Raw genomic sequence first — 72089 nt, forward strand, 5'->3', positions numbered from 1 at the left:
AATGAATGTTGAATAACTTTCCAATAGCATGTTAATGAAAAATATGCTTCTTTCTGTTGTATTTTTCCCGATCAGTCCTGTCAGCAAGCATTTCTGACTCATGCTGGAGTCCTAAACACTCAGAGCTGCCAGCCTGCTTTGTTCACAGCCAAACAGGCTGTGAACAAAGCAGGCTGGGAGCTCTGAGTGTTCTCCTTTTTGTGAACAAAGCAAACTGGCAGCTCGTAGTGTTTAGGACTCCAGCATGAGTCTGAAATGCTTGCTGCCAGGACTGGTAGGGAGACCCCTAGTGGTCATTTCTTCAAAGTGGAAAACTAAATAGAACGAAGCTTATTTTTTAATAACATGCAATTGTGAATTTATTCTGCATACATTAATCTATAATATATCAAAAGTTTTTTTGATGAGAGGTACCCTCTAATAGAAGTAATTTACAAATCTGTTTAACTTTCTGGAGCCAGTTGATATATATATATATATAAAAAAGTTTTTGCTTGGAATACCCCTTTAAGGAAGTAATTTATGTTAGTGAGGATCACATCCACTCCCTGGTTACTTAGACTGTAAATAAATCTGTCCACTGTGCTATCAAACATGCAATGTCTTCAATATAGGACTGCAGTCAGTTGCAATGTCTCAGTCTGCACAGCAGAAATCCTCTAGAGCATGTTTTTCACCTCCCTCTGATACATATTGGTCAGCTGATGAGTCATCCAATCATTTAGCTAGAGGCTTCCAAAAAAGTGGTAAGGTGTCACATAAAAGGCATCATTGTCAGGACAATTTCTTTGATCATTTATCTAAAAAAATATGCTATTGACAAAAGGGAACAAGTTACTCATGACAGCTCGCATAAAAAGCCTAGCAAAAAATCGGGTGTTATACCCACATACTCAAAACCCTCAACCCTGAGGAAGAACCATACAAACGGGCTCATAAGTCTTCTAGAAATAAACCAGACTCATATGTTATTGCCTCCAGTGGCTCTTCCTCTGATTTGTCCGTTCACGAAGATGACCTTTTATCCTTACCTGACACCTCTGATTCTCAGATTCTTGATTGCAAGGGTTTACTCTATTTTGACCCTGGTTAAATTAGACACCCCAGATGGGGTGAATGGGTGCCTCGCTCTAATGTCGCTAAATACTTACAAGCTTGGCTTAAAAAGCCCTTAGATAAAATGGCACAAAATAAGTTGCGTGCTGAATGTCCTAGACCGACAATGCTTGACACTACAACTCTAACCCCCAACATTGACCCTACTTTAGTCAGGCACATTATTAAGGCGGGGAAGAACCCTAAAAAAGGCATAGACAGGTCCTTTAAATCCTGTCAAGACAAATTATTGGACATTTTAGGGCCTCTCACTAAAATTATGGATCTTTCTGAAGAAGCCATAGCTGCTAACAAACCCATTGATGTGTCCATGTTAAGAGGCTGGATCCAGAGAGCTATATGCTTCTTTAGGAATGCTAATGCAGCCCTTTATTCAGAACACAGACATTCTCTTTTAGGCTGGGTTCACACCACGTTTTCTTAAATACAGCTCCCGTATACGGTTGGGAGGAGGGGGGCGGGGCTTAATCGCGGCGCCCGCACTCAGCCGTATTCGGGAACCATATTTAATGCAAGTCTATGAGCCGACCGGAGTGAACCGCAGCCTCCGATCGGCTTCGTTTTCGGCCGTATGCGGTTTCCCGACCGCAGGCAAAAACGTGGTCAACCGCGATTAAGCCCCAGCCTCCGATCGGCTTCGTTTTCGGCCGTATGCGGTTTCCCGACCGCAGGCAAAAACGTGGTCAACCGCGATTAAGCCCCGCCTTCTCCTCCCAACCGTATACGGGAGCCGTATTTAAGAAAACGTGGTGTGAACCCAGCCTTAATGAGGTTTGACCCTCAATTGACTCATTTAGCCAATTCAGAATTAGGCGAGTTTAAGGACCCTTTAGCTATCACGCCCCCTCCCGTAGGCTTGCATTGAGGGGCGGAGCGTGACGTCACACGGGGCAGAGGCGTGACGTCACACACCGCCCACCCTGTGGTCGCCCGAAATCAGACTCGGAGCGAACACGCTCCGGGTCTGATTACAAACGGGGTGCCGCGTGCATGATCCCGGGGGTCCCCAGCTGCGGGACTCCAGCGATCAGGCATCTTATCCCCTATCCTTTGGATAGGGGATAAGATGTTTAAGCACCGGAGTACCCCTTTAAACCTTCTCCCCATGTTTCTACATGTGTGCTATAATTTATATATTTATGCGAAATCATTATTGTTACATATGTATTATTATATAAATGTATAGCTTTCAATATGCATAATATGAGCCTCCACTCTTATAATAAAATTAGGGATTTTCTTAGTCTTGATGACAGAAAATATAGATTTTATTTAAGACAGGAGGTGAATATTATACCTACCAGTTACCCATCCCATTTATCATCATTTTCTCTCTATTCAGCTTAAGCTTCATGGAAGATTGTTAGTTTTCTGCTGTTCTACCATCTAATGGATGGATTCTTCGTTCTCAAGTTTCATACTTCCAGTTCCTGTTTTCTTCGTTGAACTACATATGTTTTTGGAAATGTAATCTTCGCCAAAAAGAAGAAGCTGTTTCAGTTGGGACTATGTTGCCTTGATATGATTGGCTGTTTACATATATTGTACGCATGATTATAATAAGTTTTGAGCACCGCACTATGGCTTTTCTTTAACCCTTTGTTTGCTGCTATGAGCTAGTAAAGAAGAATTAGCATAATATTCGCCTCCTGTCTTTAACCCCTTAAGGACCACAGGTTTTTCAGTTTCTGCACTTTCGTTTTTTCCTCATAACCTTCTAAAAATCATAATGCTTTCAATTTTGTACCTACAGACTCATATGAGGGCTTATTTTTTGCGCCACCAATTGTTCTTTGTTATTACATCAATCAATTCACCACAAAATTTACAGCAAACCCAGGAACAAAAATATTTGTGGGACAAAATTTTGGGGAAAAAAAAAAGTAATTTTGTAACTTCCGGTTCTACGCAGTGCACTTTTTGGTAAAAATTACACCACATATTTATTCTGTAGGTCCATATGGTTACAATGATACCCAATTTATATAGGTTTTTCTTTATTTCACTGCTTAAAAGAAACATAGAACCACAATGATCTGTGATCTGCGCTCCATTGATAAAGCCTGGCCCTGCTAGGCTTTATCAATGGGAAAGCCGGGACAGCCGCAGCAGCAGAGGTAAGCCCCCCCCCCCCCCCCCCCCCCCCGATCACGCTGGTGGGGGGTTCTCAGCTTCCTTTACACGCCGCTGTCAACTTTGACGGCGGCAGTTTAAAGGGTTAATAGCTGGCCGCATGTCGGCTACTAACGCCAGCCCTCAGCTGCAAGAATCAGCTGGGGGCCAGCCGGTATGACGCGGGCTCGAGGCAGGAGCCCGCGTCATACAACGGTTAACGGCACATGGACGAGTTTACACGTCCATGGTCGTTAACCAGTTAATAAAATCTATATTTTCCATCATCAAGACTAGGAAAATCCCCAATTGTGTTTGAACATTTCTTTTGCTAGGTTCAACCAAGTATTTTTTTCTCCATCCTATGCCTAGCATCTGTATGTGCACTTAACCAACATCAATATAGGCGTTTTTTTTTTTTAAGCTTTATTTTTCCTAACAAAAATTGTACATTCCATATAAAAATACATTTCCATTTTTCTTTATCCTTTAGCAATATGTCTGAAAATGTTTCCTTTTTAAATACCCCCCCCCCCCCCATACATCTCTCCAATCTGGTTCAAGTGCCCTTTTTGACCCTCGCCATCTAAATATACCTTTTGGTTTATCTAGGACCATCTCTCCTCTCCCCCTCCCCCATCTCTAAAACCAAACAAAAATAAAAAAAAGTGACATTTTGGCTCCTCCCCTCCTCCGAACCCAACCCTCAATCCAACCCCAGCCACATTGCTCGTTTCCTCGCTTTCTCTCTCCTGGTCTCCACCATACATATCTTCATTCAATTCCCTTTTTTTCCCCCTTCTTTTCCCTCTTCCCTTCCCCCTCTACTAATTTAGTATTTACAATTTTCCTCCCCTTGCCAGCGAGGAGCTGTCGGCCGGATCTTACTGTCACGTACCGGCAGGACTGGTAGTGGATCCTCTGGACCAGAGAGGCGATGGCGCGGGTTGTACCAGAGAACCGGTTCTAAGTGGTTACTGGTTTTCACCAGAGCCCGCCGCAAGGCGGGATGGTCTTGCTGCGGCGGTAACCACCAGGTCGTATCCTCCAGTAGCAACTCAACCTCTCATGCAGCTGATATGGCGTGGTACACAGGGAGCAGGCAGGAGCGTAATCAGACGTAGCAGAGGTCAGGGCAGGCGGCAAGGGTTCACAGGCGAGTAGGCGGTAGCAACGGATTCGGCAACAGGCAAGGCAATACACACATTAGGAACGCTTTCTCAGAGGCACTAGGGCACAAAGATCTGGCAAGGGCAGGAAGGGGCAGGTGCCTTTTATTGGGAAGGCAGGGGAAGTGAGGAACCAGCGCACCAATTACTGGTGCGCTGGCCCTTTAAATTTACTGAAAGCGGGGTCGCGCACGCCGGGAGGCAGAGATAGAAGGTGCAAGGAGCGGGGAGCCAGGTAAGTGGAACTGGGACGCGGCACGTGAACAGGGGCCAGCCGTCACGGCAGCCGCGTCCCCGGCACAAGGAAACCCGGGCTCCCGGTCAGTGTGATCCTGGGGCAGAAGGCCGAGGGGGCGGACGCTCTGGTCCGGGGACCGGCGCGCACGCTGTAAGAAATTCCTGGGGTACACCGTCTCTACTCCCCACCCGCAGAGCTCCAACCAAATCTCCCCCCCGGCTCTCAACTCCCCAAATTCAGCCAAATAAGCAGGACAATTTTACAGTACACTCTGGAGCACAGCTCCTCTCACCAATCCCTCCTGTAAATGTCTTTGTCTCTGCTCTCCACCGGCGTCCCACGTGAACCACACCTTCCCTCACTCAGCACCTTCTGCTTGGCATTCACAGTGCTACCGTATCGCAACACCTCCAAACCCGGCATCTCACGTGGCTCACAGCCTCCTCCACTCCGGTCACGTGACCGCCCAATCTCTTCTGCACCATACACCACGTCAGCCACCGGCTTCTCTCCTCTCCACTGCGTCTCCCAGACTCTGCTTCTCTCACAGCTGTCTCTCCTCCTCCGCCACGGACCACAACCACACTCCTTCACAGGGCTCCACAGCAATGGCCGCCTCCACCTCCTCAGTACTGCGACCGCTCCGACATCAGGCTCAGGCAGACACCGGCACTCATGGAACCTGATCACGGGAAGGTGATCATTTGATCAGCTGGCTAGCTACCGCGGGTGATCAGAGCGGCGCTCACCACACGTCCGCTCACATGCTCTGCCCCCGACAATATAGGCGTTTTTATAAAAGCTGCATTCACACCACATTTGGGGCATATGGAAGCCAGATCTGGCAAGGGAATTTGGAACTGCCATATCCCTGTCGCATCTGTTCTGTACCCCCATTCATTTCAATAAGGTGACCGGAGTTAACTATAGACAACGGTCAGCTCATTTCCCCACCGTATCTGGTTTTTAACCGGACTGAAATCCATTCAAAACTGGATATGATGGGAAAATTAGCTGACTGGAGTCTATAGCTCAGTCCAGTCACCTTATTGAGATAAATGGGATATGGCACGGTTCCGGCAGGAATATGGCAGGAGGAAGTAAGAAAATTCCCCTGCCAGATCTGGCTGCTGTACGCCCCAAATGTGGTGTAAATGCATCATTACAGATCTGTGCAACTTAATTGAAAGATAACATTGCCAACAACATGAAGCTGTCAAGTGAAATTGTAGAAAGTTCTCACACTGTTTATGGCAGAGAAAAATGGACCAAAAGAAAAAAATTGGAAATGTAAGACAAAACAGGGATAGGCAGAAATAGGATTCAATGGGGGAGATTTATCAAACGATTTAGACTGGTTTTTCCTGTCTAAATTTGTCACACAGAAAGTCGCAGTCTAAATATGTGCGAGGATATTTAGAAAATAATGTAGAGGATTTTTAGAAAATAATGCATGCAAGTCTATTAGACGGAAATTCATTGGAAAATGCATTGGTGCTGAATTTATCAAGTGCGACTTTTGTGCGACAAGTCGCATCTGCCCAAAATACGCTGAAATGTCAGACCATGTTGGAGCAGGTCTAAATGCAGTTTAAGCTGTAGACCCTGAAGTCTGAGCACAGAATTTATCAAGGGCTGTGAGACCTTTGATAAATTAGGAGCACAATAGACAGGAGACTACCACATACGCTGGTCTATAAGCATACCCAGAATAGACTAGATTAGTAAATGTCCCCCTATGTCTTTAACTGCAGAAGTCATCATAAATAAGTAGGATTTAAAAACAGAACAGAAAATTAGGGGAACACTCACACATAAGATATTATAGGTCAGTGGAAACCAACTAATCATCCGAGGGCTGGATCGCAGGCGGTTCAAATTTGCGTTAATTTCATTGTAACAGCCTAATGTAACTTACTTGCTAAAAAGGAGTGGGTGGCAATATTTAGCAGCATCAGATGCAATTAAATATAATATCTTAAAGGATCTTAATTGACCTAAGGTCTCGGGACTTTGACAGCCAGTCAATGGAATTAAATGCATTTGTCACCCAGGAACTGCCTACATACTCCGGCCACGTGAAACCAGATATTGTTCTGCACCAGGAAGAACCCAGGGCACACCGGACCAGGGTAGTCTGACAATGCCAATTTCATCCAAGTACAGTACTTAACAGTAAGTAGGTATTAATGGCGTGAGGGTTTGGGGGACCCCAAAGATATGTATCCCCACACCATCACTGCCCCAACATCAAACTAGTAATGCTGGTTGATGGTGCAGGTAATATGTTTAAGGTATTACTGTCATATAATAACTTTTGAAATGTCATGCAGATGGGGGAAAAGTTTTGTTTGGTCAAGGTAACTGATCATCATATATAGCTAGTAGAAGCACAAGCAGTGCCTTTTAATCCCCAACTTGGCACACACCGACTCTAGCCAATTAATACTTTAGAGACAAGTTTTTACAAATGACAGTAAAACTTTAACAGCATTTCCAGACTCTTGCATCTCTCTCACGTGTGAAGAGAACAGGGTCACCAATAGTGGACATTCTCTTGTTCCTAGTAAATGCTAATTGAGCTGCACAGGTCCCGTTAGAGCAAATCAGACCCTCATGGAGACTGTTTCTTACACACAGGCACACTACTGGAGATCATGTTTAAGGCTCTGAAAGTTCTTTTCTTGTTCCATCTCACACAAAGCAAGTAATGGGTCTGAGTTGATACTGCTCTATATCCCTGTCCAGCTCTCCTTGTGTATCAACCTGTACCCTGATATATTTTCTATACTCCTAAGGGTATATTTACACTGAGAAATTGACAAGGAATTTACTTGCATAGCTCCACAGCTACATTTAGCTACAATTCTGCCTTCAATGAAAGTTCCATTGACTTTAATGGTCTTGCTGCCGCTCTGTTCACATTGGCCCACATTTATCATTGTCTTTAGACTTTTTTTTGTGTCTAAAAAAGGGGCAAAAAAGGCGCAAGCAGGGTTTTTTTGCCCCTTTTTGTTTACACATTTCTGCTGATTTTGAGTTGCAATCCACTGATTTTGGCAATACACATGATATGGAAGGGATTTATCATTGCTCCTTTTTGTAAAAAGGAGCAAAAAAAAAAAAAAAAAAAGGCGCAAAGCCACTGAAAAGTCTCTAAAACGACACCAGCTCAGGCATGGTGTAGCTTTTTGGTGTGTGTGTAGACAGTAATTTCAGAAAATGTGACCTGCACAAAATTTATCAAAGCTCTTTTGCCTTTTAATAAATTTGGTGCTCCTACACATTATCTGCACACAAAAAAAGGTGTAAAAAAAATGCTTCACTTGCACTGCAATGATAAATGTGGGCCATTGAGTATTTTCCACAGATGGAATTCCCATGCTGCATTGTATTCCACCAGGCGCTTGAACATATTTATTCCACAGGTAAAAGCCCACTGAAGTCAACAGGACTATTTTTCCTGCCAAAATAAGTTTTACTGAATCAACGTGCAATTTTCACGCAGATTAAACCCCAAAGTTACTAAACTTCCTCCTCAGCATTTCCTAATCCTCCACCTGATTTTATCTTCAAATTCAACACCAAGCAGATTTGCTGAACCAAAATAATTCAAATTGTTAATTCCTCAGTGTAAACATACCCTATGCGGAGACTGCTGGGAGACAAAGCAAACCTTCTTGCAAGAATGTTAACAGATAAACCATCCTTGAGTAGCTTGACTAGCTGTGCAACCCAAATGGGCTGAAAGTATCGCCCCATACCAGTAATGACAAGAATGCAAATTTCAATCCTACATCATTAAACCCTTTTTGCATCGCCAATTGTACTTTGTAATGTCAACCACTTCACCACAAAATCTATGGCAAAAAAAATAAAAATTTGTTGGACAAAATTGAAAAAAAACTATTTTGTATATTTTGAGGGCTGCCAATTCAGTGCACTTTTTCAGGAAAATGATACAATAATAAAATAAAATTTACTTTTTGTAGGGAAAATTATTTTATTTTAAGTCCCCATAGGGGACTATTACATGCAATCATTAGAATTAGAGATGAGCAAAGTTACAGTGATTCGATTAGTCACAAACTTACCGGCTCGGCGGTTGCTGATAGAGATGAGCGAACTTCCAGTAATTCGATTAGTCACGAAATTCTCGGCTCGGCAGTTGCTGACTTTGGCCTGCATAAATTAGTTCAGCTTTTAGGTGCTCCGGTGGGCTGAAGACTCTCTCCTAGGACTGTATCCAACTTTTGCAGCCCACCGGAGCATCTGAAAGCTGAACTAATTTATGCAGGCCAAAGTCAGCAACTGCCGAGCCGAGAAGTTTGTGACGAATCAAATCTCTGTAACTTCGCTCACCTCTAATTAGAACGCATACACTGTTCAATGCTATGTCATAGCATAGCACTGATCAGTGTCATCGGTACTCCATTGCTCCAGCCTGCTGAGGCTGACTGGAGCATCCATAGGAAGGTGAGAAGGCAGGTAAGGGCCCTCCCGCCATCCTTTCAGCTGATCAGGACATCACGATTTCCCTGCAACGATCCAGATGAGCTCCCAGGAGAGTATTCTCTGCATTTTCAACTCCTTGATCAACTTTGATCGCAGCGTCTGAAGGCTTAATGCCAGGCTTCATAGACCAGCAGTGCCGTATATATACGGCGCAGGTTGTTAAGGGGGTAAAAAGCATCAACACAATAATCAACATCTATGCAATGCAGTTTCAGTCTAGAAGCACACGTTACAGATATGTTGCATATTTTCTGCAGCAGAAAATGTGCCAAAGGCCTACCTCCCAGTTCCAGTTGGATCCACTTCTGTCTATTGCACATTTTCTGCTGCAGAAAGTCTTCAGCGTATCTGCAACTGTTCTCATTCTTACAGTAGGCTTGTGGGCATGAATCCATACAATTATGATCCTGAAAAAGGCACAAACCCTTATAAAAAGGGCCAGTTCACACGTGCATATTTTGGTCTGATTATGCTCGACCGCAGAGCCGGTGGCGTGTGACGTCAGGCCCCCGCCCCCATGTGACATCACGCTCCGCCCCTCAATGCAAGCCTACGGGAGGGGGCGTGATACCTATCATGCCCCCTCCCGTAGGCTTGCATTGAGGGGCGGAGCGTGACGTCACACGCCGCCGGCTCTGCGGTCGAGCGTAACATGCTCCGGGGACTGATTACAAACGGGGTGCAGCATGCATGATCGCGGGCGTCCCCAGCTGCGGGACTCCCGCAATCAGGCATCTTATCCCCTATCCTTTGGGAAGGGGATAAGGTGTGTAAGCACCGGAGTACCCCTTTAACATTGTAAGCTGTACTCTACCACGTTTTTTGGTCCGGGTGAAAAACAGTATACGCTATTTTTAACATGGGAGTCAATGGGAACCGTACAAAACCTTATGTGCGTACGGTTCCATCCGGTTTTCAACTTTGCAGTTTCTTTTCTTGGAATTTCAAGAAAACTTTATTCAAAATGGAGTGAAAAGTTAAAAACGTATAAGGTTTTATCTTAAAAAAAAAAATAAAGATGCAACGGAACATCATTTTTCAAACCGCAAGGGTTTTCCCGTTTTTTTGCACTTTTGTTTTTTCCTCCTTACCTTTTAAAATTCATAACCCTTTCAATTTTGCACATAAAAATCCATATGATGGCTTATTTTTTGCGCCACCAATTCTACTTTCATTTTACCCAAAAATCTACGGCGAAACGAAAAAAAAAAATTGTGCGGCAAAATTGAGGAAAAAAAAATGCCATTTGGTAACTTTTGGGGGCTTCCGTTTCTACGCAGTAAATTTTTTGGTAAAAATGACACCTCTTTATTCTGTAGGTCCATACGGTTAAAATGATACCCTACTTATATAGGTTTGATTTTGTGGTCCTTCTGGAAAAAATCATAACTACATGCAGGAAAATGTATATGTTTAAAATGGTCATCTTCTGACCCCTATAACTTTATTTTTCTGCGTACGGAGGGCATGAGGGCTCAATTTTTGTGCCGTGATCTGAAGTTTTTAGCGGTACCATTTTTGTGTTGATCTGACTTTTTGATCACTTTTTATTCATTTTTTCATGATATAAAAAGTGACCAAAAATACGCTATTTTGAACTTTGGAATTTTTTTTTTGTATGTACGCCATTGGCCATGCGGTTTAATTAATTATATATTTTTATAATTAGGACATTTCCGCACACGGCGATACCACATATGTTTATTTACAGTTTTTTTTTTTTTTTATGGGAAAGGGGGGATTCAAACTTTTATAAGGGGAGGGGGTTAAATTATCTTTATTCACTTTTTTTCCCCCCTTTTTTTGCAGTGTTATAGCTCCCATAGGGGGCTATAACACTGCACACACTGATCTTTTACATTGATCACTGGTTTCTCAGGCACTGAGCAGTCATTCGGCGATTGGACAGCAAGGAGGAAGGTACGGGCCCTCCTGCTGTCCTGTAAGCTGTTCGGAATGCTGCAATTTCACCGCGGCAATCCCAAACAGCTCCCTGAGCTAACCGGCAATGTCTTACTTTCACTTTAGACGCGGCTTTCGACTTTGAACGCCACGTCTACAGGGTTAATAGTGCGCAGCACCGCGATCAGTGCCGCGCGCTATTAGCCACGGGTTCCGGACGATGTTAGAGGGAAGGCCTGACCCGTTATGGCTACACCCTCCGTCCAACAGGTTAACCGTATACAGGTTGAAATTTATACACATTTTGATACAGTTTAGTCTGGTTTTGAGGAATCAGTTTTCTGATACGGGAACTGTATTGCAAAAACGTGCTGAGCATGCACCCTAAGGCTGGTGACAATAGCCCTGTACCAGGGAGGAAAAAGTCCTTCTGTCTTTAAATAGGTCAGAATAAAAAAAAAATTAAAAAAAAATAATAAAAAAACTCATCCAGGTTCAACAGTAATCGAAAAAAATAAATAGAGATATATATCTATATCTCTCTATCTCTCTCTTTATATATCTATCTATCTCTATATCTATATCTCTATATCTATATCTCTATATCTATCTAAATCTCTATATCTATCTAATCTCTATATCTATATCTCTATATCTATATCTCTATATATATATATATATATATCTAATCTCTATCTCATGGCAAGTTCCATGAAGTAATGCTTTCATATTTACAGAAGTGTATACACTTCCTCTTTTTTACATTGAGAAAGTGCAAGCAACTACCAAACTGTCATAACTGACAAGGAAAGATCTAGTTACATTTGCCCTTTAAAAGGCATTCTGGATGACAACCAGCTGACATTAGTAATTGTCATCATGACTAGATTTAAATTGAAACAACTCATTGTAAACCTAAACATTTTATACACTAAAAAATAAAATAAAAATAAAACGTCGGGGGAGGAAAAACTTCTACATTAACCCCTTAACGACCAAGGACGTATATTTACATCTTTGGCCGGCTCCCGCGATATAACGTGGGGTCACGCATGTATCTGAAGCCAGGACCGGGGCTAATAGTGCGTGGCAGCGATTAACCCTTTAGACTAAAACTAAGTCTAAAAGTCTAAAACTAAAGTGAAAGCTGCCCGGCTGCTCAGTGGGGCTGATCGGGACCACCGCAGTGAAAATGCGGTGTCCCGATCAGCTGGGAAACGAGCGGAGGTCCTCTTACCTTCCTCCGGCGTGTCCATTCGGCGATTGATTGCTCCAAGCCTGAGATGCAGGCTATGGCTTTGCAGTGAACGGTGCTGGCAATCAGTGTGTGCAGTGTTATAGCTCCCATAGGGACCTATAACACTGCAAAAAAAAATAAAAAAAATCACATTTTATGATTTTTTTTTTTTAACCCTTAATAAAAGTTCAAATAAACCCCCCCCCCTTTTCCCATAAAAAAAATACCATGTAAATAAAAATATAAACATGTGGTATTGCCGCGTGCGTAAATGTCCGAACTATAAAATTATATCATTAACTAAACCGTACGGTCAATGGCGTACGTGCAAAAAAATTCCAAAGTCCAAAATAAGGTATTTTTGGTCGCTTTTTATATCATGAAAAAAAACTAAAAAGCGATAAGTCCAATCAATACAAGATTGATACCGCTAAAAACATCAGATCACGGTGCAAAAAAATGAGCCCTCATACGCCGAAAAAAAAAAAAAAAAAAGTTATAGGGCTCAGAAGATGACAATTTTAAATGTATACATTTCTGTGCATGTAGTTATGATTTTTTCCAGAAGTACGACAAAATCAAACCAATATAAGTAGGATATCATTTTAATTGTATGGACCAACAGATTAAAGATAAGGTGTCATTTTTACTGAAACATGTACTGCATAGAAACGGAAGCCCCCAAAAGTTACAAAATGCAATTTTTTCTACAATTTCATCGCAAAATGATTTTTTTTCTGTTTCGCTGTAGATTTTTGGGTAAAATTACTGAGGTCACTGCAAAGTAGAATTGGTGGCGCAAAAAATAAGCCATCATATGGATTTTTAGGTGCAAAATTGAAAGGGTTATGATTTTTTAAAGTTGAGGAGGAAAATGGTGCAACACTTCAGAGTACACTAGATTTGAGAAATCATTCCCTTAGACAATGCATGGAGCTGTTCTTGTGATAGCAGGAGGGTCCCAGAAGTTGGACTTCCTTGTGATCATACACTTATCCCCTATGCACGGGATAACAGATAAGTATTAATGGCTGGAATAACCCTTTAACTGTGTTATCCAGGATTAGATAGATTTGGGATTTTCTTTGGAAGAAAATAGCTGTCAAGTTGTGTGTAGCATTACAACACTACTCCATTCACTTCAGTAGAATTGAACTGCAATACCACTCGCAAACTGAGGACAAAGCAACTATATTTTTGTAATCCTAGATCCTAAGTTACAGTAATTCGATTAATCATGAGCTTCTCGGCAGTTGCTGACTTTAGCCTGCATAAATGAGTTCAACTTTCAGGTGCTCCGGTGGCTGGAGAGAGAGTCTCCTAGGACTGTATCCACCTTTTCCAGCCCACCAGAGCACCTGAAAGCTGAACTAATTCATGCAGGCCAAAGTCAGCAACCGCTGAGCCGAGAAGTTTGTGACAAATTGAATTACTGGAAGTTCACCCATCTCTAATGACTGCTGTTCCTTAAAGGACAACTGCAGTGCAATATACAAGATATGTGATAAGTGTGATCGCGGGGGGGTCCGACCGCTTGGACTCCCCTCGATCTCCCTAACGGGGCGCCGCCATTAGCGCTCATGGTGACGTAGAGGTCGATGGTGACGTCCCGTCTCCTCCCCGTCCTCATACAATTCTATGAGGGAGACACAAACGCTGCCTCCCCTCATCTCCCATAGAGATGTATGGAGGAGGCCTGCCGGCTGCAACGTCATGCTGCGGCTGGCACATCCCCTGCATGGGACAGCCTTTGATCTCCTGTACGGGGCGTACAGGAGATCACAGGGGGTCCCAGCGGTCGGACCCCCCCGCGATCAAACACTTAACCCCTATCCTGTGGATAGGTGGTCGCATAGTCAGCCAGGAAGCCCCTGCAGACTAGGGTTATATATTACATGGCCAAACATTTATCTAAATGGCCACCATTTAATACTACAGGGATGTCTCAAGCCCACTAGAACAAGAGCCTCACCCCTAATAAAAAAAAAAAATCAAACAACCTGCCTTTCATTCTGGCCCACAGACTGGGTGTTAAACAGGAAACCAGTCTTCCCTTCTTTTTATATGCCTATGGATATGTTTACACTATGTTTAAGCTTTTCGTTGGCATCCCGCTGAAGACGGGAAGCTAACTTACTGTAATGGAGGGCAGTGGATGCCATTAATTTTAATAGGCCAAAAAGGAGTCCCCTATTGACTGCATTCAGGACATATGCACTGTTTTACGCAGACTAAGGCTACTTTCACACTATAAACCAGGCTCCATTCCAGACAGACATTAAGGGCTTTTTTTTTTTTTTGTTGTTTTTTTTTTAAAGCTTTGACTGCCATTAACATCCGTTTTTGTAACGGAACCTAAAGGGAGTCATAACGGGCACAGAGGATCCCATTCACTTTAATGGTATTCTCTGACGTCCGTTATGACTCCCGTTATTCTGCTGGAAGATAGCGGGAGAAGGACATCGCAAGCTCAAATTTTTCTCCCGTTATCTTCCAACTGCCATCACACTGCCGGGCACAAACGGCAGTGTGAAAGAAGCCTACACAACACAGCATCCTATTTTCTGTGAGATGCTGACAGATACCCAAACGCAGACAGATAGCTAAAACGCAGTGTAAAACAAACCTTAAACTGGACATATGGACAGAGAATGTCAATGAGTTTCAAAACTGTACAAATACTTAAAAGAATAGGAGAAAAGAGTGAAATCTGGAACAAGATTTTGCCTACTAATGAGAATATGCAAAACAGCAGGTGCAATTACTTTACGTGCCATACCCCTGCTAGATATCCCATGACTACTATGAAATAGGTGGACTCCTTTTGATATGTTTGTTTTGTTTTTTGTTAGAACAGGTGACACCTGAACACCCTTTATTGCTGTAATAACAAGGCACTGTGTATGGATCTGCATGTAGGAGATAAAAAGAAGAAGTAGAATAAAGCAAATTGTCCAGTTCGGGCCTTAATTGTTTTACCATATGAAAATGGTCCGGACAACTTGCTTGTTCATAAAACAGAGTTTGCTGATTGAAGTCTGATCTGGACAATTTTGATATTTATGCAGTCCAAGGAAAGAAGGAAAAAAGTCAACAAGTTTGTTTCAACACTGGTTCAATTCCAATGCTCTTTAATGTGTACAGGATAGCTTCCCAACAGATTTAGGCCAACTTTTTTTACCTGAGGAATAGAAGGCAGACACTGCTTACGTGTTGGCCACACGCCTTCTAATGAGGTTATACAAACTTAGCTTCTGCAGAATGAAAAGCCTTAAGACATAATGCTGAATGCGGAAAACTTTGTTCAAGAATGAATTGGCAACCCACATGAACAAAACAGCAACACAAGATTGTCAAGTTTGCTCAGTCCAGTTTTATAATGCAGTGCCCTACTCTTGGGCATAGTATTTGGGATCTGTAGACAAACACACTCCTGGGATGGCTGGGAATCAGTGCACTGAAATGAATGAAGACAAAAAAAAATTGTAATATAAACCAAAATAAATAAAACAAATGCAGCCACACACAAAAGAGGGTATAGCAGGGTTAGGACTCGTTCACACAGTGGAATCTAGTTAAAAAAAAAAAAAATAATAAATTTGCTTTGAAAACAATGGGACTTTGCTGCAATTGCATTTCCAAGCAGAAACATCTGCCGCAGAAATTCCGATTCCAGCCTCCACAGAAAGAATGGACATGTCAATTGTTTCTGCGGAACCCGCTTGGAAATGAATTGCAGTCTATCGAGATGGCGCACTTCTGAGCCCCAGCCTGTTCTGTTGGCACCCACTGTCTGCCAGAAATTTTATGGGCAGACATTCCACAGAAAATCCGCCGTGTGAACATACCTTAAGCCAGAAATGCACAGAAAGATGATAAAAAGGTGAACAGATTTTTTTTTGGAGGGGGGGGAATCAGTAACATTCATCATTATTTTACAAAAAATTTTATTCAGAAAGAATAGTAAAAGATGCAGGTTATCACAGATTGCAAGCAGTGACAGCAACAATAAGCTTAATCCATCAGTAGATTTCCAAAAGAGATCACTGCAGAACAAGGATATTTGACAATCGCATCAATGACGTTGATCACCACCAAAATAATATAAATTAACTGTACTCCATTCTATTTGACAATCACAGAAATATAACAAGGTCTTTACTGCGTGCTTTGGAGAAGGCTGCCAAGATGCTTGCAAAAACGACATCTGGAGACTGTGAAGCATCCACTGCTGTGTGGATTCCATGTTTTTCATAGTAGGCTACCAATGGTGCAGTCATGGTGTGATAGGCCTCCAGTCGCGATTTCAGAGTAGCCTCATTGTCATCAGAGCGCCTGATCAGTGGTTCACCAGTCACCTGTGAAGCAGTTGGGAAATGGACATGATGGGTAAATCTTGACAGATGGCAATACAAAACTAAGGACGAACATAAACATGACACCTTCTCACTCGCTATTGGGCCAGGCCACTTCTCTCACACCCTGTCCTGGAGCTTTGCCTCCTTATATAACCAATCACTGGCTATATGTAGCATAAAAAAGGGTTTCAAAATGGTGAGTTTCCAGACGCAGGTATTGTCTGAATATACTAGTTAAATATGTGCTATTCTGAGGCTGTAAATACAACCCAAGTCATTAGGGGTATTTCTTTATAGCACTGAGGGCATATCCACAGGATAGGACATGTCAGAGTTTTCCAACCAGGGTGCCTCCAGCTGTTGCAAAACTACAACTCCCAGCATACCCGGACAGCCTTTGGCTGTCCGGGTATGCAGGAAGTTGTAGTTTTGCAACAGCTGAAGACACCCTGTTTGGAAAACACTGACATGCGTGATGGATGTGGATCCCATCTCTCAAATTAAAGAACCAACTGACCCCTGCAAGCAACACTGTTTCCTTATTTCTTGTAACTCTCAACCTCTGAGAGTTAAGTGAATTGTGTAAAACAACCTTTTTTGGCTGTTTTCAGCACCACAAGCAGACTAAAGGGGGTCAGGAGCCCTCCCGAAGGTGGAAACCACATTAGTCAAACATTTTATGACATATACACAGGATATGTCATAAGTTGTCCCCTTCCTTTACAGTGGGGCATGATGTTTACTAGAAATGAGCGAACTTGCAGTAAATTCGATTTGTCACGAACTTCTCGGCTTGGCAGTTGATGACTTATCCTGCATAAATTAGTTCAGCTTTCAGGTGCTCCCGTGGGCTGGAAAAGGTGGACAGTCCTAGGAGAATCTTTCCTAGGACTGTATCCACCTCTTCCAGCCCACGGGAGCACCTGAAAGCTGAACTCATTTATGCAGGATAAGTCATCAACTGCTGAGCCGAGAAGTTTGTGACAAATCGAATTTCCTGTAAGTTCGCTCATCTCTAATGTTTACCTTGCACAACATTGTAGAGGTAAAGAGAGTCAATCTATTAGGCCCTGCCTGGGTTTTACACCGACATGCATAATACATGGTAATTACTGCAATGTATTATAGAAGACATATCATTTGTATCACCACATGTGTAGCAACCCATACCTGCTTATTATTCCTGATAGTAACCACCCAATGAAAAGTGAAATAGAAAATTGAAGTAAAATAGCCGTTTATCCAGCCTCACAGAGAAAAAAATAAAAATAAAAATACATAAAAACAAAACCAACCCACCCCACAAGAAAAAATAATTATGTTCTTAAGTCCCAAACAAGGCCATGTATTTGGGGCAACCTTTATAACTTAATGGAAGCTGCTGCATTTATTGTGTAGGGGAGAGCCAGAGATAGCCAAGCTCTGTACCCTGCTACTCAGACACTTCCATAAACAATAAATGGAGCAGCGGCATGCACACACAACCTTCTGCTCCATTGCAAAGGTGCAAACTTTGGTCCTGTTCTAAAGATCACAGGGTTCCAGCAATTGGATCCACCCCAATCTGACACTCATCTGCCATATGTAGATAGAACACATGTGCTTTAATTTTGAATACCACTTTAGTGCCATTTTAACAAAAAGTTATTGATCCTTAATGTAATAAATGCAGTCATATACACCGGATGAAATAAGTATTGAATACACCAACATTTTTCTCACTAAATAGATCTCCAAAGGTGATATTGACATTAAACTGTTCACTAGGTGCTGGTAACAACCCAAGTAATCCATACATACAAAAAGAAACCAAAACAAATAAGCTTAGAAATTAAATTATAAGTAATAATGTGAAATGATGCAGGGAAAAGTATTAAAAAAAAAAAAAACACACGAAGGGGAGGTGCAAAAAGGCATGGAAAGCCAAGACAACAGCTGAAATCTATCAGTAATTAAAAAGCAATCCAGACCCTTGTCAGTGTAAATTAATATCAAACGGTTCAGTCCTAACTGATGGCCTACAAAAAAGGTCTCATTGCCAAGGAGTCACATCTCATGATGGGTAAAAGCAAAGAGCTGTCTCAAAACCTTTGCACTCCATTTGTTGCAAAACATTACATTGGCGTTGGTTTCAAGCGTATTTCTAAGCTTCTGAATGTTTCAGTAAGCACTGTTGGGGCCATAATACAGAAGTAAAAAGACAAACATTTCACCAAAAATATGCCTCAACCAGGTGCTCCTCACAAGATTTCTGAAAGAGAAGTGAGAAGAATAATCAGAAGAGTTGTCCAAGAGACAAGGACCATTTGTGGAGAGCTTCATAAATGTACTGGTTCTCAAAAAAAAAAAAAAAAAAAAAAAAAAAAAAAAAAGGGACAAAGTAATGCACTCCACCTCCATGGCCTGTATTCGGGATGTACAGAAATCTCAGCCACCAAAAATGCCCCTTTCCGCATTTATGGCTGAGTGAGTATTCGGCCGATAATTTGCTGGGCATGGCTTAACCCTTTCCTAACCGATGACATACATACATACATACATACATGCAGGAGGCTGCAGCTAATAGCTGACACACGGTCGATTGCCGAGGCCGGCTAATAACCCTTTAGCTTTGACAGCGGCGTTTAAAGTTAAGTAAAAGTTTTAAAAAAAACAACAACATCCATTAACCCCTTCCATAAAAGTTTAACCAGTTAAGGACCCAGGGCGTACAGGTACGTCCTGACACCCTGGTACTTAAGGACCCAGGACGCACCTGTACGCCCGTGGGAATTTCGGTCCCCGCCACGCGCCAGGGTGACTGCTGATATCGAACAGCAGGCACCCTGCACAAATGCCATGGTGCCTGCTGCCTTTTTGTAAACCTCTAATGGAAGGAAGGGAAATTTATTTAACCCCTTTTGGCTTCCTATCGTTTTCAGCTGTTTGTGATTGAAATTGGTAAATGTGAACAGGGGATTGAACGTTATAAATATAACGTCGGCAATCAACGCAACTCACCAGTGAATTCACACCGGCTATTTGCGGCAATTCCTGGTCATACGGGTCTCCGTTGACCCGGAAAATAAGGGGGGATCTGGGTTGTCCAAGACACCCACAATCCCCCTAAAGGGAAAGGCGTGAGGTGGCAGGGGTGCCACCCCTCCTATCACTGCTATTGGTAGTCTAGAACGACCAATAGCAGATTGGGAGCAAGGGGGGTGGTTAACTTTCGGTTTCCCCGTTCTGCCCACCCACCGTAGGCTGGGCAGAACAGAGAAACCGATGAGGACCGGCGCCGTAGTCCACTTACCCATCGGCGGCGGCGATCTGTGGCAGAAGAGGACGGCGATGCGGCTCCCTGGATCCTACAGAAGCCGGTTAGTTGCCCAACATCTGGAGGGCTACAGTTTGAGACCACTATACAGTGATCGCTAAACTGTAGCCCTCCAGATGTTGCAAAACTGCAAATCCCAGCATGCCCAAACAGCTGTCTCTGCATGCTGGGAGTTGTAGTTGCGTACCTCCAGCTGTTGTATAACTACATCTCCCAGCATGCCGTTCGGCGATCAGTACATGCTGGGAGTTGTAGTTTTGCAACAGCTGGCGGCCCACCGGTTGGAAAATCCTGAGTTAGGTAGCAGAACCTAACTGAAGATTTTCCAACCAGTGTGCCTCCAGCTGTTGTAAAAGTACAACTCCCAGCATGCACGGTCTGTCAGTACATGATGGAAGTTGTAGTTTTGAAACAGCTGGAGGTTTGCCCCCCCCCCCCCCCCCCCCTTCCACCCCCAATGTGAATGTACAGGGTACATTCATATGGGCGGATTTACAGTAAGCTTCCTGCTTGAAGTTTGAGTTGCGGCAAATTTTTCACCGCAGCACAAACTCTTAGCGGGAAATTCACTGTAAACCCGCCAGTGCGAATGTACACTAAAAACACTACACTACCACATAATAAAGGGTAAAACACTACATATACACCCCCTTAAACTGTTCCCCCGCCAATAAAAAACTCATTGTACGGCAATGTTTCCAAAACTGAGCCTCCAGCTGTTGCAAAACAACTCCTCCCAGCATTTCCAGACAGCCACTGACTGTCCAGGCATTCTGGGAGTTTAGCAACAGCTGGAGGCACCCTGTTTGGGAATCACTGGCGTAGAATACCCCTAAGTCCACCCCTATGCAATCCCTAATTTTGTCCTCAAATGCGCATGGCGCTCTCTCACTTCGGAGCCCTGTCGTATTTCAAGTTTAGTCCACATATGGGGTATTTCCGTACTCAGGAGAAGTTGCACTACAAATTTTGGGGGGCTTTTTCTCCTTTTACCCCTTATGAAAAGGAAAAGTTGGGGGCTACACCAGCCTATTAGTGTAAAAGAGTGAGAGCGCCATGTACATTTGAGGCCTAAATTTGTGATTTGCACAGGGGGGTGGCTGATTTTACAGCTGTTCTGACAAACCCAAATACATACCGTGTGACCCCATTTTTTAAACTACACCCCTCACGGAATGTAACAAGGGGTATAGCGAGCCTTAACACCCCACACAATTTTCATTAAAGTTGGATGGGAAAATGAAAAAACATTAAAATAAAAATCTCACTAAAATGCTGGAGTTAACCTAAATTTCTAATTTTCACAAGGGAAAATAGGAAAAAAAGCCCCCCCAAAATTTGTAACCCCATTTCTACTGAGTAAGAACATACCCCATATGTGGATGGTAAAGTGCTCTGTGGGTGCACTACAATGCTCAGAAGAGAAGGAGCGCCATTGGGCTTTTGAAGAGAAAATTTGTCCGGAATTGAAGGCCACGTGTGTTTACAAAGCCCCCATAGTGCCAGAACAATGGACCCCCCCCCCCCCCCCACATGTGACCTCATTTTGGAAATTACACCCCTGACGTAATGTAATAAGGGGTGCAGTGAGCATTTACACCACACAGGTGTTAAGGCTCACTGTACCCCTTGTTACATTCCGTGAGGGGTGTAGTTTCCAAAATAGTATGCCATGTGGATTTTTTTTTGCTCTTCATAGGGGCTTCTTAAATGTGACATGCCCCCCAAATCCATTTCAGAAAAACTCACTCTCCAAAATCCCACTGTCGCTCCTTCCCTTCTGAGCCCTCTAGTGCAGCCACAGAGCACTTGACATAGACATATTTCCTCACTCGAGAGAAATTGGGTTAGGCCTCTTTCACACTATGAAATAGTTCTGTTTAGGAACTTCCGTCACAAGTAATTTTTCCGCCACGATGTCCAGTCACTGTATCACGTCCGTAATGAATTACGGGCGCAAACGGGCATTTACAAAACCCCATAGGCTGCAATGCTATTTAGTCACGGCCGTCAGGGGTTTTGTAACGGCAGGTTTTCCCCAATATAGTGACGGAACTTGTGACGGTAGTTCCTAAACGGAACTATTTCAGTGTGAAAGAGGCCTTACACATTTTTGGAAGATTTCTCTCCTTTTACCCCTTTTAATAATTCAAAAACTGGGTCTACAAGAACATACGAGTGTAAAAAATGAAGATTTGGAATTTTCTCCTTCAATTTGCTGCTATTCCTGTGAAACACCTAAAAGGGTTAAGAAACCTTTTGAAAGCCATTTTGAATACTTTGAGGGGTGTTTTTATTTTTTTTTAAATAATGGCCCTTCAAATCCATTTCAAAACTGAACTGGTCCCTGAAAAAAAAAAAAAAAAAAAAAAAAAAAAAAAAAAAAAAAAAACACACCCTCTGGCGTCTTCCAAAAGTAAACACATGTCAACATAAAGTAGACATATTGTTTATGTGAATCAATATATAATTTATTTGGAATATTAATTTTCCTTATAAGCAGAGAGCTTCAAAGTAAAAAAAAAAAAAAAAAAATGCCAAATTTTACATTTTCTCATCAAATTTTGGAATTTTTCACCAAGAAATGATGCAAGCATTGACAAAATTTTACCACTAACAAAGTAGAATATGTCACGAAAAAAAAAAAAAAAAAAAAAAAGCAATCTCGGAATCAGAATGAAAGGTAAAAGCATCCCAAAGTTGAAGTGTACCCGTCCGATCCAACAAAAAATTTTTTTTTTTATATATCGCTCAGTAACTAATTCTGACCATGTACATCTAATTTTTATGTGTCTAGCACATTTTTTTTAATTACACTTTTAATTTAGTTCACTAGTCTGAATTCCTCTCAAAGGGAGAGGGCGTGGCCTCACTGAAGGTCTCCGCCCCCTCCCTCAGTATGCTGTCTGCTCACATCTCCCCTAGCATTAGCAAAACTACAACTCCCAGTTTGTCCTCACTGACAGTAGCGGGACACAAGATGACAGTGGGAGGATTTTTCCTCTAGCTGTGAGCCCTGCAATCACAGCTGTCAATCAAGGAAGTGTGTCCATGACATAGGTGATGGTGCATGGACACAGCAGGACTAGTATGTGTCCAAACAGGCAGGTGGCAGTTTGGCTTTTTCAGTATGAAATACTGCAACATTTCTAATGAAAGCAATTGCAAAACCTATCTGTTTTGCATGCTTTACAACATATCAACAGTTTTTGTATCTGACAGTGCCCATTTAAAGCATAAAGTGGTCAGATGTGCAAAAAATGTCTGGGTCCTACACTGAGTCCTTAAAGGGTTAAATCACCTTCCTTTTCCATATAAAAAATATGAAAAACTAATAAAAATAAACATATTTGGTTTCACCATGTGCATAATAGTCCCAACTATGAAATTATTTTGTTTCTGATCCTGCCACATGAACGGCATAAACGCAAAAAATTTACACATAAATTGCTGATTTTGGTCACATCAGTAATAAAGTGTAACAAAAACTATATATTTAAAGAGAGGGGCAGGGCAATGCATTTTCGGTTTCGGCGCATCCCTAGTCTGTATGCACACTCCCCATGTAAGACTTAAGGTTTTCACCGGAGTACCCCTTTTTTTTTCCCCTTTTAAATCAACTGGTGGCAGAAAGTTAAACATATTTGTAAATTACTTCTATTAAAAAATCTTAATCCTTCCAGTACTTATTAGCTGCTGAATGCTACAGAGGAAATTCCTTTCTTTTTGGAACACTGATGACATCACGAACACAGTGCTCTCTGCTGACATCTCTGTCCATTTGAGCAACCATGCCTAGCGGTTGCATGCTAAGGGCAGCATGGTGGCTCAGTGGTTAGCACTGCTGCCTTGCAGTGCTGGGGACTTGGGTTCAAATCCCACTAAGGACAACAATAAATAAAGCGCTATTATAATAATGCCAGCAGAGAGAACTGTGGTCGTGATGTCATCAGAGAGCATTCCAAAAAGAAAAGAATTTCCTCTGTAGTATTCAGCAGCTAATAAGTACAGGAAGGATTAAGATTTTTTTTAATAGAAGTAATTTACAAATATGTTTAACTTTTTGCCACCAGTTGATTTAAAAGAAAAAAAGGTTTTCACCGGAGTACCCCTTTAAGTGCTGAATAAAATTTTTTTTTTTTTTTTTTTAAACACACAAGTTTAAGCTCAGTTAAAGAGGTTATCCACCATAAGGTGATTTTAGTATGTACCTGGCAGACAGTAATGGACATGCTTAGGAAGGATCTGCGCTTGTCTTGGGGCTAAATGGCTATGTTGTGAGATTACCATAACACTGTTGATCGCTTTTTTGTGAACTAGTATATCCTGTTTGACTTTTTTTTTTTTTACTAAAAATCCCATAATTCCATTTCCCCCCTCCCACACATCAGCCACCCCACCCATTGAAACATAAATGAGCTGCATCCATCCAAAAGACCTGTGGTTTTCAATGGTGCCTACAGCTGTTGCATTAGTTGCAGATTGATCTCTCTCCCACCAAGCGATCCCTCCACCCATTGAAGCAGACAGGCTCCCTGTCATCAGCTGACTAGCGAGTCAGGTCTCGGCCGCATTGCAAGCTGGGAAAAATCTGAGACAAGTCATTTTGTATGCTGTTAAAAATAAAATATTGGGGTGAAAAAAATCACATAAGAATTGTGAGAAAACCGTCACACATAGGTAAAGAAACTATATTATGAACTACACTAACTTTACAGCCCCTGTAGCACAGTCAAATAATGAAAATTCCTGGAATACCCCTTTGAAGTTTGCTCTACAAACTGGGAAAATCACATGTGGTCAGAAAAGAGCAATATGGAACTGTTTGTAACTATACACTCCATGTTTGGAGGAGAAATGGCACTGAACATCACCCTTAAAACACCATACCAACATGGAAGTTTGGATGTGGCTTCTTGTTACCAAATGATACTGCCAACTTCATATAATTGAAGGAAGGTTGAATGATTAAATTTACTGAGACATTCTTGACAAAAATCTGCTGCCATCTACCAGGATAATAAAGATAAAACCAGGGTGGAAATTTCATCACGTCAATCCTAAACAGACAAAATCTGCTAGAATGGCCCAGCCAATCACCTCCTGGCTTAACCTGTTGAGTAGGCAGGAAGTAAATTTATGCCCTGGAGCATATGTTACTTTGAAGTAAGCGCAGGAGCTGAGCTCACTTTATATCGGTGAGTGGTGATCCCGCCACTCCCTGTCATTAACCCTTCAGGCACAGATCCCTACCAGCTTAGTGGGCTCATTGGACCCCCATGGCAAAGGATGATGCAGTCTGGCTTAGCCAAGCTCTATAAGTGTAGCACTGATCACACAGTATAATGCTATGCTATAGGCCTAGCATTATACGGTAAATGAAATAAAAAAAAATTGTCTATATGGTAATAGTCTGAGAAAAAAAAAAGGAGCTTTTAAAAATTATTTAAAAACCCATCCCCTAATTAAGTAATGGTTTACCCACTCCCACCCCAAAAAAAAAAAAAAAACATTAGGTATCACCGCGTGTGTAATTGCCAAAGCTATTAAAATTGAATGTTTATGATACTGTTGGTAAACGGCGCAAATGTAATAAAATACCAAATTATTTTTTTTACCAAATGTTAACAGTTCATGTCAATAGCAGCTTTGGAAATATTCGGTGAGAAAAATGGTCATTTGTTCAATATTTACCTGCTGTATACGCTATTACATTTCAACGAACACTCAGAAATATAGAAGATGACCTCTAAGTGTGCATGTATTTTTAAAAAGAGGATAAACCTGATGAAAAGTTCTCTACAGTTATGATTTTTATACCGCTGATAATGTTTGCTGTTCAGGTGTACTTTTGTTGTCCCCGAGACTTTACTTTGTTTCTGTCATAGGCCCTCTCTCTTATTCCATATACTTTCATTGCTGTAAGCCAGCGTGACTTCTTTTGCTTTTCATTGTTTTGTATTTTTTTTTTTTTTTTTTTTTTTTTTTTATATATATATAATTGTACAAAAAAATTCCTCAATAAAAAACAGTTAAACGAAAAAAATAATAAAAAGAAAGGAAAGTGAGGATAGAAGATATCCAGCAGGGTAACAAAGCACTGCAACAAATCCAAGTAAGAGAAAGATAGTGTGTCTGGCACTGCTGCTATTTCCGGGTGCATGTTCTTATTAGACTATTGGTTGCCAATATACTTTAACCCCTTAAGGACGCAGGACGTAAATGTACGTCCTGGTGAGGTGGTACTTAACGCACCAGGGCGTACATTTACGTCCTAAGCATAACCGCGGGCATCGGAGCGATGCCCGTGTCATGCGCGGCTGATCCCGGCTGCTGATCGCAGCCAGGGACCCGCCGGCAATGGCCGACGCCCGCGATCTCACGGGCGTCCGCCATTAACCCCTCAGGTGCCGGGATCAATACAGATCCCGGCATCTGCGGCAGTTCGCGATTAAAATGAACGATCGGATCGCCCGCAGCGCTGCTGCGGGGATCCGATCATTCATAACGCTGCACGGAGGTCCCCTCACCTTCCTCCGTGCGGCTCCCGGCGTCTCCTGCTCTGGTCTGTGATCGAGCAGACCAGAGCAGAAGATGACCGATAATACTGATCTGATCTATGTCCTATACATAGAACAGATCAGTATTAGCAATCATGGTATTGCTATGAATAGTCCCCTATGGGGACTATTCAAGTGTAAAAAAAAATGTAAAAGTAAAAGTAAAAAAAAAGTGAAAAATCCCCTCCCCCAATAAAAAAGTAAAACGTCCGTTTTTTCCTATTTTACCCCCAAAAAGCGTAAAAAACATTTATAGACATATTTGGTATCGCCGCGTGCGTAAATGTCCGAACTATTAAAATAAAATGTTAATGATCCCGTACGGTGAACGGCGTGAACGAAAAAAAATTTAAAAAGTCCAAAATTCCTACTTTTTTAATACATTTTATTAAAAAAAAAATTATAAAAAATGTATTAAAAGTTTTTTTATATACAAATGTGGTATCAAAAAAAAGTACAGATCATGGCGCAAAAAATGAGCCCCCATACCGCCGCTTATACGGAAAAATAAAAAAGTTATAGGTCATCAAAATAAAGGGATTATAAACGTACTAATTTGGTTAAAAAGTTTGTGATTTTTTTTAAGCGCAACAATAATATAAAAGTATATAATAATGGGTATCATTTTAATCGTATTGACCCTCAGAATAAAGAACACATGTCATTTTTACCAGAAATTGTACGGCGTGAAAACAAAACCTTCCAAAATTAGCAAAATTGCGTTTTTCGTTGTAATTTCCCCACAAAAATAGTGTTTTTTGGTTGCGCCATAAATTTTATGATATAATGAGTGACGACATTACAAAGGACAACTGGTCGCGCAAAAAACAAGCCCTCATACTAGTCTGTGGATGAAAATATAAAAGAGTTACGATTTTTAGAAGGCGAGGAGGAAAAAATGAAAACGTAAAAATTAAATTGTCTGAGTCCTTAAGGCCAAAATGGGCTGAGTCCTTAAGGGGTTAAAGAGGTACTCTGGTGGACAAAAATGTTTAAATCAACTGGTCCCAGAAAGTTAAACAGATTTGTAAATGACTTCCATTAAAAAAAAAAAAATCTTTATCCTCCCAGTACCTTTTAGCTTCCGTATGCTACAGAGGAAATTCTTTTCTCTTTTTTAATTTATTTTTTTCTTGTCCACAGTGCTCTGTGCTGACACCTCTCTCCATGTCAGGAACTGTCCAGAGCAGCATAGGTTTGCAATGGGGATTTTCTCCTGCTCTGGAAAATTCCAGATACGGGCATCAGGTATCAGCAGAGCACTTAGGACAAGACAAAAGAAATTCTAAAAGAAAATACATTTCCTCTGTAACATACAGCTGCTAAAAAGTACTGGAAGAGTAAAGATTTAATAGAAGTCATTTACAAATCTGTTTAACTTTCTGGCACCAAATGTTTTCCACCGGAGTACCCCTTTAAATAGAAGACTGTGGTGCTCAGTCCATATAGATCAACTTCAATCTTCCATAATAGAAATAAAAGGCGGCACTCACTGGATCTTCTTAATTTCTTCTTTATTGAAGATGCATACTTACATCATTTCAGGGGGAGGCATACAGGGGGTATATCAAGGTGAGGCTACAGCTGCCGTTTTGCACGGTCTCATGATTAGTCAGGAGAGGCCTGAAGAAGCAAGAGACGTGCAAAACGGCAGCTGTAGCCTCACCTTGATATACCCCTGTATATCGAAGAAAATAAGATCCATTGAGTGCCGTCTTTTCATTTCTATTATGAAAGATAAAGCACTGGACTTGATAAACAAAATAACCGCTATTACTGACATAACATTTCGAACACTATGATTAAGGCCCTATAACTTCTCTCCAGAAAAGCTCAATGGTTACAGGTTTAAAACTAAGTGCTAGAAGCTTCTGTTTGGTCCTTTTACATGCCAAAATACATCTGTATTTTACATATGTAAATGCCCCAAAAAATAAAAAAAATATAAGACTTTTTTTTTGGGGGGGGGGGCTTATGCGTACTTTGTATAAAATGACTGAACTGCATACTCACATCATCCTTCATGTGCTCTTTAGGAGGATTAAATTCCTCATGGTATGACCGTCCACTTGATGCATGGATCAATCTACAAACAAGAAATAAAAGCTTCACAATATATCTCAATGATTAATAAAAGATAAAAGTTAGATAGAGAGTTTACTAGGAGAAATCATTCTTGCCATTACCTCCCGCAGATTCTACGCACAAGCAAAGAGTCATCCACACTAAACTCAATGACTGAATCCAGCTTTTCTTGTCGTTTTTCCAGAAGATCATCAAGCTATGTTAATGTAAAAGTAGAAAAAATTCTTATGAAATGTTATTGTGATAAAGTAGAAGTCCTCTGTGTAAATCTATGCAAAAAAAAAATAAATATATATATATATATATATATATATATATATATATATATATATATATATATATATATATATATATATATATATATATATATATATATATATATATATATATATATATATATTCTCAACAGGCACGTACAACTTGTGCACCACAATCCCTAGTTTGCTGCAATAGAGAATGTCACAATATATAATTTATAACTAGCAATATTTTGTGGTAGGGCTTCAAAACTGTAGGGTTAATCGTATTTAAGCAAGAGATATAAAGTAATGTGTAATCGGCAAACCTACCATAAACATTACTGTGGTATATATTTCCACAGCACTGAAATATTTTATGTTCAACATCCAACTGTGTGGGGTCAAGCAAATACCAAAGCCAACTATTTCATATTGCAGTATTTTGTCCTTGTCCCTCACCCTTAGGGAAAGGCTAAAGCTTTATTAAGACATGATCAACAGTGCCCAGTTACTGACAAGCAATCCGGGTACCCTGAGCTTGCACTTTAGCAGAAAAACTGGCGAAGGGAGTTGCTGCGGCCTACAATTTACCTCATACATACAACTACCTGGTAGGGCTCTGTTATCACTTCTGCTGTATTTGTCTGGGGAATACATTTGAAAGCACCATCCATACATGCAACTTGTAGCAATGCAATGTGAACAGATACAAAGTGCATAGCATTGCTAAAGCATGTAGGAAATTACCCTGTTAAGGACGCAGGGTATGAGTCGCTATTCACTAGCCTCACACTCACTTCTGCCAGGCAGCGGAGATCCTGCCGCTGCCTGGCATTTAACCCTTTGGATGCCGTAATCAATACCAATTGTAGCGTTTAAAGTGAAAGTGGAAGATGCCGGCAGCTCAGTGGAGCTCACAGAACACCCGCGACCTGACTGCTGGGGTTCCGGGAACCAAAATGGCAGAGGAGGGACTCCTTAACCTGCCTCCTACCACCCGATCGCTGATCCAATTATGTAGCCTGGCTAAGCCGATGGATTGCCGAACTTATTAGGTAATACTATGCCATAGGCATAGCATTATACAGTAAATGCCATCTAATGATTGCATATAAGAGTCCCCTATGGGGGACTTAAAAAAAATTAACATATTTGGCATTACCACATGCATAAATGTCCAAACTATTAAAATATAATGGAAATAACTGGAGACAATAAGCTGACACTGTTGTCTTGTAGGGGGTGTGTGGAATGCTCCTTAGTACTCCTCTCAGTCTGATATGCACAGGGCACAGTCACTAACTGCGGCTTGCTGACTGGTGGTGCTACGCTCCCAAGAGACAAAGAAATTGTAGAAAATATCCAAGAGGCAGAAAGGAAAGCAGCAACTCACCAAATTTGCAAAGCAAGCTTCTTTATTCAGCAGCTCAGTGGGTTACAAACAAAGTGATGCAGGTGCTCTAGACTAACACCACACGAACAACGTCCGTTTCTTCCGGAAGAAGCACTTTACGTGCGAAATGGACGTTGTTCGTGCGGTGTTAGTCTAGAGCACCTGCATCACTTTGTAACCCACTGAGCTGCGGAATAAAGAAGCTTGCTTTGCAAATTTGGTGAGTTGCCGCTTACCTTTCTGCCTCTTGGATATTTTTTTATTAAAATATAATGTTTATGAACACCAAAAATACTTATTTTTAATCACATATTGGGGAAAGAAAAAAAAAAAATATATGGAACCGATAAAAATTACAGATTACGGTGCAGAGAATGAGTACTCCTAGATCCCTGTATATAAAAAGATATAGTTATAGGGGTCAGAATGTTTTATGCATACGAATTTTGTAAAAAAAAAAAAAAAGTTTGTAATTTTTTAAAATAGAATATAAAAACTATACAAATTGAGTATCGGTTTAATCACATTAACCTACATTTTTAACAAATTATACTGCGTAAAAACCACCCCCCCCCCCCCCCCCCCCCAAAAAAAAAAAGTTGCAAAACTGCAGTTTTCTTATAAATTTCTGTCTGCAAAAGTTGTCATTACACAGTACAATTGTTTGTGCAAAAAACAAGCCCTCATACGGCTCTGTAGGTAAAAAAGCCGGTAACTCCTCACCGGTAATTGTGTTTCCCCAAGCCATGACAGCACCAACTGAGAGATGGACTCCGCCCCTAAGGACAGGAAACCTAGAGGATAAAAGTCAGGTCACTCCTCCCCAGCCTCAGTTAATTTCTGAGACTAGAAGGGCCTACCATTGGTTAGTATACAAAATATACATAAAACTACAAAAATAGGAAGATAGAAGATAATAAGGGTGAACCCCATACGAGAGCTGGGAAAAAAACAAAAAAAAAAAAAAAAACACACACACTAAAATAATTCTTCCGAAGCAAAGGGTGGGAATGCTACGATGCTGTCATGGCTCAGGGAAACAGTTACCAGTGAGCGATTTAACTCCTTAACCCCTTAAGGACCCAGGACGTACTAGAACGCCCTGGCACCCTGGGCTTTAAGGACCCAGGACGTACTAGTACGTCCTGGTATTTCTCCGGTCTCTGCCGCGCCCCGGGCAGAGATCGGAAGCGGATGCCTGCTGAAATGCTTCAGCAGGCATCCAGGGCAAACGCCGAGGGGGGCCATGTAGGGAAATCGCCCTTGCGATCTGCGGCGATACCGGGCTGATCGGGTCTCTGGGACCCGACCACCCGGTAATTTCGCATGATCCCGGCTGTCACAGACAGCCAGGACCATGCTAATGTATAGGAGCGAGGTGGCAAGCCTGCCACCTCCTCCGATCCCCTGCGATCTGTCGGTTAGTTAACCGACCAATCGCAGGGGGGGGGGGGGGGGGGGGGGGGGCAGTTACTTCCTCCCGTCCTGCCCGACCCCTTGAAGTCCGGAGAGGACGGGAGGAAGACCGAAGGACGCGGCGGTGGACGGGGGAGTGCTCGGGACCGGCCCCGGTACTTACCTCGTCCCTGAAGACCCGGATCCCGGCGAGGAAGATGGCGGCAGCGGCGACAGATGAGTAGATCTTCAGCCGCAGTCGGGCCCTTTACAGCAATGCACGTCGCCGTAAAGCGACATGCATTGCTGTAATGGGACCCTGTAAACTACAACTCCCAGCATGCCCAGACAGCTCTTGGCATCTGGGCATGCTGGGAGTTGCAGTTTTGCAACATCTGGAGGTCCACAGTTTGGAGACCACTGTGCCCTTCCAGATGTTGCAAAACTACACATCCTCAGCATGCCCTTACTGTCCAGGCATGCTGGGAGTTGTAGTTCTGTAACATCTGGCCCTTCAGATGTTGCAGAACTACAACTCCCAGCATGCCTGGACAGTTTTGGCATACTGGGAGTTTAGTTTTGCAACATCTGGAGGGCTGCGGCTGGGACACCACTACACAGTGGTCCCCAAACTGTTCTCCTCCAGCTGTTACGTAACCACTACTCCCAATATGCACTTCGGCTGCCTGGGCATGCTGGGAGTTGTGGTTTTTCAACAACTGGAGGCACACTGGTTGGGAAACATTGTCTGTTTTCCTAACTCAGTGTTTCCCAACCCGTGTGCCTCCAGCTGTTGCAAAACTAAAACTGCCAGCATGCACTGATAGACTGTGCATGCTGGGAGTTGTAGTTTTGCACCAGCTGGAGGTCCCCCCCCCCCCCCCCCCCCCCCTGTGAATGTACAGGGTACATTCACATGGGCAGGGGGCTTACAGTGAGTATCAGGCTGCAAGTTTGCGATGCAGCAAATTTTGCGCGGCAGCTCAAACTCGCAGCGGGAACTCTCTGTAATCCCCACCCGTGTGACTGTACCCTAAAAACACTACACTACCACAAAATAAAATAAAAAGTAAAGAACACTACGTATACACACACCCCTACACAGCCCCCCTCCCCAATAAAAATGAAAACGTCTGGTACGCCACGGTTTCCAAAATGGAGCCTCCAGCTGTTGCAAAACAACAACTCCCAGTATTGCCGGACAGCCATTGACTGTCCAAGCATGCTGGGAGTTTTGCAACAGCTGGAGGCACCCTGTTTGGGAATCATTGGCATAGAATACCCCTATGTCCACCCCTATGCAGATCCCTAATTCAGGCCTCAAATGCGCATGGCGCTATCACTTTGGAGCCCTGTCGTATTTCAAAGCAACCGTTTAGGGTCACATATGGGGTATCGCCGTACTCGGCAGAAATTGCCTAACAAATTTTGGGGGGCTTTTTCTCCTTTCACACCTTATGAAAAGGGGAAGTTGGGGTCTACACCAGCATGTTGGTGTAAAAAAAAAAAATTTTTACACTAACATGCTGGTGTTGCCCTATACTTTTCATTTTGACAAGAGGTAAAGGGGGGAAAAAGCCCCCCAAAATTTGTAATGCAGTTTCTCCTGACTACGGAGATACCCCATAAGTGGGCGTAAAGTGTTCTGGGGGCGCACAACAAGGCCCAGAAGGGAGAGTGCGCCATGTACATTTGAGGTGATTTGCACAGGGGTGGCTGATTGTTACAGCGGTTTTGACAAACGCAAAAAAGAAAAAAAAAAACACATGTGACCCCATTTCGGAAACTACACCCCTCACAGAATGTAATGAGGGGTGCAGTGAGAATTTACACCCCACAGGTGTCTGACGGATCTTTGGAACAATGGGCTGTGCAAATAAATAAATTTTGTACAGCCCACTGTTCCAAAGATCTGACAGACACCAGTGGGGGGTAAATGCTCGCTGTACCCCTTGTTAAGTTCCTCAAGGGGTCTAGTTTCCAAAATGGTATGCCATGGGGGGTTATTTTGCTGTCCTGGCACCATAGGGGCTTCCTAAATGCGACATGCCCCCGAGCAAAATTTGCTCTCAAAAAGCCAAATATGACTCCTTTTCTGAGCATTGTAGTTCGCCCGTAATGCACTTCATGCCAACTTATGGGGTACCTCCACACTCAGCAGAGATGGGGTTACAAATTTTGGTGGGGAATTTTCTGCTATTAACCCTTGCAAAAATGTGAAATTTGGGGGGGAAACACATTTTAGTGAACATTTTTTATTTATTTTTTTACATATGCAAAAGTCGTGAAACACCTGTGGGGTATTAAGGCTCACTTTATTCCTTGTTACGTTCCTCATGGGGTCTAGTTTCCAAAATGGTATGGCATGTGTTTTTTTTTTGCTGTTCTGGCACCATAGGGGCTTCCTAAATGCAACATGCCCCCCAAAAACCATTTCTGAAAAACGTACTCTCCAAAATCCCCTTGTCGCTCCTTCGCTTCTGAGCCCTCTACTGTGCCCGCCGAACACTTTACATAGACATATGAGGTATGTGCTTACTCGAGAGAAATTGGGCTACAAATTCAAGTATAAATTTTCTCCTTCTACCCCTTGTAAAAATTCAAAAATTGGGTCTACAAGAAAATGCAAGTGTAAAAAATGAAGATTGTGAATGTTCTCCTTCACTTTGCTGCTATTCCTGTGAAACACCTAAAGGGTTAAAACGCTGACTGAATGTCATTTTGAATACTTTGGGGGGTGCGGTTTTTATAATGGGGTCATTTATGGGGTATTTCTAATATGAAGACCCTTCAAATCCACTTCAAACCTGAACTGGTCCCTGAAAAATTGTGAGTTTGAAAATTTTGTGAAAAATTGGAAAATTGCTGCTGAACTTTGAAGCCCTCTGGTGTCTTCCAAAAGTAAAAACACGTCAATTTTATGATGCAAATATAAAGTAGACATATTGTATATGTGAATAAAATAAAATAAATATTTGGAATATCCATTTTCCTTACAAGCAGAGAACTTCAAAGTTAGAAAAATGCTAAATTTTCAAATTTTTCACCAAGAAAGGATGCAAGTTACCACAAAATTTTACCACTATGTTAAAGTAGAATATGTCACGAAAAAACAATCTCGGAATCAGATTGATAACTAAAAGCATCCCAGAGTTATTAATGTTTAAAGTGACAGTGGTCAGATGTTCAAAAAATGGCCGGGTCCTAAGGTGTAAAATGGCTCCTTAAGGGGTTAAAGGATGTAGGGTGTACCCGTACGCCCTATGCCCGGTCCCGATGTTTAAAGCGGGGTCATGCCGTGACCCTGCATCACACCGGGTCGGTCCCGGCTGCTAGTCATAGCCGTGAACCTGGGCTAACAGCGCGCAGCATCGATTGTTGTGCCGTGCGCTGTTAACCCTTCAGACGCGGCAATCAAAGTTGCCCGCTGTATCTGAAAACGAAAGTAAACGCTTCCCGGCAGCTCAGTCGGGCTGATCGGGACATCGCGATGTTCCGATCAGCTCGGATGCAGGCGGAGGTCGCCTAACCTGTCTCCGCGGCGTCCTATCATCGATTGATTGCTCCAAGCCTGAGCTACAGGCTTGAGCAATCGAGCCCCTATATGACTGATCCGTGCAAAGCTATGGCTTTGCAGGGATCAACATAGGAGGTCAGTGTGTGCAGTGTTATACCGTATATACTCGAGTATAAGCCGAGTTTTTCAGCACGATTTTTCGTGCTGAAAACACCCCCCTCAGCTTATACTCGAGTGAACTCCCCCACCCGCAGTGGTCTTCAACCTGCGGACTTCCAGAGGTTTCAAAACTACATCTCCCAGCAAGCCCGGGCAGCCATCGGCTGTCCGGGCTTGCTGGGAGTTGTAGTTTTGAAACCTCCGGAGGTCCGCAGGTTGAAGACCACTGCGGCCTTCAACATCATCCAGCCCCCTCTCACCCCCTTTAGTTCTGAGTACTCACCTCCGCTCGGCGCTGGTCCGGTCCTGCAGGACTGTCCGGTGAGGAGGTGGTCCGGTGGGATAGTGGTTCCGGGCTGCTATCTTCACCGGGGGCGCCTCTTCTCCGCGCTTCGGGTCCGGCCTCAGAATAGTCACGTTGCCGTGACAACGACGCAGAGGTGCGTTCATTGCCAACGTACTTCTGCGTCATTGTCAAGGCAACGCCTCTATTCCGGGCCGGAAGCGCGGAGAAGAGGCGCCCCCGGTGAAGATAGCAGCCCGGACCACCTCCTCACCGGACCACCTCCTCTCCGGACCACCTCCTCTCCGGACAGCCCTGCAGGACCGGACCAGCGCCGAGCGGAGGTGAGTACTCAGAACTAAAGGGGGTGAGAGGGGGCTGGATGATGTTGAAGGCCGCAGTGGTCTTCAACCTGCGGACCTCCGGAGGTTTCAAAACTACAACTCCCAGCAAGCCCGGACAGCCGATGGCTGCCCGGGCTTGCTGGGAGTTGTAGTTTTGAAACCTCTGGAGGTCCGCAGGTTGAAGACCACTGAGGGCGAATGATGAGAAGAGGATGATGAAGGGGGTGTGTGGGGATGATGAAGGGGGGTGGGGATGATTACAAGGGGATGATGAAGGGGGGGATGTGCGGGATGATAAGGGGATGATGAAGGGGGGATGTGTGGGATGATGACAAGGGGGGATGTGTGGGATGATGACAAGGGGGGATGTGTGGGATGATGACAAGGGGGGATGTGTGGGATGATGACAAGGGGATGTGTGGGATGATGACAAGGGGATGTGTGGGATGATGACAAGGGGATGATGATGAGGATGTTAATGACGGGTCTGGATGATGACAGGGGGGGGGGATGAGGTATTTTCCACCCTAGGCTTATACTCGAGTCAATAACTTTTCCTGGGATTTTGGGTTGAAATTAGGGGTCTCGGCTTATACTCGGGTCGGCTTATACTCTAGTATATACGGTAGGTCCCTATGGAAGCTAAAGCACGGCAAAAAAAAAAAAAAAAGTTAAAGGCCATTTAACCCCTTCCCTAATAAAAATATGAATCACTCCCTTTTCACATTTACAAAAAAAAATTATTAAAACTGTAAATAAAATAAACATATGTGGTATCGCCGCGTGCGAAGATGTCCGAACTATAAAAATATATTGTTAATTAAATCGCACGGTCAATGGCGCGCATGCAAAAAAAAATTCCAAAGTCCAAAATAGTGTATTTTTAGTCACTTTTTATATCATGAAAAAATGAATAAAAAGCTATTAAAAAGTCTGATCAATAGTTATAGGGGTTAGAAGATGAGAATTTTTAACATATAAATTTTCCTGCATGTAGTTATTTTCCGAAGTACGACAATATACAACCTATATAAGTAGGGTATCATTTTAACCGTATAGACCTACAGAATAAAGATAAGGTGTTATTTTTACCAAAAAATGCACTGCGTAGAAACGGAAGCCCCAAAAATTTACAAAATGACATTTTTCTTCAATTTTGTCGCACAATCAATTTTTTTTTCCGTTTCGCCGTGTATTTTTGGGTAAAATGACTAATGTCACTGCAAAGTAGAATTGGTGGCACAAAAAATAAGCCATCATATGGAATTTTATGTGCAAAATTGAAAGTGTTAGGGTTTTTCCATTTTCATTTTTTCCTCATCCCCTTCTAAAAATCATAAGTCCTTAAGGGGTTAAAAGCAGAGGAGGAAAAAATGAAAATGCAAAAAAAATATGTTAATTGGCCAGGCCTTAAGGCCAAAATGGTCTTGGTCCTTAGGGGGTTAAAGAAAGGGTTATTTTTTTTTTCTCCTTTTCCTGACAGTCATCCAGATAAGCTTAACAGTTTTTTCTTCTTCAAAAAACGTATTAAACTATATGCAACTGGACATCCGTTTTCAAACCGTATACGGTTTAAAACCACAGAGGTATATACAGTATTACACGGTTTGGTCCGTTTTTACACAAAAAAAACTGATACGGGAACCGTATTGCAAAAACGAGATGTGAATGCAGCCTTAAAAGGGGGTACTCCGGTGCTTAGACATCTTAAGCTGCGGGACTCCCGCGGTCAGGCATCTTATCCCCTATACTTTGGATAGGGGATAAGATGTCTAAGCACCGGAGTACCCCTTTAAGGTTTTAAGCAATAATATTAGATAAATAAAACACTTTAGATTTCTGTTGGCTGTCAATGAATTTGTTTCCATCAAAACTGTACACAACTATTCTTACTCATCTTATCAGCTAAACAGATTTCTACAATGTATTATGGTAGGTAAAGTCTATTCAGACACGACTGCAGCCTATACATTTAGGTCATGGCATAGAGACTACTAGTTTTTTTCAGTGCAATTAAACATTAAAAATTCTGGCATGACTGCATATGATACTGGTATTTCTACAAATAAAATAAGGATCTGTATGGTAAAAAATAAATAAATAAATTTTTTACTCAAACTATTATTCGGTTAGTATAGAAAAGAATATCATCAACAGTCAAGTATAAGGACCAGGCAAAACCCACCTCCCCATATAATCATCTCTTTTACATAATTGTAAAGGCAATTTAAAAAAGGAGGTTAAAAGACTGGGGTAAGCAAATGCAAGTGTGGAGTTTTCAGGTTAGGAGTTATATTTTTGACACTAATAAAATGGCCATGACTGCTATCTTATGCTAAAAAAAAAAAAAAAAAAAAAGATTTACATTCCCTTTCATTCTGAGCCACAGTAGGCTCCTTAAAAAAAAATAAATAAATAAATAAATAAAAAGTCAGTCTTAAACAATGCTCTAAAAAAATAAGTAAAGCAACCTGTATATCATAAAGGGATAAGAGATTTTATTCACAAAGAAATTACCATCTCTGCTTGCTTGACAGTGCGAGGAAATCCATCTAGCAGAAATCCCTTTTTACAAGGTGGTGTATCAAGATTCTTTTCAATCAGTTCTACCACCATTTCATCACTGACCTAAAAAAGAAGTTTAAAAATAAATAAATAAAAAAAGATAATTGAGTCCTGCCAGAAATATAGTAACCACTCTACATGTTAGGCTATGTTCACATAAGCGGTCGGAGCTCTATTTGCAGATTCTGTTGAAATGATGGGTCTTCGGTTTTATTTATTTATTTATATTTTTATATTTATATTTTTATTATTATTATTATTTATTTTTTATCCCCCCCCCATTCTAAAATCATAAAAAATAAATGGGCATCCAATGGAACCCTGACTCTATTCAAAGTGAATAGAACCAGTCAATTGGTGTCCGTCGTGACAACATCCGTCCCAGCACGGTTATCAGCGGTTACAACGGAGCTTCACAACGCTGATGTGCACAGTGTAAAATGTGTATTTGTATAGAGGATTCAGACATACTGACCAGTTTTCCAGCATCCATTGTAGCTTTCAAGCGTTTCCCCAACTCCGATCCAGAAGCCACCATGGCTCTCAACATATCTCCTGTAGCAAGGTGACACACACAGTACTTTTCTGCCAATTTAGGAGCCTAGGATTATAAAAAAAAATGCTCATAACACTGCAATATGATCTCACAAGAATACATTTGGTAAGAAAAGCTGCATTTTTAAGAGGCACTATAGGATTTTTTGTTTCTCTTATGAAGCGCAGTAAGGCTATTACTAGCGAATAAGGTAGAGGTTCTTGTATATGCCTTGTACTGTTATGGAGGGTATGGGTTTTCATATCTTGATTCCCATTTTCTCACCGATGTGGTTTTCTTTCTGTCTACATTTCCCATGTTGCCCTAGTTTTGCAGACAGAGTGTGGAGTCCCATCACTGCACTTGCTCCAAGTCCTAAGTGCAGTAATTAAAGGACAACTGTAGTGGTCAAAAATCCCTGCCTAAATGTTCCCCAAACAAAAGTTATACAATTCAGTCAATTAGTTCTATTTACCTATATGCAGCCGTTTCTGAGATATTAGAGTTGCCAGCATAGCCCAGTAGTCCTGCGTCCGTCCTCTATTCATTACATTGCAGCCGCCATCTTGGGGACGGAGATCTCTTCCTCCCAGCAGTGTTTGTGCTCCCCCCTAGCCTCTGTCAGGTCCTCCCTCTTATGCATATGCATGAGCGGGTGCTTTCTGAGGCAGCCATAGGCTCATCCTCAGAAACGCCCCTATCTGTAAGATTCAAGCAGGGGGAGAATGAGGACGTCCACAGCTCCTCCCCCCTCCCCTGCTCTGTCTACATAGGACCTCACTTATCACCGGGAGGATTCAAGTTTTCATGGGGGAAAACACAGAGCAAACCACAGAGCAGGGAGGGGAGGACGTGTGTGTGTGGAGGAGACATATTACACTGCACGGGCTGGTGGTGTATAGACTACAGGGAAGAAATATCATACTGGAGATGATTCTGTGTGTGTGAGATGGGGGGGGGGAAGACTACTGAATGACACATTCTGGGAGTTGTAGTCCCTGTTATGTGTGTGTGTATGCCAGTGTTTCCCAACCAGGGAATGCTGGGAGTAGTAGTTTTGCAACATCTGGAGGCACCCTGGTTGGGAAACACTGGTGTATGAACTACAACTCCCAGGAGACTACAGAGATACGATATAGGTGTTGGTGAACTACAACTCCCAGGAGATTACAGAGATACAATAGAGGTGTTGGTGAACTACAACTCCCAGGAGACTACAGAGATACAATACAGGTGTTGGTGAACTACAACTCCCAGGAGACTACAGAGATGCAATATAGGTGTTGGTGAACTACAACTCCCAGCCAGGAGACTACAGAGATACAATACAGGTGTTGGTGAACTACAACTCCCAGGAGTCTCCTGATACAGTAGAGGTGTTGGTGAACTACAACTCCTTTATACACTCAAACAGTAGAAAGCTGACACGGCATGCTTGGATGTATAGTCTTACAACAGCTGGAGTCACCTCTGCAACTCCAAGCATGCACATACAGCAGAAAGCTGACAGGGCATGCTGGGATTTGTAGTCTTGCAACAGCTGGAGGCACCACTGGAATTCCCAGCATGCCCGAACAGCATATAAAATAACTGGGCATGCTTGGAGTTGTAGTTGTGAAAAAGATGGAGGGACCCCTATCAGGACAGTTTTATAGACAAACAATTATGTTTTTACCATTTTTACTTTCACTCTCCACTCTCCAGTGTCCACACTACAGTGAGCACGGAGGCAGCTGCTTCATCACTGGACAGGAGCAGCATGGGGAGGGGGAGATGAGCAGAAGGGGAGGGTGTATGCATAGGGAAGAGAGATATGAGCGTTACAATATAATAATTTGCTCGGGGGGATAGAACAGGGGGAGGGCAGCAGCTTACAGGAAGTAAGCACAAGGCATGATGGGAGATGTAGTTTTATTTTCACTTCTCCTCCGTAATTCGTGTGCTGATAACGGGAGAAAGACTGGGCCAATTTTGATGGGGGAGACATCGTTGGAAAGGTCTTTCAAAGACCTATTAAATGAGGTAAAAAAAAAGTTTTTTTGCCCAGCACTGCAGATGTCCTTTAATAGACAAAGTTCTGTACCCTTGCACTACGCAAGTACACACTTTGAATTAGAAAACACATCAAGACTGAACTGTAAGCCGTTTCCCAACCAGCATACCTAGAGCTGTTGCACAACTACAACTGGTTTTGCAACAGCTGGTTGCACCCTGGTTGGGAAACACTGGTCTAACCAGTGCACTTAGTCAAACCAACTATCTGCTGCTGAAGTCCAGCCTGGTTGGTGCAAGTTCACAATATGTGCAGTTTTGATGCAATTTCTTATTGAAAGTGCATTTCTTTTAGAGAAATTACCATGAGGAGAAAGTGATTTGACCTATAAAATACTTTACTGTGAAGTCTTTGGGGAGGGTGTATAACTCAGCAGTAATGAGTGTATGGACTTGCCTACTATATATCCTCATCCCGTAGAGAGCATAGCAACATACAGATAGAGCTGGGTGGGGAGGGGTCCAGGAGCTGCCAGGAAGGATATGATAGTGTCATCCTGTAGTGTCAGCCAGCTGACCCGGGATAGAACACTTCGAGACACAAAGCCATTTCATTTTCTGGTGGTGTGAATGCGAACTACATGACCCAGCTACAGTAAGGAACTGAATGAATGCAGCAGAGCTGTAACAAAATAAATGGCACTGTAGGAAGAGTGCAAACAAGTGTGCCAAAAAAAAGTATTTTCTTAGCTTCTCCAGGTTACAGTGCGGCCCGAGACATTAGATCACTAGTCAGGCATTGAAAGGGAGCCTGTCTGTGTCAATGAGTGAGTGGAGTGACCGCTGGGTGGAAAAGAGCTCATTATCCACAGGGAAATGTCCCAGCACTGTCCCAATGACTGATGTGTGGGAAGGAGAAAAGTGAACTCCCACTTACAAATGAGGGATCCTGGGACTTTTAGTTGGAGGGAACTCCAACAGGAAATAGCCATTTCGCAAAAAGAAAGCAGCAACATTATAGTGGACTCACAACACAGCCATTTAGCCCCAAGACAAGCACTGGTCTTTCCTAAGCATGAAAATTACTATCTGGCAGATAAGTACTAAAGTCACCTTATGGTGGATAACCCCTTTACCTGTCAGGCCTAGGGCACAGTATGATAGAAACTAATGGTCCCATAATGCCAGCCAAATAGACTAGTTCTGTGAGTGCAGCCCTGGCCCATCTAGGCCAGCTACGTGAGCATCTGTCACCCATCATGAACTCAGATTATAAGTCTCTGAGCCGATGTAAAAAAGAATAAAGGTGATGTGCAGGGTTCCCTTCTTGGAAGCATTTTGCAATCCAATATTCTGCATAACATATTCACAGAAATTTAGCATGAAAAATATGTTGTACATTACATTGCTTATGGCAGTCTTTTATAAAATTCCATTATAAATAAATGTATGCATGAGTATGTGAAGTAACCTAAGAGAGGGCAAACAAAAAGTCACACTAAAGGTCATGTTGTTTAAAGGTTGAATATTTGTACTAGAAAACCAGAGACACTGCTACGTTGGCCCTAACAAGGTTTATATGTCATATCGCAAGATTCAGACAGGTTTGATAACTTATAAAAAAGTAGTGCAAAGGTAAAGTAGCTCATATCAACTTAGTCAGATGGCAGCACTTCCATATCTAGGAAGATGAAAGCAATAACAAGACTGGCTACTACAGACAACTCCTTGCACTAGTTTAGATAAGTCTCCTCCACTATCTTGTCCAGTAAGCATTATAGGGAGGAATTCACCAAGATTCGTGTAGGTTAATGGTTAACCCCATTAATTTGTGCGGTGGAAATTGTGTACCTGCAGCAAATTGACTAAACGGTGCAGGGTAAGTGATAAATATGGTGCTGATCACATTTCTTACTTCAGTACTCCACTTTGTATGGCACCTCCTCTGCGACTTTCTGCAACTTTTTACTAAGGCTAGGTTTCCACACAGGTTTCTTTTTTGAAAACTGCCACTGCAGAAGCGGATCCAATTGGAAGAAGTATAAGCCCTTCCTTTATATTTCCCATTCCTTGTGAATACACTTCTGGTTTTGGCTCAAACACTGCAGTGGCAGTTTAAAAAAAAAATAATAATTAGAAAACAAAACAGAAAAAAAACCTGTGTGGAAACCTAGCCTAATGCTGTCCACTGCCGGTGTTGTAAGCAAAGTGAGGTCTGGTGTAGATTTACAACAAACTGTGTGACAATCGCACATGATATATTCATGACCACTGTAAAAAGTTACCAGACTATGGAATAGCTCTGCAGTTTTTTTAAAAAAAAAAAGCTTCTAAAACAAAAGACCCAATGGAAAGTCTCTAAACAGCATCTGAGACAAACTGTGCGACAAATTTTCAACACAAAAACAAGGTAAAAGCAATGATAAAATAAATTTCCCCTATGTTCCTTTAAAAAAAATAAAAAAGGGACAACCCTTTTATTAATAAGAATGGTAGACTACTGGAAAAATGATAGTGAATTTAAAGGAGAACTCCAGAATATAAAAATTGTACCTTCCTCCGCTCCCCCGGGGCCTCCTGTCTCCACCATGATCCTCTTCCTGGTTGCTGGTGGTCGGAGAGTCTTACTGCGCTCAGCCAATCACCAGCCGCAGCAAAGTCCTGACTCAGCCGGCGATAGGCTGAGTGGCAGTGTGACGTTTTCGGCCCCGGCAGCAGTTGCCAGTGTAGTGAAGAATTTTGTGTCTTGAAGCGTTCTCACACTGCCGCTCAGCCTATCCCTGGCCGAGTCGGACTTCGCTGCGGCTGGAAGTGGATCGCGGCGGAGACTGGAGCCGGTTACCGGAGGCCCAGGGGGAGCGGAGGAAGGTATGTATATCTTTATTTTTATTTTTTTTTACTGCCGGCAGTATGGGCAACAGTTTTTATATTCTGAAGTTCTCCTTTAAAGTGGAAAACAATCCAGGAAAGCCACCACAACTTTCTGGTTGCCCCCTGCTTCTTTGTCCTGTTAAGGATATGTTCACATGGCAGAATGTTCTAACGGTAATATTCTGCTCGGTAATTCCTCTGCAGAAGAGTTCAATTGAATTCTGCTACACTGTTCACACAACAGAAATCCCGACTCCGGCATCCACAGAAAGTATAGGCATATCTATTCTTTCTCCCCATTCTGCTTGGAAATGCCTGCTGGAACACTTAAATGTGCGCATATTCCCATAGACTTGCATTGAGGGGGTGTGGCGTGACATCACAAGGGGGCATGACCATGATGTCACGACCCCAGCAGCCTACACGCAGCGTTTGGAATAAAATGTGCCAAACGCTGGGACCGCTGTCTTCAACTACTATTAGATATGCATGCTTACACCCAGGGGTCAGTTTCTCTAACCTCTATGAAAAATTTCAGGAAACAGATTAGAAGCAGTACCCCTCCTCTTCATCCACGGTTCTCCCTGTTCGTTCTCCTGATTGGTGGGGGTCTCGGACCATGCCTTGACCGATCAAAAGTTTTTCAAAATGACAAATATACTTAGGCCATGATTAACCCCTTAAGGACACAGGGTAAATTTTCCACCTAAAAATCCATATTATGGCTTATTTTTTGTGCCACCAATTCTACTTTGCAGTGAGTCATTTTACCCAAAAATCCACGGCGAAACGGAAAAAAAAACAAAACGACAAAATCGAAGAAGAAAAATGCCATTTTGTAACTTTTGGGGGCTTCCGTTTCTATGCAGTGCATATTTTGGTAAAAATTACACCTTATTATTCTGTAGGTCCACACTTAAAATGATACCCTACTTATATAGGTTTGATTTTGTCGTACTTATGATTTTTTCCAGAACTACATGCAGGAAAATGTATACGTTTAAAGGGTACCTCTCATCAAATAAACTTTTGATATATTTTAGATTAATGAATGTTGAATAACTTTCCAATAGCATGTTAATGAAAAATATGCTTCTTTCTATTGTATTTTTCCCGATCAGTCCTGTCAGCAAGCATTTCTGACTCATGCTGGAGTCCTAAACACTCAGAGCTGCCAGCCTGCTTTGTTCACAGCCAAACAGGCTGTGAACAAAGCAGGCTGGCAGCTCTGAGTGTTCTCCTTTGTGAACAAAGCAGACTGGCAGCTCGTAGTGTTTAGGACTCCAGCATGAGTCTGAAATGCTTGCTGCCAGGACTGGTAGGGAGACCCCTAGTGATCATTTCTTCAAAGTGGAAAATTAAATAGAAAGAAGCATATTTTTTAATAACATGCAATTGTAAAGTTATTCTGCATACATTAATCTATAATATATCAAGTTTTATTGATGAGAGGTACCCTTTAAAAATGTCATCTTCTGACCCCTATAACTTTTTTATTTTTCTGTGTATGGGGTGGTATGAGGGCTAATTTTTTGCGCTGTGATCTGAAGTTTTTATCGGTACAATTTTTGTTTTGATCAGACTTTTTGATCACTTTTTATTCATTTTTTTAATGGTATAAAAAGTGACCAAAATACGCTTTTTTGGACTTTGGATTTTTTTACGTGTACGCCATTGACCGTGCGGTTTAATTAACGATATATTTTTATAGTTCGGACATTTACGCACGCAGCGATACCACATTTTTTTTAAGGGGTTAAGCTCATGTGAGCGTGAAACAGCCCGTTGGCCTGTGTTGCATCCGTGACCATACTGGAATAAACTACATTTGGCTTTATCCACGAGAGCTTCCCTGCATTTTCTTCTGATGATTGAGCACCAAGGAACAGCCTGGCTGCGATCTCCCTGCTGCACCCGATGTTCGTTTAGAACGTCGAGTGCATCGCCGGAGGCTTGTGATGTCATGGCCATGCCCCCTCAATGCAAGTCTATTGGAGGGGGCGTGACAGCCTTCATGCCCCTCCACTAGACTTCCATTGAGGAGGCGTGGCCATGTAATGAGCGGGGAGTGAGTGACACCAGAAGCCTCCGCACCGCCAGTCATACAGCACGGAGCGAAGTTCGCTCTGTTCACCAGATGTCTGGGGTGCCGCTGCCGAGATTGCGGGGGTCCTCAGTGGCGGAGCCCCAGCGATCAGACATCTTATCCCCTATCCTTTGGATAGGGGATAAGATGTCTAGGGGCAGTGTTCCCCTGATGTACAGTACTTCCTATTTTATTCTGTTAACCCTCATAAACCCAGTCATTATCCCTTCTGCTATAACATGCTGCATACTGACAGCAGAATACAGTCCGCTGGTGACAGCCTGTAGTTTGCAGTTTTTATAACTTAAAATCATATATTAAGTCGTATCCATTGACCTCCATTAACCCCTTAAGGACCATGGGTTTTCCTGTTTTTTGCACTTTCGTTTTTTCCTCCTCACCTTTTAAAAATCGTAACCCTTTCAAATTTGCACCTAAAAATCCATATGATGGCTTATTTTTTGCACCACCAATTCTACTTTGTAATAAACCAATCAGTCATTTTACTCAAAAATCTACAGCGGAACGAAAAAAAAAATTAATAAATCATTGTGCGACAAAATCAAAGAAAAAAAAACGCCATTTTGTAATTTTTGGGGGCTTCCGTTTCTACGCAGTACATTTTTTGGTAAAAATTACATTCTTTATTCTGTAGGTCCATACGATTAAAATGATACCCTACTTATATAGGTTTGATTTTGTCGTACTTATGGAAAAAATCATAACTACATGCAGGAAAATGTATACATTTAAAATGGTCATCTTCTGACCCCCTATAACCTTTTTATTTTTCTGCATATGGGGTGGTATGAGGGCTCATTTGTTGCGCTGTGATCTGAAGTTAATGGTACCATTTTTGTATTGATCTGACTTTTTGATCGCTTTTTATAAATTTTTCTCATTATATAAAAAAGTGACCAAAAATACGTTATTTTGAACTTTTTGTGCGTACGCCATTGACCCTGCGGTTTAATTAATGATTTTTTTTAAACACTTTTTTTTTGCAGTGTTACAGCTCCCATAGGTGACTATAACATTGCATACACTGATTGCCAGCACTGTTCACTGTAAAGCAATAGCTTTGCATTGTTCAGTGTGATCGGAGGTCAATTTCTCAAGCCTGAATCTGAGGCTTGGAGCAATCAATCACCGATCGGACGCGCCGGAGGAAGGTGAGTGACCCTCCGCTCGCGTCCTAGCTGATCGGGACACCGCATTTTTACTGCAATGGTCCTCATCAGCTCCACTGAGCAGCCGGGAAGGTTTTATTTTTGTTTTAGACTAAAGGGTTAATAGCACGCAGCACTGCGATCGCTGCCGCGCGATATTATCCCCAGCTTCAGTTACATGCCAGGACCGACTTGATATGATATGCGGTCACCACGCGTTATATAACGGGAGTGGACCACGGACGTAAATATACATGCATGATCGTAAGGGGGGGGGGGGGTTAGTAGAAAAAAAATATAAAAAATTTGTATCCATTACACACATCCGATTTGATCCGCAACAGATTTCACACGATTTTTTGTTCAGGTCTGAAATCGGGTTTGACCATGATTTCAGACCTGAACAAAAATCGTGTGAAATTGAATGCGGATCAAATCAGATGTGTGTAATGGAGGTCAATGGATCCAACTTTAAATACGATTTTAAAGTTATAAAATTGTTTACTCAAGTCAGATGGCGAAATCGTAATGTGAACGCAGCCTTAGCTTTTATTTTACCAGAGGAATATGAGGAATGACAGTCGAGTTCTGATTGGTTGCTATGAGCAATAAAGATTATCTTACTATAGGACAACTTCATAGTTCTCTCTCAACGTGAAAAACTATGACACCCGGGCAGGACATTACCACTTACTCTAGACTAGACACAGTGTACACCGCCGCACCACAGGCAGCGCTACTCACGCGTCAGTGAGTTTACATTGACGGGCACTACCATCAGCTCACTAAGGTTCAGACACAGCAACCAATCACAGATCGCCACGTCACTGCTCCCCCTCCCGCGTGCAGCAGGAGAGCTGTGCGGTAGAGGACGCGGTTAGGACGTTAGGTGTGCACAGTGATACCGCTCCACCTCAGTTCCTTACCTGAGTGCCCTTGCCGGCTCCCGGTGGCCCCAGTAGGATGGCTCTGATCCCATCCATTACTGAGCTCCGTTCAGTACCTTCCCTGGGAGCCATGTTTCACGCCACAGAACCGACAATCCTATAACCTACTACTCACACCGAAAGTAATACTACACCCACTCTCTGATCTGATTGGCTATGTCATGTAGGCGTTTCTCGACGCGCTATGTCCATTGGATAATCTGTCTGCCCGTCATACACCATATTTAGCCAATAAGGCGGCCATTGGTGGATATTCATGTGATGGGATGTGCTGAGAAGGCGGGAAGCGGAAGGTCTTGAGGTCGTCCTGGTAGTTGCAGAACACGTGGCTACACTGGGCGTGGCCTGGCGACTGGACTTGTCATATTTCTGTTGCGTGTTTGCACGGTTTGGCATTGTTTATGGTAAAGGTCAGATGGATGACAGCAGCTGTCCCTGACAGAATCCCATAGTAAAGTCAGTGTATACCCAGCTACTACTGTTATCTGCAGATGACCCCACTGTCATGTTTCCTCCCAGTCAGTGATTTGACCCCTTAGTTGCTGTAAACAAGTGGAGACGTATGTTGGGGGGGGGGGGACTGAGGTAGGAAGATCTGTTGTTCATTTCTCTTTGCTGTCCATGACACATAGGTCAGTAACCCCCCTCTATTAACCCCTTAATGACCACAAATACTTACATAAATAGCCATGCTGTAACTAAAAATTAGTTTAACCATTTACATGCCGTGGTCAAATCATGTCTGCTGCATGAGAAGAGTGCTGCTTACCTGTAGCAGCCCCAGATATCCGCAGCCCTCTGATTTTCTCCAGTTCCATGGCAGCCTCTTGTAAAGGCCTCCAGGCCTGCAATTGGTGTCTCTGCACCCAACCGCCTTATGCAGCATGGCTGGTTACATTGCCTAAGGGTATGTTCACACTACGTAATTCCCACGGAATTCCGCGAACGGAATTACGTGCTGTGAACACAAACATCAGTGTGAATGGGTTTCCGCGAGATCCGCTCACACTGGAATTTCAGCGGCGGACAATTCCGCCGCTGAAATAGTTCCGCGCAAAGAAAGAACATGTTCATTCTTTGCGCCGAAGTCCACGAACACTGCATGGCCGTCAATGGTGACGGTGCAGTGCCGCGCGGTCCTACCACCGAAGCATTGCGGCGGCCGCCAGAACGGAATCTCCGCTTGTGGAATTCTGCGAGCAGAGATTCCGTTCATAATCCGTAGTGTGAACATACCCTTAGACTACGTTACTGGCAAAAAAAAGGCCAGAAAAAAACCACAAAAACCTGGCACTGAATCTCCATGCGTTTTGGTGTTTGTTCTGGCATTTTTACCTTTGTGTGGAATTGCCTTTTTTTGCTCCTTTGGCAGGCTTTTTTGGTAATTTTGTTGGGTATCACAAAAAAGATGCAAAAGAGGATTTAACCCCTTAAAGGGGTACTCTGCCGCTGCTGGGGACCCCGGGGATCGCCACTGCGGCACCCCGCTATCATTACTGCACAGAGCGAGTTCGCTCTGTGCGTAATGACGGGCGATACAGGGGCTGGAGCAGCGTGACGTCATGGCTCCGCCCCTCATGACATCACGGCCCGTCCCCTTAATGCAAGTCTATGGCAGGGGGCATGATGACCGCCACGCCCCCTTCCCATAGACTTGTATTGACGGGGGCGGGCTGTGACGTCACGAGGGTCGGAGCCGTGACGTAACGATGCTCCGGCCCCTGTATCGCCCGTCATTACGTGCAGAGCGATCTCGCTCTGCGCAGTAATGATAGCGGGGTGCTGCAGCAGCGATCCCCGGGGTCCCCAGCAGCGGGACCCCGGCGATCTGACATCTTATCCCCTATCCTTTGAATAGGGGATAAGATGTCTAGTGGCGGAGTACCCCTTTAACCCCTTGGGGACGGAGCCCATTATGACCCTAAGGACGGGAGCATTTTTTTGCAAATCTGACCACTGTCACTTTAAGCATTAATAACTCTGGGATGCTTTTACTTATAAATTTGATTCCGAGATTGTTTTTTCGTGACATATTCTACTTTATGTTAGTGGTAAATTTTCAGCGATACTTGCATCCTTTCTTGGTGAAAAAGTTGAAAATTTTGCATTTTTCTAACTTTGAAGCTCTCTGCTTATAAGGAATATAGATATTCCAAATAAATTATATATTGATTCGCATATACAATATGTCTACTTTATGTTTGCATCATAAAATTGATGAGTTTTTACTTTTGGAAGACACCAGAGGGCTTCAAAGTTCAGCAACAATTTTCCAATTTTTCGCAAAATTTTCAAAATCGGAATTTGAAGTTTGAAGGGTCTTCTGGTTAGAAATACCCCATAAATGACCCCATTATCAAAACTGCACCCCTCAAAGTATTCAAAATGATATTCAGTCAGTGTGTTAACCCTTTAGGTGTTTCACAGGAATAGCAGCAAAGTGAAGGAGAAATTTCAAAATCTTCATTTTTTTACACTCGCATGTTCTTGTAGACCCAGTTTTTGAATTTTTACAAGGGGTAAAAGGAAAAAAATCCTCTCAAAATTTGTAACCCAATTTCTCTTGAGTAAGGAAATACCTCATATGTGTATGTCAAGTGTTCAGCGGGCGCACTATAGAGGGCTCTGAAGCGAAGGAGCAACAATGGGATTTAGGAAGCCCCTATGGTGCCAGGACAGCAAAAACCCCCACATCGCACACTATTATGGAAACTACACCCCTCAAGGAACGTAACAAGGGGTACGGTGAGCCTTAACACCCCACAGGTGTTTGACAACTTTTTGTTAAAGTCGGATGTGTAAATGAAAAAATATATTTTTCCACTAAAATGCTGTTTTTTCCCCAAATTTTACTTTTTTATAAAGGGTAATAGGAGAAAATGCCCCCCAAAATGTGTAACCCATGGAAATACCCCATGTTTGGACGTCAAGTGCACTGCGAGCGAACTACAATGCTCAGAAGAGAAGGAGCGCCATTGAGCTTTTAGAGAGATAATTTGTTTGGAATGGAAGTCGGGGGCCATGTGCATTTACAAAGCCCCCCGTGGTGCCAGAACAGTGGACCCCCCACATGTGACCCCATTTTGGAAACTACACCCCTCACGGAATGTAATAAGGGGTACAGTGAGCATTTACACCCTACTGGCGTTTGACAGATCTTTGCAACAGTGGGCTGTGCAAACAAAAAAATTACATTTTTCATTTTCACGGACCACCGTTCCAAAAATCTGTCAGACACTTGTGGGGCTTAAATGCTCACTATACCCCTTATTACATTACATGAGGGGTGTAGTTTCCAAAATGGGGTCACATGTGGGTATTTATTTTTTGGGGTTTATGTCAGAACCGCTGTAAAATCAGCCACCTCTGTGCAAATCACCAATTTCGGCCTCAAATGTACATAGTGCGCTCTCACTCCTGAGCCTTGTTGTGCGCCCGCAGAGCACTTTACGCCCACATATGGGGTATTTCTGTACTCAGGAGAAATTGCGTTACAAATTTTGGGGGTCTTTTTTTCATTTTACCTCTTGTGAAAATAAAAAGTAAAGGGCAACACTTGAGGCGCATTTGAGGACTAAATTAGGGATTGCATAGGGGTGGACATAGGGGTATTCTACGCCAATGATTCCCAAACAGGGTGCCTCCAGCTGTTGCTAAACTCCCAGCATGCCTGGACAGTCAGTGGCTGTCCGGAAATGCTGTGAGTTGTTGTTTTGCAACAGCTGGAGGCTCCGTTTTGGAAACACTGCCGTACAATACGTTTTTCATTTTTATTGGGGGGGGGGGGGGAGACAGTGTAAGGGGGTGTTTATGTAGTGTTTTACTCTTTATTAGGTGTTAGTGTAGTGTAGTGTTTTTAGGGTACATTCGCACTGGCGGGTTACGGCGAGTTTCCCGCTAGGAATTTGCGCTGCGGCAAAAATTTGCCGCAGCTCATTCTTGAAGCAGGAAACTTGCTGTAAACCCGCCCGTGTGAATGTACCCTGTACGTTCTCATGGGGGGGGGGAACCTCCAGCTGTTTCAAAACTACAACTCCCAGCATGCACCGTCTGTCAGTACATGCTGGGAGTTGTAGTTTTGAAACAGCTGGAGGCACACTGGTTGGAAAATACTGAGTTAGGTTCTGTTACCTAACTCAGTATTTTCCAACTAGTGTGCCTCCAGCTGTTGCAAAACTACAATTCCCAGCATGACTGATCACAGAAGGGCATGCTGGGAGATGTAGTTATGCAACAGCTAGAGGTACGCAACTACAACTCTCAGCATGCCGAGACAGCTGTTATCAATGTGGGCATGCTGGAATTTGTAGTTTTGCAACATCTGGAGTGCTACAATTTAGAGACCACTGAACAGTGATCTCCAAACTGTGGACCTCCAGATGTTGCAAAACTACAACTCCCAGCATGCCCAGACAGCAAACAGCTGTGTGGGCATGCTAGGAGTTGTAGTTTTGCAAGATCTAGAGGGCAGTATAGAGATCACTGTGCAGTGGTCTCTAAACTGCAGACCTCCAGCTGTTGTAAAACTACAAATTCCAGCATGCCCACACAGCAAACAGCTGTCTGGGCATGCTGGGAGTTGTAGTTTTGCAACATCTGGAGGGCTACAGTCTAGAGACCACTATAGTGGTCTCAGACTGTAGCCCTCTAGATGTTGCTATGCAACTACTCACCGGCTTCCGTCGCATCCGGGAGCCGTCCTCTTCTGCCGCACGCCGCCGCAAATCTCCGTCGCCGCCCGCCGATCCCCGTCGCTCCGCTGCCTCCGGAGGGGTAAGTGGACGTCGGCGCCCGGTCCTCTTCGTTTTCCCCGTTCTGCCCCGCCTATTGTGGGTGGGCAGGACGGGGAAAACGAAAGTAAACCCCTCCGCCCCTGATCTGCTATTGGTGGTCGCGTCTTAGACACCCGCGATCCCCCTTCTATTCCGGGTCACCAGAGACCCGTAATGACCCGGAATCGGCGCAAATCGCAAGTGTGAATTCACTTGCGATTTGCGCCGATCGCCGACATGGGGGGGCCTAATGACCCCCCTGGGCATTTGCACGGGGTGTCTGCTGATAGATATCAGCAGTCACCCCGGCCCGATCCCCGCCCGGCGCGCGGCGGGGACCGAAATTCCCATGGGCGTATGGATTTTTGCACTCTAATTTTTTTGCTCCTCACCTTCTAAAAATCATAGCACTTTCCATTTATCACCTACAGACCAATATGAGGGCTTGTTTTTTGCATCATCAATTTTACTTTGTAATACCATCAATAATTTCACCACATCTTTGGTGAAGAAGCTTACAAAATAATTACCATATATGTGGGTATGTGTGAAACTAACTTACTATAATACCAATACCCTATTAAAATATAACCTTTATTATGTCTTTTTAAAAATGTACTATAGATATTTAATCTCCAGCAACCTGCTGTATATAAAGATATAAAATGATGCTCACATCAAACTAGTATCTATACATGTCATAGGTATGCATATTTGAAAAACAGATATATGCAGACAGGTTAACAATACAGTATAACAATATCGTTGAGTGTCACTCACGTACTGCAGGCTGTATTCTCTTTTCAGTCCTTAGGGAGGAGACTGTCGTGGGGTAAGATAAAGTTATGGTGGTATCCAGATGTGTATATTAATAATGGTTATAATATCCTAACACTCCTGCTATATACAGAATTTTACCCTACCTAACAGCGGGGGAGGCGCCCCCACTTCAACCGTTTACTCTCCACTCCCTATGGCTGACTAGACAAAATATATGCATACATATCAATACAGAGCCATTAATAATATATAATGATGCATCATTATACAGCACATCTATGTGTATAAAATAGTGAATAAACGTTAAATAAATAAATCCTTCACCAAATAAACAATTAGAAGAAAGAAAAAGATAAGGAAGGATAAAATTTAAACCTTTGAAATACCTCTACGCGTTTCCCCCCGGTAACATAATGGTGGTCGGGGTTCCTCAGGAGGTTTTTACCAGGAAAGGTACTGTGCTGGTACAGATGGAAGCAATGTCACAGCAAAAAATCATTGATCCACAGATATTACCTGCACAGGGAGGCATGCATACAATCACACTGCATGCCACACTGTACTCAGCAGCTATGCCCATATTTATAGTAAGGATGGTTACTCACGTCATGTTCACGTGTGATACTCGCTGGCGTCTCCACGCGACTCTCCAAACAACATGCGTCACTTTCGGATGTCAGTGTGTACAAAAACCGGAAGTGACGTTAGCGATCCACCAAGTGGAACACATAAGAAAATCCCAGTACGGGCAAAAATTATCAAATAAAACTAATGCTCCTAAGAAGAAGGCTGATGTAATACATGCAAAAAACAAAGAAAATGGAAGTTCAGCTCACCACCGTGCGGTAATGGATACAGGAGCTCCGTAGTGGCAGGAGAGCAAGGCAGGCAAGGCGCGGGCCGTATCCCAGAGAACAATGGAAGAAAGGAAGCACACGTGCAGGGGGGCCTCCAGCTGCTCCAAAAAAGTCCAATTAGAAAAATAAAACTTCACCTTTAATTCGACATGCTTAAAAACGAGGGATATCCATGATAGAACATAATAAGGAAGATAGACCGACGTGTTTCGAGCCTATATTGGCTCTTAGTCGTGGCACGTAGTATTGCGGGCAAGTGCCCCTTTTATAGTGTAACTCCAAATGACCCCAAACGGAAACCAGGAAAATTGGATCCCAAGGTGACACACCTGTAAAACATGGTATGGACTGATTGTCATGTATAAGGTAAGTGTATAGCATTAAGTGGCACGTACACCATGGCCATTTCCATTCATGTAAGTTAATACTGACAATATAACATAGCTCATGTGTAGGTGTCGCTATTCAGACATATAGGAGTTGCTAGAAATTTCTATATATACATATATATATATATATATGGAGAGGTTACATATGGGATCTCACTTACAGAATAACGCAACCAGAGACGCGTGGTGTGAATGTTCAGTTAAGTGTTAGATGAACAGACATAACCACACAGGGAAACAGGGAGATTGCAAAGGTGTGCTCAAATCATAGGTAGGATATTTAGGGGGTGAGATCCTCAACTGAAAAACATCTTTAATAAATATACATAAGGTCATGCTTTGTGTTCATGCCGGTGGGGAAGCGAGAATCCAATACAAGGATCCAATACGCTTCACGGGACCTAAGTTTAGCCATTCTGTCTCCTCCCCTTCGGCATGAAAACACCTGTTCTATCGCTGTAACTCTAAAACCTCTTGAGTCATTCTGGTGTTGCTCTCGGAGATGTCTGGTGAGTCCAGATACAAAGCGATTGCTCATTAGGTTGTTAGTAGTGCACCGAAAATGTTCGTCGATATGTGTTTTTAACTTCCTCGCTGTGCTGCCTACGTATTGTTTCTGGCAGGTGGTGCATGTTACCAGGTACACTACGTATGTAGAGTTGCAGTTAATTAGTGTTTTGATGGGAAATGTTTTGTTTGTAACGGTTGATGTGAAAGTGGATCCATTGAGCATAAGGCTACAGCATGTACATCTGATGGCGTTGCACTTGTAGCAACCAATGGTAGACAACCAATTCTTAGTAGTTTCTCTGGATGCAAATTCACTGGGAGAAAGGAGGTCCCTAAGAGATACTCCTTTCTTGGCTACAAACCGAGTACCATGTTCCAGTAGGTGGGCTGTGGCTTCATCTTGGAAAAGGATGGGTAGGTGTTTTTTCAAAATAGTGCATATCTCCTGGAAGTCACTGCTGTATGGTGTAGAATAAGTAACCATGTGTATAGGCTCAGTCTCTCGGGATTGTGTTGTGGGTTCTTCCAAATACATTTCCCTGTTTTTAGAGTCTACTATACACTGTGCTCTTTTTAAGGTGGATTGTGTGTAGCCTCTCTTTTTGAGACAGTTTCCAATGTCCCTGCAGCTGGATTCATATGCTGTTGTGTTTTCATGCCGAAGGGAAGGAGACAGAATGGCTAAACTTAGGTCCCTTGAAGCGTATTGGATCCTTGTATTGGATTCTCGCTTCCCCACCGGCATGAACACAAATCATATGTTGATGAAGAAGCCCTTTTTGCTCTTATTAGCTCCCCAATAGGTAGATTGCGGATAGTATGTTTTGGGTGATTGCTCTCGGCATGTAAGATGCTATTACCCGCAGTGGGCTTTCTGTACATTCTGGTATGAACCAAGTTTAGCTCCACATCTCCTGTTAAGGGGACATCTAGAAAGTTGGTTTCTGAATGGTCCAGTATGTGTGTAAATTTTAAATTGTGTGAATTTTGATTGAGATAATTCACAAATGAAACGGCTTCTTCATCCGATCCCCGCCACACTAGGAGGAGGTCATCTATATACCTGCCATACCACCCCACAAGGGGGTGGTAGATGTTATTGGCTGTATACAGGTAGACCTTCTCCCAGTGGGCCATGTATAGATTGACTAAAGACGGGGAGAATTTGGCCCCCATTGGGCATCCAGTGATTTGGAAAAAAAAATGTCCGTCAAAAGAAAAAAAGTTATGCTTTAGCACTAAGAGTAATAAATTAAGTATATACTGTTTGAGATCATAGCTGTAGTTGGAATATTTATTAAGATGGAATTCCACTGCTGACAGGGCGGATTCATGGGGTATGCTAGTATATAGGGCAGTGACGTCACATGAAAGCCACTTGTCTCGTTCGCTCCATGTGAGCGATTTGGAGGCTAGCAGTAGAGTTTTGGTGTCTCGGATAAATCCCATAGTTCTGGGGACAAGGGGCTGTAAAAGATGGTCCAGCCATTCACCCAAGTGTTCCTGTAGGGATTCAATTCCCGCAACTATCGGGCGGAGCGGGGGGGGGGGGGATGTGTTTTTATGGGTCTTGGGAAAGCCGTGAAAGATAGGACATATAGGGAACTCCGGTATCATGTACTGCTTTTGTTTGTTGTTTATAATGCCCATCTGTACTCCTTCTTCCAGTAATTTTTCTAATTTGTTCTTAACCACTGCAGTGGAGTTGATGGAGATTTTTCTATACGTGGTGGTGTCTTCCAGTAGTTGTAAAATTTGTTTTTTGTATAACATTTTATCGAGTACCACCACTGAGCCCCCTTTATCTGCCTGTCGTATAATGATGTTATCATTTTTAATCAGTTTTTGTAAGTCCATGTTTTGTGATTTACTGAAATTGGGGGTGGTGGTTTCAGGTGATTGGAACAATGTCTTTAAGTCCTTATCCACTCTGGATTGGAAAACATCCATATAGTCCACTCTAGAACTGACCGGGTAAAAGTGTGGGTTACTGGTGCTGAAGCTGCCCTTTGTTTCAGTAATTTCAGGTTCTCTTTGGCTGGAATGAAGGAGGTCTTGTAGCTCCATAAGTGTAAGTAAATTGAGTTGGTCCTGGAAAGAGGATGACAATGGGAGTGTGACATTCCCTATATGGTTTAGAGACTTAATTTCAGATTGTGGCTCTCCTGTGTGTATAAACTCTTCCGTAGTTGAGGGGTCCATTGTCTGGTCATTTAAAAAGTGTCTCTTCACAGACTTCTAATGAATCTGTTCACGTCTTTTATGGTCTGATATAGGTCCCCTCTTCTGGTTGGAACAAATGTGAGTCCCCTGTTCAGTATGGGTATTTGTCTTTCACTTAGTATGGTAGCGGATAAGTTGATTACAGAAAAATCTCCGCTGTTGGTTGCGTTTGTTAAGTTTTTTTGCTCCTTGTTTTTGTTTCTGTGCTGCTCTCCTGGTGGATCCATGTGTTTTTCTTTTCCTTTCTTTTTTTGTTTGCCCACTTCTAAAAAAAGATCCGGTTTTCCTGGTTTCCGTTTGGGGTCATTTGGAGTTACACTATGAAAGGGGCACTTGCCCGCAATACTATGTGCCACGACTAATAGCCAATATAGGCTCGAAACGCGTCGGTCTATCTTCCTTATTATGTTCTATCATGGATATCCGTCGTTTTTAAGCATGTCGAATTAAAGGTGAAGTTTTAAATTTTCTCATTGGACTTTTTTGGAGCAGCTGGAGGCCCCCCTGCACGTGATGTAATAGATGCATTACATTTCTCTGAGCAGAATTCTGAATATTCTGATGATTGGGCGCAATGAGTCAAAGTCGGAAGTGACGAGTGCGTACCACCGGTTCTCACAGGGTGGAACGCATCTCGTCTCCTCTCGCTTCTCTTCGTGAGTCCAAAGAACCGGATGTGTCAAATGCGTTCCACTCAGATGATATCCGGAACGCATTATACATCCAGAGTGGTGCAACCAAAATAAATCACCCCACGGATTACACCCATTAGTTCCTAGGCAATTGTAATCATACACAATCGTATATTCAGAACAATTATTAACAACATAGCATAAGTATGACAATACATACATAGATTAGCAACATGATAGAAATATTATAACACAAATTATATACTTTACAGGAGTACACCCATAGTTTAGTTAAATGCGAGAATTACACACCTGAACAATTTTGGGCAGACTGTTATAACTAAAGATAAGACTTAGGCTGGACAAAATTGGAGAACTGTTTATCCTCCTTTAACATGGGGGGGGGGGGGAGTGAAGGGGAAATTAAATTCTTCTGACACTCCCTCAAATACTAATACCCCACAGTTCATGATTACAGCCAGATTTTTTGGCCAGTTTTCATTCGATCCTGCGGAACATATGGAAAAACATTTCTTGCTCTTTTCATTTTTAGCATATCAAATATATCGCCAACATTTTTATTCAATAAAGCTCTGAAATGTTAGTTGGTCATTTAGACCCTTTGGAAAGACGCAGTCCATCCTATAAATCCATTGTGTCTCTTTCTTCAAAATGGCTCTGTCCCAGTCTCCACCCCTCGGACTCTTTCTTACCACCTCTATAACTCTAAAATTGAAACACTTTGTGTCGCCCTCATGGTGTTCCCAGACATGGCGTGCTTCAGAAGTGTCCCTCCTATGTCTCACGTCACCGAGATGTTCCCCCACTCTGCGTCTCAGCTCCCTCTTTGTCTTGCCCACATAATTCTTTGGGCAGGGGCAGGAAATTAAATATCACTCCTACAATTAGCGAAGTCCCGAGTGATATTTGTTTTTCCAGTTATGGCGTTACTGAAGGTTTAACCCTGGCCGATGTAGCGGCTGTTTGGCATGCCCCTATATCTGAAAGTACCTGTAGGTCTCCTATCTAACCAGGTACTCTCAGGTGTTAAGCGACTGTAGTGGCTGTGTATAATCCGATCACCTATTGAACCTCTTCTATAGGTCACAGAGGGTCTGTTAGTCACAACATGTGCTACATCCGAATCGGCCAACAGAATATTCCAGTGGCGCCTTAACACTGTCAGTACATTATGATATTGATTATCATAAGTGCCTATCAGCTGGATGATTTTTTTCGTCGTCTGATTTTTGTTTTGGGGTCAGAAGAGAGGTTCTATTGCGAGTAAAAGCATGTTTAAAGGCCTGTGTCAGGGGTGCAGATGGATATCCTCTGTCAGTAAACCTCATTTTGAGATCCTGGACCTGGTCATAAAAGTCCTCAGAGTTAGAACAGTTCCGACGCAATCTAAGGTATTGACCTTTTGGTATTCCTACTTTTTGTTTAGTAGGGTGATAGCTATCCCACCTCAATAAATTGTTAGAGGCGGTGGGTTTTCTATAGGTCTTTTTGGTCAAATACCCATCTGGGCCCTTTTCAATAATAACGTCTAGAAACGGTAAGCTGGTGAGACTGGATTCACTAGTAAAAGTGAGGCCAATGTTGTTAATGTTTAGTTCCACCACAAACCTTTTAAAAGAAATATCCGTGCCTCTCCAGAGTATCAGGAGGTCATCAATATAACACCCCCTTAAAATTATCTGGGGGCTCCACCACAGGTATTCTTCCCCAAAAACAACGGTGTCCTCCCACCAGCCCAGGAGCAAATTTGCATAGGTGGGGGCACAGGGGCTCCCCATCGCAGTGCCCCTGAGCTGGTGGAAGAACTTACCGTTGAATGTAAAATAATTATGGGAAAGCATGAAATAAAGCTATGTCATGACAAAGGAACTGTGGGTTCTGAAATTATATTGTTCATGATTTGTTGAAAGATATTGTTCATGATTCATCACTACCAGGTTCCCACCCTTATACGCATTCTTGAAGGTAAGATTTTTATCTTTTTCAACAGTAAAGAGCCTCACATTCTGTAGGGGTAAGATTGTTATCAATAGCATCCCTCCGATTAATTTTTTTCAGGTCTCTGATTACTAAACTCACAAAAATGTCGATACAATTTGTATCGGATATGGGAGGCATTCTGGTGCTTGAAGTGACGTGAATGGTCCTTCCCCCCAGGTTTCTCTAGAAAAAGAAAAGGGTGAAGGCGCTCCTAGTGGAGTAAGTTCACTTCAATGGTAGAAGGGATAGGTGGAGAAATCACTGCTCACCGACATAGTTGTGTAGCCCATACACAACAATGGAGATCGTGTGGATAAGTCAAGGTCTGCAGTCTTCCTGGTATAAACAGTCGTGACTAAAGCGGGCTTCTAGTCCAGGAATTGGACGGCGCTTACCGGGACAAGGACACCAAACAGGTAGTATACCTTCCAAGAGGGATTTATTTTGTTAATGCAACGCGTTTCACCATGCATGCGTGGCTTCCTCAGGCCTGACCTTCTTCCCAGAGTTCAGCTAGAATCCTGACCTCTGATAAATCAATATCACCTAGACGCAATGTTCGATTCTGATCCCGTTCTTGAGTTTTAAAGAATTTTTTCCATCTGAGTTTTCTTGCAAACAGGTTTATATCATTTGCCCAAATAAAAGGATTGAATGATGTTGTTGGGAAAAGGATGAACCCTTCGCAAGTACCTGTAGCTCATCATGTGAAAAAACCCTTTCAGTCAGATTAATGATATGTTTAGTGTCAATCACTGTTTCCCTGGGGGATCTTGAGTGCGAGTCCGTAGCCCATATTGAGCCTCCCCCCTCTGTCCCTCTAAAAAAGAGGAAGAAGAGGAGGAAGGCGCATTGTAGGCCTATAGTGTCAGGGGTTGGGATCCCTTACGCAGAACATTGGAATTTATTTGGATTCTTTTCTTCGCCAGTTCGTCACTAGTCTCCCCTCTTATATCAGGGATACAACCGATTTACTGAATAAACTAGAGGGGATCAATATAGGCCCTGACACCATTTTGGGGTCGATAGGTGTGGAGGCGCTGTATAGTAGTATTCCACATGTGAGCGGCTTGGATGCAGTAAATTATTTCCTCCAAAGTAGAGGAAATCATTTCAGAACCCACAGTTCCTTTGTCATGACATTGCTTAATTTCATTCTTTCCCATAATTATTTTACATTCAACGGTAAGTTCTTCCACCAGCTCAGGGGCACTGCGATAGGGAGCCCTTGTGCCCCCACCTATGCAAATTTGCTCCTGGGCTGGTGGGAGGACACCGTTGTTTTTGGGGAAGAAGACCTGTGGTGGAGCCCCCAGATAATTTTCTGGGGGCGTCATATTGATGACATCCTGATACTCTGGACAGGCACGGATATTTCTTTTAAAAGGTTTGTGGAGGAATTAAACATTAACAACATTGGCCTCACTTTTACTAGTGAATACAGTCTCACCAGCCTACCGTTTCTAGACTTTATTATTGAAAAGGGCCCAGATGGGTATTTGACCACAAAGACCTATAGAAAACCCACCGCCTCTAACAGTTTATTGAGGTGGGATAGCTATCACCCTACTCTTCTGACCCCAAAACAAAAATCAGACGACGAAAAAATCATCCAGCTGATAGGCACTTATGATAATCAAAATCATAATGTCTTGACAGTGTTAAGGCGCCACTGGAATATTCTGTTGGCCGATCCTGATGTAGCAGATGTTGTGACTAACAGACCCTCTGTGACCTATAGAAGAGGTTCAATAGGTGATCGGATTATACACAGCCACTACAGTCGCTTAACACCTGAGGGTATCTGGTTAGATAGGAGACCTACAGGTACTTTCAGATGTAGCGGCTGTGTGGCATGCCCCTATATCGGCCAGGGTAAAACCTTCAGTAACGCCATAACTGGAAAAACATTTCACTCGGGACTTCGCTAATTGTAGGAGTGTAGGAGTGATATATTAATTTCCTGCCCCTGCCCAAAGAATTATGTCTACAAGACAAAGAGGGAGCTGAGACGCAGAGTGGGGGAACATCTCGGTGACGTGAGACATAGGAGGGACACTTCTGTAGCACGCCATGTCTGGAAAACCATGAGGGCGACACAAAGTGTCTCACTTTTAGAGTTATAGAGGTGGTAAGAAAGAGTCCGAGGGGTGGAGACTGGGACAGAGCCATTTTGAAGAAAGAGACACAATGGATTTATAGGATGGACTGCATCTTTCCAAAAGGTCTAAATGACCAACTAACATTTCAGAGCTTTATTGAATAAAAATGTTGGCGATATATTTGATATGCTAAAAATGAAAAGAGCAACAAACGTTTTTCCATATGTTCCGCAGGGTCGAATGAAAACTGGCCAAAAACCTGGCTCTAAGGTCCAGGAGTGCTGTAATCATGAACTGTGGGGTATTAGTATTTGAGGGAGTGTCGGAAGAATTTAATTTCCCCTTCACTCCCCTTCCTCCCCCCCCCCCCCCCTATGTTAAAGAACAGTTCTCTAATTTTGTCCAGCCTAAGTCTTATCTATGGTTGTAACAGTCTGCCCAAAATTGTTTAGGTGTGTAATTATCGCATTTGACTAAACTATGGGTGTACTCCTGTAAAGTATATAATTTGTGTTATAATATTTCTATCATGTTGCTAATCTATGTATGTATTGTCATACTTATGCTATGTTGTTAACAATTGTTCTGAATATACGATTGTGTATGATTACAATTGCCTAGGAACTAATGGGTGTAATCCGTGGGGTGATTTATTTTGGTTGCACCACTCTGCATAATGCGTTCCGGATATCATCTGAGTGGAACGCATTTGACACATCCGGTTCTTTGGACTCACGAAGAGAAGCGTGAGGAGACGAGATGCGTTCCACCCTGTGAGAACCGGTGGTACGCACTCGTCACTTCCGACTTTGACTCATTGCGCCCAATCTGGATACCACCCTAACTTTATCTTTCCCCACGACAGTCTCCTCCCTAAGGACTGAAAAGAGAATACAGTCTGCAGCCTGAGTGATACTCAACGATCTTGTTATACGGTATTGTTAACCTGTCTGCATACATCTGTTTTTCAAATATGCATACCTATGACATGTATAGATACTAGTTTGATGTGAGCATCATTTTATATCTTTATATACAGGTTGCTGGAAATTAAATATCTATAGTACATTTTTAACAAGACATAATAAACATCTTTGGTGAAACCAGAAAAAAAAATTGTGGGGCAGAATTGAAAAAAATCTAAATGCCATTTTGTAATTTTGGGGGCTTCCGATTCTGCGCAATGCACTTTTCAGGGAAAATGACACCTTATCTCTATTCTGTAGTTCCATACAGTCACAAGGATACCTAATTTATATAGGTTTTATTTTTTTTCTGGTTTCTCCTTGCCTTCTAAAAATGATAATTCTCTTATATTTCCATCCACAGACCCATACGAGGGCTTTTTTTTTTTTTTTTTGCGACACCAATTTTTCTTTGTAATGACATCACTTATTTTACCATAAAATGTACGGCGCAACAAAAAATATTTGTGGCAAAATTGAAAAGAAAACAGCAATTTAGCAAATTTTGGAAGGTATTGTTTTCACGCTGTACACTATACGGTAAAAATGACATTTATTCTGTGGGTCAATATGATTATAATGATACCCATGTAATATGCCTTTCTATAATTGTACCGCTTTAAAAAATCTCAAACAATTTTAACAAAATTAGTATGTTTTAAATTGCCCTATTTTTACCACCTATAACTATAAAAATTTTCCGTATATGAGGCAGTATGAGGGCTCATTTTTTGCGCCGTGATCTGTAGTTTTTATTGCTACCACTTTTGCTTAGGTTGTACTTTCTATTAATTTTTTATTTTATTTTTTGGAAATAAAATGGTACAAAATAGCTGCAATTTGGGACTTTTTATTTTTATTTACCTTTACACCATTCACCGTACGGGATAATTGACAATATATTTTGTCTTTTACGCACGCAGGGATACCAAATATGTTTAATTTTTTTACGCTTTTATGGGGGAGGGAATTTTTAACGTTTACATTCTTTAACTTTTTTTTTTACACTTCAATAGTCCCCATAGGGCAATCATTTGATTGCTTATACTTTTCAGTGCTATGCTAGTGCAGGCTAGAATTCCACTGAGGATTTTCACGCAAAAACGCTGTAAGCACCCATTTTGCCGCATTATCGGGAGCGGTGCCTCCAGCTGTTGCAAAACTACAACTCCCAGCATACCCGGACAGCTTTTTGCTGTCAGGGCATGCTGGGTGTTGTAGTTTTGCAACAGCTGGAGGCACCCTGGTTTGTTGTGTAACAGAAACACTGGGTTAACGCAAGTGTAAAACACGTATCTAACATGTTTTACATGTTCAAAAAAATACACATTACATAAAAATGTATGTATTAACAATAAGTATGTATTAAAATAACATATTTTACTATAAATATCTACATGAAAAATACAATAAAAATAACCAACATGACATGTTATACAGAAATCACCTGTCTTACCTGTCTTCCAATGTTCTGATCTTTGGGGCTCCCTTCTTTTCCTGCACCCGCTCCCGATAATGGTCCCCTGTTTCTAAATAAAGAATTTCGTTATCAAAAAATAAAATTAGTTTTTCACAATTCCTTACAGCATCTTTTTTTCGTGGTAACCTTGCAAAAGGGCAAAAAAGAAAAAAAAGTAACGAAACTAAGTTAAAGGAAAAATTTATACGATACTCTGAATACCGAATGTATCCTAAAAATCAAACCCGAAAAAATTTCCGAACCAAAAATTTTACCCAAAACGGAAACAGTATATCGAAAAGAAAATTTCCCTAGTGCACATGTCTAATATATATATTTTTTATTAATTTTTTTGAATCACCATCATTACTGAAACGATAGTTAAAAGAAAAAAAATTTGAAAAAACTCAAAAACTAAAAAAAAGTGTTAATAAAGCTAAAACTTTGCTTAAAAATCAAATTGTGCAAAAAAAATTAAGTTACAAGAAAGAATTGCTTGAAAAAGACAAGGCAGGCTAAGGAGCAAACAGCCAGAGAATTTACTCCGCTCCCTGAAACTTTATACATGCTTTAAAATGTCGGGTTTTCTTCCCAGATAATTCACATGAATTTCCGAGTGGTTTCAGGAAAAGACGAGTAATTTTGACTGAAATGTAGGGAACACACCCTTTCCCGAAATCTACGCCCATTTGTAGTTTTTTTTTTTTTCACTCTGAGTGATTCAGATTCTGTCGGGTTTTTTGTGTCACACACTCTGTCGCACATTCCGTGCGACCGAATTTAGGCGCAAAACCCGACAAAAATAGTCGGAATCATGTTAGTAAATGAGGGCCATAGTGTGTGTGTTTTTCACTTCTTTTTTTTTTTTTTTTACATTTTTTTTTGTAGTACTGCTACTCCTAGCATGGAGCACACTGTTCCATGTTGGGAGTAGTAGTACCTGTACTAATTGACACATCGCCACGGTTACATTGCGATTCTTCTGTATAATGTATAGATGCGGGTGGCTGCTCTTCTATGGTCCCATTCACTGCTGTATATATACACCTATTCATATTTCCTGCAGAGAGCTGTGATTGGCCGGATGATTCCAGCCAATCACAACTCTCTGTGGGGAAATATGAATGGGTGTAAATAAACGTCAGTGCAGAGGACCATAGAAGAGTGGCTGGCCGCCCACATCTATACATTATATAGGAGAATCTCAGCAGGTGCCATCTCCCAGCATGAAGCAGAGTGTGTTCCATGTTGGCAGCAGTAATACCTGCATTTAGGGACAGATCACAGCGGTGTCACTCCTGACACCTGTTGCGATACTCCTGATGTGAATTTCAGGACTCAGCTGTGCTCACGGCTACAGAGCCAGGAGAACAGCTGATGCTGAGCAGTAGAACTTACAGTGAGCCTGTAATGTGTATACAGTATACACATTGCTGGCTCACTTAACCCCTCACTGAGCTGTGCGCTATGCGCCAGCCTGGCAAGGAAAGAGTTAACTTACACTGCTGGACAGTGTAAGTTAACCCTTTGGGCGGTATACAATATATACAGCTATCTATAGATAGCTGTATATAGTGTTTACAGAAGAAGAAGTCCCCTTACCTTCCTCCAGTCTCAGCTGGGTCAGTTTAGCTCCGCCCCCTAATGAGGATGTCATTAGGAGGCGGGGCTTCAGACAGGAGCCAGGCTGGTAAGTCTGAGGCTCTGTTCACATTTTCTGTTTTGTATAATGTGAACAGACCCTTCTGGCAGTGTCCTCCCAGACAGGAAGACTCCAGCTGTTGCTAAACTACAACTCCCAGCATGCCCAGACAGCCAAAGGCTGTCTGGGCATGCTGGGAGTTGTAGTATTTTCACCAATTGGAGGCTCTTTGTTTGGGTAGACATTGCTTTTTCAGGCTTAGTAGTGGAAGCTGTCTTATAGCCAGAATCCATTACTAAGCCAGGTCTTAGCGTTAGCCCCCAAAACAGCTAGCGCTAACCCCCAATTATTACCCCGGTACCCACTGCCACAGGGGTGCCGGGAAGTGCCGGTACTAACAGGTTCGGAGTATCAAAAATGGTGCGCCTGGGCCTAGTTGGTAACAGGCTGGTGTTTTTTAGGCTGGGGAGGCCAGTAACAATAGTCCTCGTCCACCCTGGCAAAGTCAGGCTGTTGCTGCTTGGTTGGTATCTGGCTGTGAATAAAAATATGGGGAACCCTATGCGTTTTTTTAAAAGTTGTTTTTCATAAATTAAAAAAAAACGTCTCTGTATACACTATATACCTCGTCTTCTGTAAAAACTATATACAGCCATCTATAGATAGCTGTATATAGTGTATACCGCCCAAAGGGGCTATAGGTGCAGGGAGCCCTGTCAGTATATCAGTATTCCTGGCATTTTTGCTGGTGGGGAAAAAACCTCAGTGGAATCTTAGCCTAAGGGTGTTCACATGTACAGTATACTGTGCAGAATTTGAAGCTGCAGATTTGATACTGCATAGTTCAATGTAAATTATATGACTAAACACCCCTTCAAATACTGTGCATCAAATATGCGCAGGATACTGTACGTGTGAATAGACCCTGAGTGGGGTGATTTAATCTTTTTAGGCAGCAGTCATAGATTTGAGGGGAGAAAGAAATAGTTGCCTGCCGTCATTTTTTCCTGCCACAAAATGCTGTTATGCTGGATTATTTCAACAAGAATTTGAGTACCTTTCTTAACTTTTTAATGACGCAGGAGGTATATTTACATCCTGCGCCGGCTCCCGCCATATAACGCGGGGTCACGTGGTGACCCTGCATCATATCGGGTCGGTCCCGGCAGCCGGGACCCGTGGCTAATACAGGACATCACCGATCGCAGTGATGCCCTGTATTAACCGATCGCAGTGATGCCCTGTATTAACCCTTCAGACGCGGTGATCAAAGTTGACCGCAGCGTCTGAAGTGAAAGTATCCCGGCAGCTCAGTCGGGCTGTTCTGGACTGCCGCAATGAAATTGCGGTGTCCCGAACAGCTTACAGGACACCGGGAGGATCCCTACCTGCCTCCTGGTGTCCGATTGGCGAATGACTGCTCCGTACCTGAGATCCAGGCAGGAGCAGTCAAACGCCGATAACCCTGATTAATGGCATGTTAATACATGCCAATGATCAGTGTAAAAGATCAGCGTGTGCAGTGTTATAGCCCCCTATGGGGGCTATAACACTGCAAAAAAAAAAAAAAAAGTGAAAAAAAGTGAAAAAAAACTGTAAATAAAAATAAACATATGTGGTATCGGTGCGTGCGTAAATGTCCAAACTATAAAAATATATTGTTAATTAAACCGCACGGTCAATGGCGTACACGTAAAAAAAAATTTCAAAAGTCCATTCCATTAAAAATGAATAAAAAAAGTCTGATCAAAACAAAAATGGCACTGATAAAAACTTCTGATCACAGCGCAAAAAATTTGCCCTCAAACTGCCCCATATGCGGAAAATTTAAAAAGTTGTAGGGGTCAGAAGAGGACCTTTTTAAACGTAGAAATTTTGCTGCATGTACTTATGATTTTTTCCAGAAGTATGACAAAATCAAACCTATATACGTAGGGTATCACTTTAACCGTATGGACCTACAGAATAAAGATGAGGTGATTTACCGAAAAATGCACTGTGTAGGAAAGGAAGCCCCCAAAAGTTACAAAAGGCGTTTTTTTTTTTCTTCAATTTTGTCGCACAATGATTCGCCGTGGATTTTTGGGTAAATTGACTGATGTCACTGCAAAGTAGAATTGGTGGTGCAAAAAATAAGCCATCATATGGATTTTTAGGTGGAAAATTGAAAGGTAAGGAGGAAAAAACGAAAATGCAAAAACTGAAAAACGCTGAGTCCTTAAAGGGGTACTTCGGCCCTGAGACATCTTATCCTCTATCCAAAGGATAGGGGATAATATGTCTCACCGCGGGGGTCCCGCCGCTGGGGACCCCCGCAATCTTGTATTCGCCGCCCACCTGTTTGAGCTGCACGCCGCGGTGCCAGCTCACAAACAGCCGGGTGGCGACCACAGGGGGAAGATGTCACACGGGGGCGGAGTCGTGATGTTACGATACTCCGGCCCCTAGGTCGCCACCCGGCTGTTTGTGAGCTGGCACCGCGGCATGCAGCTTAAACAGGTGGGTGGCGAATACAAGATTGCGGGGGTCCCAAAGGATAGGGGATAAGATGTTTCAGGGTCGGAGTACCCCTTTAAGTGGTTAAAAGATATATTATAAGCGTTTTGTAGTTAAAGCGTTCCAGTCATTTCCCACAAAAAAAAGTGTTATTCAGTACTTAATCCTGATCATCTACATAGAATTTTTATGTATCTAGCACCTTTCTCTTTCGCTCACATTTCTTCTTTCTGTTGCTCACATTCTTTTGTCATTCTGTGCTTCGGATGGGGCGTGTCCTCATGACTCAGCTACACTACTAAGCTAGGCCAAATAACACATGTAGAGGTATATACATCTAAACAACAATATAACCCCAAGTGGTTAGATAAAACCAAAAAAAATGTCACCAAAATAATAAAACATAACTTTTGCATGAATCAGCTTACTCTCTGTGCTGGGTCTCTTCTTCCAATGACTGCAGACTGCTCTGTAACCCCCTTTTCTCTGCTGCAGTCTGATAGGACAGGAGATAGGGCAGCCTCTCTGCTGCAGTCTGAACTTTGTCCATTACTATGCTTCAGCTTGGACAAAGATGATGCTGCAGCCAGACAGGATTGTGTTCTGTATGGTATGGGGTGTTTTTTATAAGCCATGATTACTATATTAAGGAAATACAATTTTCTTATAAAGTATATCAGAAAGGTTAATGTTTTTCCAAAATGTACAACATATAAAACATTTTTGTATCTGACAGTGCCCATTTAAAGCGCCACTGTCATTAACCCCTTAACAACCACGGACATATATTTACATCCGTGGCAAGCTCCTATGGGGGCTATAACATTGCAAAAAAAAAGTGTAACAAAAAGTTAATAAACGTGATTTAACTCTTTCCCTAATAAAAGTACAAATCGCCCCCCTTTTCCCATAAAAAATACAAAAAAACATGTAAATAAATATGTGGTATCGCCACGTGCATAAATGTCCGATCTATAAAAAAATATCATTAATTGACCCCTTCAGGACCAAGCCCATTTTGGCCTTAAGGACCAGAGCGTTTTTTGCACATCTGACCACTGTCACTTTAAACATTAATAACTCTGGAATGCTTTTAGTTATCATTCTGATTCCGAGATAGTTTTTTCGTGACATATTCTACTTTAACATGGTGGTAAATTTTTGTGGTAACTTGTATCCTTTCCTTGTGAAAAATCCTAAAATTTGATGAAAAATTTGAAAATTTTGCATTTTTCTAACTTTGAAGCTCTCTGCTTGTAAGGAAAATGTATATTACAAATACATTTTTTTATTCACATATACAATATGTCTACTTTATGTCTGCATCATAAAAGTGACGAGTTTTTACTTTTGGAAGACACCAGAGGGCTTCAAAGTTCAGCAGCAATTTTCCAATTTTTCACAAAATTTTCAAACTCACTATTTTTCAGGGACCAGTTCAGGTTTGAAGTGGATTTGAAGGGTCTTCATATTAGAAATACCCCACAAAAGACCCCATTATAAAAACTGCACCCCCCAAAGTATTCAAAATGACATTCAGTCATCATTTTAACCCTTTAGGTGTTTCACAGGAATAGAAGCAAAGTGAAGGAGAAAATTCACAATCTTCATTTTTTACACTCGCATGTTCTTGTAGACCCAATTTTTGAATTTTTACAAGGGGTAAAAGGATAAAATTTATACTTATATTTGTAGCCCGATTTCTCTCGAGTAAGCACATACCTCATATGTCTATGTAAAGTGTTCGGCGGGCGCAGTAGAGGGCTCAGAAGCGAAAGAGCGACAAGGGGATTTTGGAGAGTACGTTTTTCTGAAATGGTTTTTGGGGGGCATGTTGCATTTAGGAAGCCCCTATGGTGCCAGAACAGCAAAAAAAAAAAAACACATGGCATACCATTTTGGAAACTAGACCCCTTGAGGAACATAACAAGGAATAAAGTGAGCCTTAATACCCCACAGGTGTTTCACGACTTTTGCATATGTAAAAAAAAATATTTTTTTTCCACTAAAATGTGTGTTTCCCCCCAAATTTCACATTTTTGCAAGGGTTAATAGCAGGAAATACCCCCCAATATTTGTAACCCCTTCTCTTCTGAGCATGGAGGTACCCCATAAGTTGACCTGAAGTGCACTATGGGCGAACTACAATGCTCAGAAGAGAAGGAGTCATATTTGGCTTTTTGAGAGAACAGCAAAAAAAACCCACATGGCATACCATTTTGGAAACGAGACCCCTTGAGGAACGTAACAAGGGGTACAGTGAGCATTTGCCCCCCACTGGTGTCTGACAGATCTTTGGAACAGTGGGCTGTACAAGTTTTCATTTTCACGGACCACTGTTCCAAAGATCCGTCAGACACCTGTGGGGGGTAAATTCTCACTGCATCCCTCATTACATTCCGTGAGGGGTGTTGTTTCCGAAATGGGGTCACATGTGGGGTTTTGTTTTTTTTGCGTTTGTCAAAACCGCTGTAACAATCAGCCACCCCTGTGCAAATCACCTCAAATGTACATGGTGCGCTCTCCCTTCTGGGCCTTGTTGTGCGCCCCCAGAGCACTTTGCGCTCACATATGGGGTATCTCCGTAGTCAGGAGAAACTGCATTACAAATTATGGGGGGCTTTTTTCCCTTTTACCTCTTGTGAAAATGTAAAGTATAGGGCAACATCAGCATGTTAGTGTAAAAAATTTAATTTTTTTACACTAACATTCTGGTGTAGACCCCAACATTTCCTTTTCATGAAGGGTTAAAGAAGAAAAAGCCCCCCAAACCTTGTAACGCAATTTCTCCCGAGTACAGCGATACCCCATATGTGGCCCTAAACTGTTGCCTTGAAATACGACAGGGCTCCAAAGTGAGAGCGCCGTGCGCATTTGAGGCCTAAATTAGGAATTTGCATAGGGGTGGACATAGGGGTATTCTACGCCAGTGATTCCCAAACAGGGTGCCTCCAGCTGTTGCAAAACTCCCAGCATGCCTGGACAGTAAACGGCTGTCCAGCAATAATGGGAGTTGTTGTTTTTCAACAGCTGGAGGCTCTGCTTTGGAAACAGTGGCGTACCGGACGTTCTTATTGGGGGAGGGGGGCTGTGTAGGGGTATGTGTATATGTAGTGTTTTTAACTTTTTATTTTATTTTGTGTTAGTGTAGTGTAGTG

At 42.5% G+C, this 72089-nt stretch overlaps 1 protein-coding gene across 4 annotated transcripts; it reads right to left on the bottom strand.

The window, feature by feature from the left end:
* Nucleotides 1-15415: 15415 nt before the first annotated feature.
* Nucleotides 15416-48429, bottom strand: AK2 (adenylate kinase 2). Of its 4 annotated transcripts, XM_056556568.1 has the most exons (7): nucleotides 48083-48235; nucleotides 38979-39104; nucleotides 38456-38566; nucleotides 28710-28804; nucleotides 28537-28609; nucleotides 16452-16647; nucleotides 15416-15746 (listed from the first exon to the last, which is right to left on the bottom strand). In XM_056556568.1, the coding sequence occupies exons 1-7, from the start codon at nucleotides 48173-48175 to the stop codon at nucleotides 15739-15741; spliced, it is 702 nt and encodes a 233-aa protein (XP_056412543.1). In that variant the 5' UTR covers nucleotides 48176-48235; the 3' UTR covers nucleotides 15416-15738. The 4 variants fall into 4 exon arrangements, with proteins under 4 accessions (XP_056412543.1, XP_056412544.1, XP_056412545.1 ...); XM_056556569.1 differs by lacking the exons at nucleotides 15416-15746; nucleotides 48083-48235 and adding an exon at nucleotides 48242-48429 and having other exon boundaries at nucleotides 15761-16647; XM_056556570.1 differs by lacking the exons at nucleotides 15416-15746; nucleotides 48083-48235 and adding an exon at nucleotides 47851-47987 and having other exon boundaries at nucleotides 15761-16647.
* Nucleotides 48430-72089: the final 23660 nt, after the last annotated feature.

This window comes from Hyla sarda, chromosome 2 (genome assembly GCF_029499605.1).
Source record: "Hyla sarda isolate aHylSar1 chromosome 2, aHylSar1.hap1, whole genome shotgun sequence".
NCBI lineage: Eukaryota > Metazoa > Chordata > Amphibia > Anura > Hylidae > Hyla > Hyla sarda.

What these genes read in the sequence shown, in the direction of transcription:
- AK2 (XM_056556567.1), bottom strand. Translation starts at nt 48,175, where the DNA reads ATGGCTCCCAGGGAAGGTACTGAACGGAGCTCAGTAATGGATGGGATC. An exon ending in CAATGGATGCTGGAAAACTG is followed by an intron (nt 38,567 to 38,978) that starts GTCAGTATGTCT and finishes CTTCTTTTTTAG; the next exon opens with GTCAGTGATGAAATGGTGGT. An exon ending in CTGTCAAGCAAGCAGAGATG is followed by an intron (nt 28,805 to 38,455) that starts GTAATTTCTTTG and finishes ACATTAACATAG; the next exon opens with CTTGATGATCTTCTGGAAAA.